This window comes from Thermobia domestica, chromosome 8, assembly GCF_964235325.1.
Source record: "Thermobia domestica chromosome 8, izTheDome1.hap1.1, whole genome shotgun sequence".
Classification (NCBI taxonomy): domain Eukaryota; kingdom Metazoa; phylum Arthropoda; class Insecta; order Zygentoma; family Lepismatidae; genus Thermobia; species Thermobia domestica.
This window is the reverse complement of record NC_137461.1, coordinates 41,661,438-41,733,526: the sequence shown is the minus strand read 5'-3', so window position 1 is coordinate 41,733,526 and position 72,089 is coordinate 41,661,438. Positions and strand designations below refer to the sequence as shown.

At 35.9% G+C, this 72,089-nt stretch overlaps 1 protein-coding gene across 1 annotated transcript; it reads left to right on the top strand.

Moving 5' to 3' along the window:
- The first annotated feature begins 14,029 nt into the window (after window positions 1-14,029).
- On the top strand, window positions 14,030-55,188 carry LOC145692838 (odorant receptor coreceptor-like). The gene is made up of 5 exons (XM_081768340.1): window positions 14,030-15,152; window positions 31,915-32,014; window positions 37,962-38,066; window positions 48,359-48,517; window positions 54,681-55,188. The coding sequence occupies exons 1-5, from the start codon at window positions 14,176-14,178 to the stop codon at window positions 54,729-54,731; spliced, it is 1,392 nt and encodes a 463-aa protein (XP_081624466.1). The 5' UTR covers window positions 14,030-14,175; the 3' UTR covers window positions 54,732-55,188.
- The last annotated feature ends 16,901 nt before the right edge of the window (window positions 55,189-72,089 follow it).

Sequence of the window (72,089 nt, the reverse complement as noted above, 5' to 3'; positions counted from 1 at the left end):
TTGTGTTAATGTAATACCTGAGAATGCTAACATGTTCATTTGTAGCACTTAAAATATTCCTGTTCATGTACGTGTTTTTCAATTTCTGAATAACTTCACTTAATCCATGTTAATATAATGAATGAATGAATGAATAAAGAAATAATAAATATGAAACCTCTTAGACCACCTATATTTCCTTCAAATCAATAAATCAAATTGAAGCACTTACTCGAAGAAAGGGCACAACCCTTTAACCGGGATGACGGACAAAAAAAAATCAATTTCATAGATCATGATGAATTTAAAGGTGTTGTCGCACTGTATTTTTCGCTGTTTTTGCAGCGTTACAGTTTGTTTGAAGGGGCAATACCATCTAAACATAATTTTTGAGTTGTAAGTGTATAATCACCGCAACACAAAATAGGTTATTACAATAGGAAGTGCATATGGTACAGCAGCCATTTTGAGTATGGTTAAAGGAACATGTCTTATATTGTTGGAACAGCCATAATAAAACTTGTGATGGTCTCGACAACCATTCTATATGGTATTTCCAACTATATAGGAGCTGTATAGTTGCAAGTACAATAATTGGTATAGTTGTTAATATCATAAATATGTCTAGGACAACCATAATTTTTGTTGACCCAGCTAGAGATTTTTAACAATATAATATTGTACTCCGAGTCATAATTCTTGCTGGCGCTATATTAACAATACCGTTTTTAGAGTGCAGGGGACGTTACGTTAGGCAAACATACTCATCAGCTTGACGTACCATACGTCACAAGCTGTCTTTTGTACCTAGCCTAGCTGGGAAGTGTTAACGTGCCATCGAGGACGTTGTGTTGCATACGCACAATCGAGACCAGCACGCATACGCTCTCACTGGGATTGACAGTGCTTTTCAGTGCTGGAGGGTAAAGTCTTTCATCATCATCGTTACTCATCTGTAGACGCATCACATCTTTTCATTCGGGCATTCGCCCAAGGACGGATTTTACGATAGCGGACTCACGATTAGGCACAGGAAAAACGACAAAAGGCAAACATCAGGGATTACCGCAAGTTCTTGTTGGACCATCCGAGAGTCCTAGGAAGACTCAGCTTCGGAAGGATCCCAGGCAATGCCATTCATCCAGTAAATCCCAGCAACGCCGAGGTTCTCAAGCTTCTATTGCTTCTGCCTCTTCCATTGTGTCATCGGATTCCGTCCGCAGCAGATCTCCACCGGCTCCGAACACTAGCTATTCCGAACGCCTGCAGCAATCTCCACCATCAAAGAAACAGCATGTTGCTTCTACATCTGATCTGGATCAGATTCCAATGGACACAGCTGCATCTACAAGCGATAACAACGCGCCTCCATTATCTTCTACTTATTCCATGCTACTCACCAATTTCGATACGAAGTTTAGCAACGCGAAGTTCGTCGCAATTCAATTACGTAAATATCTTCCAAGAGCTGCGATTACACAAATCCTGCATACTAGAAATGGCATCATTCTAAAAACATCCGATCCAGCTCTTCTTACTAACATTAAAAACAAGGTGCCTATTGATACCTTTGGTCGGGACGCAAAGATTCAAGCACTGTCATCATCCACTCGCAAACAGCCTCCACCTCCGAAACGATCACCATTATTATCTGTAGTCATCCGTGGGGTTGACCCATCTTATACAGATGACGAAATACAAGACGAGCTCAAGCTGGAGGGTCATACCATCACTAAAGTCTTGCGAATTCGTAATGACCAAGGACCTACATACATGGTTCGTGTCCTAACCACGCATCAAGACACCATAGATGAGTTATTAGCAGCAGGTGCTTACATTTACAATCATAGACACCGTGTTGAACCATCGAGGACACCTGTTCCTATGCCAGTTAGGTGTGAACGCTGTCAAGTATATAATGCTCATCTTACATCTGATTGCAAAAGCTCAAGTAAATGCGGATATTGTGCAGGCCCGCATACCACCCGAACTTGTAGCAACCTACAGTTACCACCTAAATGCGCTACTTGTAACGATCAGCATCCGGCATATAGCTACAAGTGTAAAGGAAAACCGGAACCTATACAAGATCACCCAGAACTCGTAGTTCCACTACGACCACCAGCACAAGTCCATGCCACTCCACATCCGATTGACGCACCTGTTTCGTTAGACCAACTCCTGACCTTCCTGACTTTAGCTCTACAGAATATCCATCCTTTTATCAGGCCTCACATACTCCAGCAAATCATTCTTGCGGCAAAAACCACTTTTCATGTAAATTTCACAGCCACTTACTCAGGAAACACTGTTCACTTTCATAAATCTCAAACAACTACTCTCGACTAGTTTCCTTTATAACATGGCTGTTACTTTTCTGTTTCTAAATATCCGGTCTTTACCCAAAAACAAACTCTTATTTGAACAGCTCCTTCTTGAGGAACATGTCACAGTGTTCTTACTAAACGAAACTTTTCTGACAAGATCTCGAACATGTCGTTTACCACGATACACTATGTTGCACGCTGAAAATCCTATACCTGCACTCCGAGCCAATGGGGGAGTGTCCATTGGAATTTCGCCGCATATACCGTTTCGTCAACATCATTATACAACGACACCTCTTCCGGAATATCTCCTCGTCACTGTCTATTTCAAAAACGTCATCATCACACTGGCAACAGTATATATATCAGACCCAACCATCCTCTACCAGAGCATTTCGTACAATACATATCTAATACCTATAAGACTTATATTATCATGGCTGATTTCAATATGCATAGCCGCACCGATGGCGAGAGGACAAATTTTGTTAACTTCATTACGACCAATACCACTGGAATCATACTTGATCTTCCACGAGCAACCCGTCCCATTTCCAACTCAAAGCCTGACATAGTCATCATCTCCGCAAACCTCATTTCATATTGCACGGTAGATATTCTTGATCTGTTGGGAAGTGACCATGCCCCAATTAAACTCACCTATCAGCCAAATACCACCACCAGGCATAGCTCATCTGCACCACTCCGCTTAAGCGTTCGTTACGATAAGGCCAACTGGGATAACTATCGCACACATATCTCTCACCTCACAGATCATCTTACTGAACCCCATACGGATGAAGATTTAGCTGCTGTCGTTGATACTATTACCTCAGCTATTCAAGAGGCCAGTCATTTATATATTCCAACCACCAAATCTCGTCCATATCAGCCTAAACTCCCGCCGCAATATCTCACGCTGATCCAACGTTCACGCCAGTTTTATCGAGATTATCTTCACACTCGCAACCCAGAAGCACTCCGTCATCATCACCAACTACAACGCACAGTTCACAATTACATTAAAGCGTATAAACTTCGAAAAATGGGTAAACGCATGCAATAATCTATCCGAGACTTCTCATCCAACCAAATTTTGGAACCGTTTCAAGGCATTATGTGGCCAATTTACTAGCACACCCTATCCGATTCTCCAAGGCGACACACCTGTTTCCACCAATAGTGATAAGGCAAACGCCTTCGCAGATCACTTGCAAGAGATTTTCACGCCATCATCCGGCAATACTCCAGTCGCTGCAGATAGGCTCAACACGTCCACACCGCATCTACAACCAAACGCCGCCCATCTCTTACCGCCAGACACAGCCATATCTAATCCTATTAGCGTTCACGAGATCTCTCAGGTTCTCCACAATAAAAGAAATACTGCACCTGGTCTCGATAATATAACATACCGCCATATCAAAGAGTGTCCCGCTTTGTTATTACTTCTCCTAGCGAATATTTATACCTTTATCTTGCGCACAGGCTTCTTTCCTTTAACATGGAAAATCTCTAAGACACTCATGTTTCTAAAACCAAATAAACCACCCCAGAACGTTTCATCATATCGTCCTATTCAGCTCACTTCGACTTTCAGTAAGATCCTAGAACGCATCCTGGTCAAGCGCCTTCATATCTACCTAAACGACCGCAGCTTAATTCCTATCACACAAGCCGGCTTCAGACCCTCTTTTTCTATCAACGATCAGCTTTTAAGACTCACATCACTTATTACTCAACATTACAATTCTGCAAAACCATCCTGTCTAGTCCTATTTGACTTAGAGAAGGCGTTTGATAAAGTCTGGCACCACGGGCTCATATACAAACTTCTACAGTTTCGACTCTCCATGTGCTACATCCGCCTAATATTTAATTTCATCACCAATCGTCTCGCCTACATATCCATTCATGACTTTTTATCGCATCCGATCTTTCTACTTACTGGAGTGCCACAAGGGTCTGCATTATCTCCTTTACTCTACCTCTTGTACGTCGCTGACATGCCCAGACTACCTGATAACGTTCATCTTTTTCAATATGCCGATGACACGGCTTTCCTTGGACTCGGAAACTCTATCCAACAGATCAATACCGTTCTCCAACTTGCTATAGATCGTTTCAGTAACTGGTGCAATCACTGGAGACTTACTATTAACGCAACAAAAACACAGGCCATGGTCTTCTTACCTCCACGACGCACTTCCAGAGTACGCAGAAACCCACGTCGCTTATCTCTCCATGTTGATCAAGTACCGCTTCAGGCCAAAAATACAGTAACGTATCTGGGAATTACCTTTGATCGCCATCTTACATGGTCGCAACATCTGAAAACAGTCACTACTAAAGCCTATAATCGCATCAATCTTTTGAAACGTCTTACTGGTACTACCTGGGGACTGAAGCCACACACAATCCTCAACACCTACAAAGTTTTCCTCCGACCAGTTTTGACATATGGTTTCACTGCCTGGATAGCCGCCCGACCTCAATACTATCATAAACTTTTCATCTTAGAACGCCACGCTTTCCGTATAGCTTATCGCATTAAGCTCCCTAGCCCTACGGAGGAACTCTACCGCCATATTACTTTTCCAATTCTGAAATTTCACCTCGAACAACTGCGGCTAACATATATTTCTAAACGCTTTCAAACTCGCCACCCATTACTTCACGATACAATGCATTACTTAGCAGTTCATCCCACACCTTACACCTAGTATTATCCACCACTCTCTCTACTGTTTACATTATATCACTATACGCTTCAACCACCAGACCCAACTTTGCGATTCATATCAGATTACGTAGTTCACGATCATCTACCTCTCATCCATCCATCATTTCCCGCACAGTAACAACCTTTGTTTATTGACTTGGGCTCCCTATGTTCTCATCAGTGCCTAGAGCAGCCCCTAGGCTGAAGAATAAGCTCATTTGTCTTTCTAACATCACCTAAAGTGTTGTATTGTGTATTGCACTTCGCCTCATCTTTCATGCTTACTGTAATATTTTGAAATGTTTTGTATTATTATTTCTATTCTTATATTTTACGCACATTTTTCAATGCATGTTTTTCCGTATTTCTAACCATTGTGTTTTTGTTTTTTTGTATATTTAACTTTGTTCTTTATTCACCTCACCAAATGTTAAGGATCAAAGTTCCTTAAGTCACCATGTTACAATCATTTTGACAGTTTGAAGTTAATAAATATTTAATAAAACACTTAGCCCAACAACAGTAACCTTAGCCTATCTTATCATTGCACCTCATTCCTAACAGAGGGCATAACCCTCTTAAAGGTGGCTAGCCCTTCTGGCTAGCATGAAAAAAAAAATTACATTAGGACCCGAATCCCGTAATAGCTACTAGTTTGTAAATTTACTGTAATTCGAGGAACATTTGTAGGTGCAATATCAAACAACAAAGATTCATACAAATTTGGAAACTTCCCAAAATATATACGTCTGGCTAAATTTATGTACAGTGGAAACAGTAGAGAAGTCAGCAATGGGATCGTAAAGTTTGAACCCACCTCCCCAAAATAAAAAATAAAAAAAAATGGCCTACTGAAAAGGCATACTTCAAAACATTGTTACCAAATGTAGAAGTAATCCTACATCATCGTTGGCCCCTCTGAAACCCACTGTTTCTTACGACCCATTTTGTTTTCGTAATTCTAAGTATTTTCATTTAAAAGCTGCAGTTTTGGCAGTTTGATCTTGTGAAATAATGTTTATATTATATTGTGTTTAATACTTATAGTTCAGTTTACGGTTTCATATTTTGTGATTATGTTGTATAGAGTGTCCCGCTAAGAGGTTTAAACTGTTTAAAATTTAATGACTAATCAAAATAAATAAAATATGATTTTGTTGTTTAGTCACAAAAACTTTCAAAACATTACTAAACATGTTCTAAAGCTGAATATGTTCGAAATATCCTCCATTGAAAACAATACATCTTCGGCAACACTATGGAAAAAGCGACAAACATTGTTACGTGTGATGATTTATCACACTATATATAATAAAAAGTTAATATGGTCATTGTTATCCTAGAAGGTTATGCTATCAGTTCCTGAACCATGATGTATTTCAGCGCCTCTAGTGGAAGTTTCTGAACCACATACGTTCGAATGAGCTGACGGTAGCCTGAGCAGCCATTCGAAACGATATGTCGAACTGGACAAGGTTAATCTCTACTTGAATTGTGAATTCTATAATGGTCATTATGAAAGTTGTATATTTAAAAAATTATAGTGTTCTAAATCGTGAATAAGGTGAATTTGAAAATAGGTGTTAAATTATCTATCTATTTATTTGTGAGAGTATTCGAAATTTCTACATTAGGTGTGAAATTATATTCGGGTAATAAGAGGCGTATCGAAACACTTCCTCCCGAAGGTGAACGATGGCTAATCATTACTAAATATATTGGATGAGTGTTATTTTTTGATTGTATGATATTCTCTTTATATAGTTATATTATCTAAGGAACAAATATAGATTGCTTATTGGATTGACAAAATATAGGAGGTCTATTATATATTAGATAAATTGATGAAAATTGAAAAGAATCATAGTACCATTCAACCTAGCTTTAAAAAGCAAGTTAATTATTGATAAATATTATAATTTTCAATATGGCTTTAAATTGTTATATTTTGTTGAGAACATATTTCTGTATTTCATATTTATTTTTCTGCAAGTTTTGTTATAAAATTTTCTAGTTCAAATCAGTTATTTCAATTATCAGTATTACCTACTTTTCACAATTTCAATTGGAGGATTAATATTATTTTTGGAAGTATTGGTGCTAGTTATAGTAAAAAATTAACTCTAAATTTAGAATGAAACCCGATAAGTATTTCACGGAAATATTTAAATGCTAACTGACTATTATATACGTTATTCATTGAAATTACAAATCCCGCATACCATTATTTGTCCTGGATTTTATAACCAGCGGCCCAGGACGGAGCACTTAGAGGCATGTTACAACATATGATATGGTTTCCATTAAAACGGATTCACAGACAGTCTGAATCGTCTCTCTCATGACATCCAGCGTACGTGGTTTACGCAGCGTAGACAGTGTTCTTCAGAATCCCCCTCAAAAAGAAAACTAACACCGTTAGATCGCGTTACCTGGAGGAATAGTTGTTACTTTCCCATCGGCCTATTATTCTCAACAAATGCTTTACCTAGGAATTGCTGCACATCTCGGTGGTAATGTAGCGGTGTGCGGTCTCGTTGAAAAAAGACTTCATCTGGGCAGTCGATGAAGAGCTGGCAGAGCTTTTTTTCCTGCAGCACGTTAGGGCAACCAACACTTGTCAATGTGCCTTCAAAAATTATCCGATAAGTCCTCTCACAGAGATACCACACTAGACTGAAAACACAGGAATATTAACAGCTCGTTTCTTCATAACACGAGAATTATCTTTTTCCCAGTACACAGATTTGTGGCGATTGATGGTTCCATTCGATTTTAAAAGTCTTATCTACAGACCAAACAATGAATACAGTGGACTGTTAATTATTGGAAATCGATCCACGAAATTGCTGGGAAAGCAACTACCCAGATCCTCCTCGTTGTTTGCGTGAAGCAACTTGGGAATATAGGATTTCCAGTTTTCTTACTTTAAAATCCTGGTAACACTTGATTTGCTTACACATAATTAACTTGAGGTTTTACTTATGTACATCTGAGGGGATCTTGTCAAAGTTTTTAACACTGCATCCACCCCTCTTTCGTCTGCTTCTGATTTCTTCCTGCTATATCGTTCCTTATTGAGATCACATATACTTCACCTTCTCACACATGTCGCGTAATTTCTTAATTGTTACACGTGACAGTAGCGCAGTATCAAGTTTTGCCCCCCATCGTTTCTGAAATTCTTTCATGTTCTCACATTTCCAGAATCCCTTTAAAAAAAAAAAAACACTTTCGTTACTGAAAGAAAATATTCTCAGCCATAATATCAGCTTGTGTTATGACCAGTGTTTCTTTCAGAAAAAAAATTCCAGGGGAGGGGGGTACGCTGAGTAGCCGAAGGGGCGTTTCTGCTATTACTATTTTATTCCTAATTATAGACGTATCATTCTGGTCTCTTTCGGGGGTGGACTGCCCCCCCCCCCCGCAAAAAAAATATCTACAAGAAACACTGGTTATGACTGCATAGTAACTGAAAATTAGAACCCATTACTAAGAAATCTTGTAAACTCCCTAGTGTTATACGTTGAACGTTTTCAGTCGAATATCTTTGGAGGTATCATTATAAGGCTCAATAATGAGAAATAAATTAGATGGATATGCATTTGTTCTATAGGCGATAAAGGGAGTTAGAAGCATAAATGATAGCAGCGCTTTTGCAACAAATTATATCCTATCATATAAAGTATGTTTTGAAATTCCTTGGGGAGGAACAGTTTGGGAATAATTTCTTCAATTACTGTTCTGATAGGTCTACCTCTCAAAATAAGTAAAAAGATATTTCACATTCATTTAACATTTATAAAATTGAAAAATAAGTAACGACAGTTTAATAAGTTTTTAAAAAAAGAATTTCCTCGTATCTGACACATACAAGAACTATATACGTCAATAGGAAACAACACCAAACAAATTTGGAAAATCTAAAATATTAAATAATTATAAAACAACAAGGGTGCGCAGATGTGACATTTCAGGTCTAAGGCCCTTTGAAAATTGGTAAGATGGTTAATAAGAGAATTCCATTATATTACCGGTACTAGTGAATATGTAATATATGCCAGTTTTCAGTTCCTGTCTATGCGAGGAGCAATCAAAAAGTTCCCGGAATTTTCTAAATTCTTGTACTAGTTTTGGCATTTGTGTTGAAATCACAACGAATCTTGCACAGTAGAGTCCTAAGGTTGCACAATTATGAATTTGCCAAGTATTAATATCTCATAACATCCTGTAGACGAGCAATCTAGCTGAACAAAGGAGTGTGTGGTGATCAGTTAGTGCAATTTCATAGACTGAGCAACGCGCAAAGTGACAAGTTTTTACGAAAATTGTGGAAAATCTGCTTCAGAGACTTTGATGGCCTTAAAAACAGTTTAACACCATCGGATGATTGGCTCTTCCTAAAGTTAAAAATGGTCCTTTTCAGTATCGCCAGCGTAGAAGAGATCAAAACTAACGCGATGCCTGAATTTCGGAAGATAATAAAGAAGACTCGTTGGTGTTTACACCAATCCCAGGAGCGGTGGGAAAACTGTGTGTGTGTGTTTCGAAGGTGCGAAGATACAAGACGATTAAGTAAATGTGTACTCATATTGTGGTAATAAAGAGCTACAACAGAATTCTGGGAACTTTTTGACCAGCGTTGCCAGACTCACAGCTCGGAGTTATTGCAAAACCTGATAGAAATTATGATAGATTCGGACAAATTATGCTAGATCCTCATAATTACTAATTCAGGAGTTTTTAAAGATAAAGTTGAAATTGAGATACGATAAAGTAACTTAAAATACACAGAGCGCAGGAATGGGTAGGTATAACTCAGTACTTCGCGCATCAAATCTTTAACTAAACTAGTGCAGTCGTTGCCAGACTCACAGCTTGGAACTATTCTGAATAATCTTTCATGTTAAGAGCAGGAAAAGCTTGGCTTCTGTGTTTGTTTACATACTTTGAAAGACAATGACTTCGCAGTGAAAAAATTAGAAAACCCTGGGTGGATTACTAAAAAATGCACCTAGGAGGTGGACTGGGTCAAACACGTGGCGAAAGGCCTTTGAGACACCTGCATTTGTGTGCTATATGTTTCATTTTAACGTCTAGAAACTATCGTCTCCAATAAAACTCGTTTTGCGACTTATTTTCAGAAACACTAAACTGTTTTCACTCCAACGCCCCTTCTCTAAAGACATCGATAAAGGGATAACCTCCGCTGCTTGCTTTGAACAATAAGAGTGCCTGTATGGTTTACCGACTGTATGAAGCAATGGGAGAGGATACATTTCTGAAGTTCTTTTTCTTCCCAGGTCCAAATTCTTTCTCATCTGCAGGTTTTGTGGCTTTTCGATAAACTTGCTGAAATTATGCTAGATTTGGGCAGGATGCTAAAAGCAAGATGCTAGATGCTAAAGACATGCAAATTATGTTAGATCTAGCAACATTATGCTAGAACTGGACCGCTGTTTTTGACTGCCCTCGTCTCTCTCTCTCTCTCTCTTTCTATATATATATATATATATATATATATATATATATATATATATATATATATATATATATATATATATATGAGATTTTAGAAGATTATTGGAAAGATTGAGCACACTCAACATCTGGTAAAGGTCAATTATTCTATTGAAGGCCAGTAGGTGTGAACTGTTCTGCTATTTCTTAATTTTCGAAATAGTATTATTGTAATGTGAAATATTGACAACTTATTTTATTTTTTACTGGCACTTTACTAATATTGTAAGTAGAAAACATGAGTAGAATGATTATTGATACAAGTATTTCCATTTCAATCTCTTGGAAATTCAAAACTTTTATATCTCTTTGTAAAATCCTCTGCCACGTAAAAATCGTTTGTAGACGCATTGGAAACGCAATATTGGCATTAACAGAAATTTTGTCAATATAATTAAATTTATGAAATATCAAGATGTATTTAGGTAACACAAAATAAGATTTTTATACGGAGAATTGCGTATTTTATTTTGAGAAACAAACTGATAAGAATTACAATGGAACTTCATGTTTTGCATCCGCTTGTCATATCTTTTGATAAGTTATGTCAGTTCGTAAATAGGTGGCGCCAATGTTTACAAGCATAAAGGAGGAGCTATTAACTTAATTGATCAGGGATAGATCCCTTCCTTTCTCATTGACATTATAACAGAAATTAAATAGAAATTTGTTGACTTTGTTGTTACAGAATATTGGTATCCAAATAAAGTATTACAGATAAGAAATGTATTAATGCAAGTAACAGACTAATAATAATATTCCATTAATATAAGTAGATAATAAGCATTACGCCACTTACTATCATGGTTTTAGTACTGTACAGTTGTGTGACGTTTATTTGTTGCATTTCTTACCTCAAAGAAATGTAGCTGTCCACAAATATTTTAATGTCTGATATCCTTAAATGCTAAGGTATATTAATATAATATTATGGTGAAAAGTAGGTATCTAGTTCATATCTCATTAACTGATCGTACAAATAAAAAGTAATTTTTTCATAGGTATATTACCTTTGAAAAATCGCATGCGATCCTCATTAGTTTCTCATTTATGAGTCTTCATCCTGGCGAAATTAAAATGCCACTAGTTTTACAGTAATTATGTGATATCTTCAAATAGATAAAAGATAACTGAAATATGGACCAAGAGCGCCCTAGACAATATTATTTTGCATGAGGTACCGTTACCACAAGTCACCTAGTAGCTTTCCGTTTTCAGCCGTTTAGAAACGCGAAAATAAATGCCGATTTACAAAATGGCTCGAAATCGAAAGCAGATAAGTGAGTCGTGATAACGATTTCTCATGTAAAATAATATTGTCTAGGGCGCTCTTGTTCCACATTTCGATTATCTTTTATCTATTTGAAGATATCACATAATTACTGTAAAATTAGCGGTATTTTAATTTCGCCGGGATGAAGGCTCTTAAAGAATTGATTCAGTTACATTGACCAGAACTTGAATGTAGACTATCTCTTATCTAGTAAAAGCAGTATTTCCACCACCGATTATGTTTGATCTTCTTGTCACTTCTACTGACTATTGATAGAAATCGAAGTTCCCATTGGAGAAGACTGTGTTGCAACTGGAACATGCGCATTATATTCCACTCTTCTTTACAGGCTTTCCACAAGCAGAGACGTTGCATACTCAACGATGGGACAGGTACCGCTTGGAAACTCCGAAAAACAGTATTCCATTGGACTGGTATTTGGACTTTCGAAATGGATCTCATAGAAAGAAAACTGCTGGATTAACAGTTTCCTATCCCATACGACGATAGAATTCCAGCGATGTTTTCACCGTGTGGGAGGCAGTTCAACCTGATTCACGTTTTCCCCGTATAAGACTAAAATTTTACGCTCGTACGTTTCAACAGGCCCAGAGTCTGGTAGTATGCAGCGTAAATTTTTATATCTTGCTTCAGTTTTCAGAGTCAAAATTTGCCCCTGTACGAGAAACAGGCCATAATGATGAACCCTTTTGAGAAACTCTCTTCTTATGTTATGGTACGAACTTCACTTCGATTTGTGCGGAAAATCCACTCTTCATGAAAGATAATAACAAAGTTCTACTGATGAAACACAAGATTACATTCGTACATCTTCTTGTGGTTCTTTTTCTGCTCAGCCACATGACATGGTTTCAATTTGCACACTGCTCTTGCAAACGACTCTGAGACATAAATCCTGTAGATGGTATGATTGTTTGTCCTCTGTAGTGTGCGGCATAGCCTATATGCTAGCCATCGCACGCTGTGTGGGGGGGGGATGTTCGGAGGTCTGCATATACCGAACCACCGCAGTATTGATGGGTTCATCTTCGTAGGAGCCGGTTCCTAGCTGTCCTCATCAGTGTAGTGGACCCAAGACTCTATGTTGAATATTTTGGTATAATATGATTCATAGTGACACGTCCTGTACGAAAATTATGAACTTTACACGTTTGTACGATGCCGTACCCTTAGCGCATGAAAAGACCACATTAAACCCTCCTCAGAATCTGTGCAGTTTCGGCGGTATCAGATTACGCTTGATCATACTCTTTTACTGTGTGAATGACGAGATATTGTTCCTTGACCCCATGACAATCTAGCCGTCATGGATTGAACATGCACGGTACGGTTGCACATTCAATTGGCTCAATATAACTGAATCAACTTCTATTTAAGGTTTACAAATAGATAATTCCATACAGACTTTTCAATGAAACAAATTAGTTGGAAATTTATGTGTTTATAATATGTTAACCATGAATAAATTAACACACACTTCTACTGCACAGGCTTATAAATCGATTCCATGCCATGTGACTTTATGGATGACATCATCATGTCCTTCGGCTTCTCGGGATTCTTGCATTCCTCCCTCATTCTGATTCCACCGATTCTCCAATAATCATACATTTTCGTGATTATAGTCTTATTTAATCCACAGGGGGTAACGTGAAACGTAAAACTATATATTACATTTCAGAATCAGTTTCTTATAGAGTTCCTTTAGGTTATTTGTAAATTCTAAAATTTTAAGCAATATTTAGATGACAATTTTAGTGTACTGTTTTAAATTGTAGAGAACATTGCTTCAGATCCTAAATGAATTGTTAAAATAAAATAAATTAAGATGTTTTTCTTTTAATCTCTTTAATCAATTTTTTAAATTTTAACCTTAACATAATCTAACTCTTTGACAGTTTCAAGCTATTCGTACTGCATATTTCAAAGATTATTCTGGTTGTTGTATAATATCGTTTAATATCACTTTTAATTATATAAATATACGACGATTCAGTTGCTATTGTATTGTTGCAGTTGCATTTATTTGTTTACTCCTTTATCTGTTTATTCATTTATTTCAGATTGAAAGCAATTTTCTTGAAATTTAATGTACCATTAGTGAGGGTATATCAATATTGTATGGAGATGATATTTGCATAGTATTTTATATTCAAGAAACACAAGAGGCTACAGAGTTAAATTCTAATAATAAACTCACTATCCATAAAATGTATTTCTAGTAGATATACGAATATAATCATAATATTATGTTCCAGTCCATATTGTAATACACTAGAAACAACTAAACTGCTGGATTTCTTGATACAAGCAATTTTTGAATCTCCGAAAATATGTTAAGAATGAGCAATGCTAATCAGTTAATTGGAAGAATATTGACTCCGTTGCTTTTTATGTGTGAACTTTCTGGATATTGGATATCATGGACACACGACAACCGGAAATATACTGGATCATATTCGAAACGAATAATAAAGAATACATTGAAATTAATCTATTTTATAATTGTAAATTGTTTTGGAGTAGCAATTGCCCTTGCAGCAGTGGCTGATTTGTGGACAAAGATTGGCCATTTTCAAGAAGCAGTATACAATTTAATTTCAACGATATACGTACTGCTATCTGCAGTAAGAAGCTTGTTCTTTGCGCTTAAAAGACGTCAAATAATCAAGTTAATTTCGTATTGTAATACAAAAGTTCCATCTTGCATTCTGAAAGATCTCGAACAAGAAAAATACCGAAGATTTGCTTGCAGATTTAAAAATATATCTATAATATATAGTACCATCACAATATTGTCCATATGTACATGGAATGTTGTCCCATTTGTAACGTCCTCAATTGAAATTAAAGAGGAAAATGGCAGAAATGTCTCTCACATTAGGATTATGGGATTATCCACATGGTATCCATTTGATACAAGATATTCTCCATCTTATGAATTATCAATTGGATTTCAGCTTTTAGGATCAATACTTATTAACCTCCGATGTGTAACGTGTGATATATTGTGGCTTGGGATTTTCTTATTTATTGCTGAAGAGTTAAGTGTTTTGTCGTATTGCATCGAAAATACTATGTTATCAGCTTATTATGGGGTGAAGAAGAATTTTCCGGCATGGAGTTCCATTGGCGCCTTAGACTATAGCCATAATCGTCCCACCGCTGATAGAAGATATTGTGATAAACTACACAATATACCATCCAACACTTTACTATATCGAGATGTCTGCCCAAAATTTGGATCACCTCGTAATGCCCTGGAAAATATACTTCCTGAGTGGATAATCTTACATCAAAATTTAAGAAGGTATGTAAGTATACATTTCAATATATTTCAAGTTACATTTAAGAAAAAAATTACATAAACTATTCCAAACATAACGATGTTAAGTACCTACATCAACTTTATATTTTTAAGCTCAATATTTCTCTTTTGTTTGAAATAATCTGGGATTTTAATAACATCTTAGTCAATTCAACTTACTGCTCCTTCCTTTTTCAAAATGATTTTGCTCACTGTTGTATATCTTATTCCTAGTTTAGTGTTCCTTTACAACACCGCAGCTACAAGTAATTTCAGAAGTAATACCAAATATCGGTAAAGCGTCCCATGTTCTCCCACCAGGAGTAGAACTCGAGGCTCTGTGTCAACCAACGCAACGGCACACGCAATAACCAGTCGACTAGCAGAACGTGTTAAAACGAATTGAATCTGTATCTATTTACCTATCTATACCTATATTGATGATTTTTATTAAGAATTGCTAATATGGCCGCGCCACCAACATTAAATTTATTAGGAGAAATTAGTCTGTTAAATAGAATTGTAGAGAGCTGTTAGGGGCAACGCCAAAGGTGTCGCTCTTCGGTATTAATTTATTTCACTCATATTAAGAGAATTTCCAAAACAATACTATTTATTAATTAATTTATTCATCACTCTCATATTAACAGGGAAACACCTAATGGGTTGTTTACATTTATATTGACAGAATATTGTTTACTTCACTGATTTATTTACCTTCAGATATGATATACTGTATAAACATTATCCTTCCAGTGTGAAGAACGGTATTTCAGCTAGTAGAAATAAATGATTCCACTAAAAGACGAGAATTATGTTGCAGCCATTTAAACGGTTACACTTATATGATTTCTTAAGAGAAATCTTCAATATTGTTAACTTAATGTAAATATAAAAATTTAGTAATTTATTGAAACGTTTCGGACTATACATGTTTTGTAAGTATTTCTGACAGTATGTTGCAGTTTAAGGTGATAATAGTTCCTGTTTTCTTACAATTGCAATCAAGAATAGTTAGATAGCATTTGCTTACAGAGTCAACAAAACGCAGCTATCAAGCGTGCATTTGATTCCGTCAGGATTGAAAGATACTTTTTACCTTTTCCTGCTTGCTTTCAACTTCAATAGAAGTGATTACTAAAAGTTCACCTGCTTCCATTAAGATTCAGATTTTTTTTCCTTTTCGTCCTTGCTTTCAGCTTCAAGGGAATGCAGTTATTAGAAATGCACCCCTTCCATCAGGATTCAGAATATACTTTTTCCTTTACAAGCTTGCTTACTTTTAGCCTCAACAGAGTGCCATTATTCCGAGTGCACCTGCTTCTATCAGGATTGAGAAAATATTTGTTTTCCCTTACATGCTTGCTTCCAACTTCAACAAAATGAAGTTATTAAGAATGCACCTGCTTCTATCAAGATTGAGAAATCACTATTTTATCTTTTTTCTCCTTGCTTTTAACTTCAACAGAATGCAGTTGATAGGAGTGGGCCGTTTTCCATCAGGATTGAAAAATAGTGTTTCCTCCATTTTCCTGCTTCCTTCCAACATTCAACTTTCAGATGAAACTAAACTCTTGTAGGATTACGCACTATTAATCACTGGAGGATGTTACGTGCCATCTAATGGCGAGATGTGTAACTTGACTTATCTTTGTTTCAATAGTAGAAAATTGGATATTATTAGTTACCGTTAAAACCTCCGTTAGTCGTGAAAATGTTAACGAATTTATGTAACTAATTAACTCGATCGAGATAAACGTTCTAGCTCTCTATTTCAGTAAAAAAAATTCTAATTCCCTTCTGTTCTCGAGTTATTCTGTGGAGTAACGGACGGTCTTAAATCAAAGTTGCTCATTACAATTTTAACCGTTTGACTCAATTAGCAAACTAGGCTGATACAATCACTCTAACAAGGGATTGTAAAAACAACAGAATTAAAATTCATTTTCGTTCGAGTTTTATCGTGCAGAACAGAGGTTTGCAAATTCGTTTATAGGCGTCTCTTTTCACGACTCCCATCCGTCCTCAGGTTTGCATGCTGACTATACGTGGCTTTTGGCTGATCCTGAAATTGATTCAAATGCGAAGTTCTCCCCCACTCAATGTGTATTGTACTAATTTTAGCGGCTCATACTGGTAATTTGCATACTTATGAGCCTTCATATATCCGGCATTCAATGATACACTACTATAACGCTCGGGCACAAAATTGCTTCTAGTTTCTTTAGATGTAACTGGATATGAATAAGAGCATATGCAAAATAAATAAGATCAAGCACTGCTTCTCTGACGCGTGTTACACACCTCGGCCGCCATCTTGGATCTGACATATTGGATTCAACTTTCGTTATTTTTTTTAAATGGTAATATCTGCAGTGCTTGCGCCGTGCGAATTGTGCTAATTGCTGCAGCGCTTACAGGGATAATATACATGTTTATGAGATTTCATGAACTAATCCTGTGAGCATAAATATACAAGACAGTAAGCACACTGGGTGAATGTCTATTTTAAATCCAGATACAACCAGATTTGGGTGCAGACCTACCATTTCAGCATTGACTGTGTCTCTATGCATGTACGTCCAGAGAATATTTCGTCACCGATAAATCACGTTAAGAGTTACATATACACACGGGATACACTGCGCAAAACAACTTTCTACCCTGTTCTGCTCGGCAAAACTTTCTATTTGGTTCAATATTCGTAAACTGCCTGACATTTAACATGCAATACCTTCCAAACGGTACAAGATACGGTAAAATTCACTACACCAGTGAATTTCTGGCTTCATGAATCTGATGTATTACTTGTACCTATTCCCTTTGAAAAAAACTAGTTGAATCCAATTTGGCGGATTCAAAATGGCGGCCCGGGTGTGTAACATGTCAGAGAAGTAATACATCATCCAAATCCTTTCGCATGTGCTAACATTCATGTAGAGTTACATCTAAAGAAACTAAAAGCAATTTCGTGTCAGACCGTTATAGTAATTTATGACTGAATTCCGGATGTATGAATTCTCATAAATATGCAAATTACAAGTATGGGCAGCTAGCATTAGTGCAATACATATTGGGCAGCGTAGAACATCACATGCGAATCAATTTTACATAAATCGCGAGGGGATACTTCACGAAAGTACCTTGTAAGACTTTACATAAATAACCAATCTGTCCTTAGAGAATAAAAACTTACAAGAGACATCACCCAATTGTCGGGCTCCGATTTCAATGAATGAATTTTATTTATTTATTTATTTATTTATTTATTTATTTATTTATTTATTTATTTGCTAATAGAGGACATATATTCATTACTTGTGATGCCAGAAATTTTCCCCATGGTCCCTGTTTTCTATTTTTTATAATTTTCAAAGGCCATGATGTGGTTAATAGAGATTACTGCAGAAGTCCCTTACTACCCTTTGTAAACGGTGTGTTAATGAAAGAACAACCATGTAGATACGTATAAGGTCTAGGGGGAAATCGTATTGTAGGTATGACCTTCACCGCAGCCATCTTAAAATTAGCCATTTTGAATTAAGGTCAAGTTTTTTTTTTTTTAAATGGGAATAGGGTAATACAATGATACACAATTTCGGGCTAGAATTTAATCAGAAAAACAATGGTGAAGTTAGTTTTAAGGTGCGCCCATTTGGGGAAAAGTTACAGGCATATTAATTGTTTGTACTTACTATGTGCGTAAGTCCCTTACCTCCGCTTCTAATCCGTGTATTAATGATAATAAGTGGATAAAGTTTTCGGAAATAAATATTATGCTTAGAGAGAAGTGATACGATAAAGGTATACTTGACGGCAGCCATATTGAAATCCGCAATTTTGAATTAAAGTGAAGTTTTGAAAAATGAAAACCATAGCATGTGACACCTCATTTTAATAGTAAATTTTCCCCACAAGCCAATAGTATGCTTATTTTTTATCTATAGTTATCCAGTAAGAATTTAAGACTGCTTCAAATGTGCACCAAAATCAAATGCAAATTCACTTCAAAAAAGAAAACGAAATATGATTGTTGTGTACATCAATGGTCTTTTGTTTTGTTTTATATTCATTTGTTTATTGTATATTTATTTATTTATTTTGTATGGCAATATTTTAGCTAGTCAGACAATAAACGTCATTCGTTTTCTAGCAATTTTTGTCGATGGTTCATGTTTGTAAGATTTATAATCAGTATTGATCGGGAACTCGATTAAGTTACACCTCTTTACAAACAAGCTACCTGTTTTAATATTTTGTTAATGGTACAAACAACGTGTTGGGAACAGTCATATTATGTCTCTTTGATATTTTCTATCATTGCTGTTGTTCCTTTAAAGTTGTATTTATTTAAAAAAAAAAAAATACTGTTTGTCCTTTGCGCAACATGTAGACTACTTTTCATGAAAATTTTGTGTTCGTATAACACCAATTTGTTATAATTTCATTTGTATTTCTTGACGTCACATAGGTCTATAGGTTCCTCACTTACTCTGGGTTAAAATAAATAATTACACAGCACGTCTTCAAAATTTAGAAAGATTGCTGGATGCTTATTCGAATACTATTCACGAACTGACAAATCGCAACTTTTTTTTAAAAAAATGTAATAAATTTAGAGAACATGAGCCATGGCAACAATTCCAAAGGGCCAATTGGAATCTTAAAACATGCGGTGAAAATTAGGAGTGTTGCCAATTTGAAAGATTGAATAATGGACGTTTGGTGCACATTTGACGCAGTCTTAAATAGATACTGGTTAACTTTAGAATACAAATAAGCATACCGTTGGCTGTTTGGGATCATTTACTATTAAAATGAGGTATCCCATGCTATGGTTTTCATTTTTCAAAACTTCACTTTAATTCAAAATTACGGATTTCAAGAGGGCTGCCGTCCAGGATACCCTGACCGTATCACTTTCCTCTAGGGATAATATGTATTACCGAAGCTTTTATCCACTTATTATCATTAATACGCGGGTTAGAAACGGAGGTAAGGGACTTACGCACATAGTAAGTATAAACAATTAATATTGCTGTAACTTTTCTCCAAATGGGCGTACCTTAAAACTAACTTCACCATTGTCTTCCTGATTAAATTCTAGCCCGAAATTGTGTATCATATTACCCTATTCCCATTTAAAAAACTTGACCCTAATTCAAAATGGCGGATTTCAAGATGACTGCCGTCAAGGTCGTATATACCATATGACTTCCCTTAAGCTTTATATGTATCTACATGGTTGTTCTTTCATTAACTCTGCGTTTAGAAAGGGTAGTAAGGAACTTCTGCAGTAATCTCTATTAACCACATCACAACTCTTAAAAATTATAGAAAAATAGAAAACATGCACCATGACAAAAATTTCTTTCATCACAAGTAATGAATACCGGTCCTCCATCAGCAAAAAAAAAAAAAAAAAAAAAAAAAAAAAAAAAACATTGAAATCGGAGCTGGACAATTGGGTGATGTCCCTTGTTAGCAGCAAAACGAACAATATAATTTTTTCTTACATCGTTAATATATTATTCTTCATTATGTCTTGAAAAGCTCTATCTTATTGTTCGTAAATAAGTTGATGAAAAGAGAACATGAATTTATTAGCTGAATATCGAAAATATTTAAGTAGGACTCATAGATTTGAGAGAAGATAAGTATTAAATCTTACCAATTTTGACAGTCGAAGTAGATTCAGATATATATTTTAACATAGCCTACTCCTTTTTATAAATTAATCCAGTGGCATATCTGGAAACTCCATTTAAGAAATAGATGTTTTCTTTATCATTAAATTGTAGCTATGCGACATTTAGGAAAACGCAAATTTAACGTGTATAGTGACCTTTCATACAAACCCTTTTGTACACGCATTATAGACAGTAACATGACTCAAAAACCAATTTCAGGTAGGTGATAGATAAAAATATCCAATGGTTAAGTAGTTCGACAATTAGATGAAACACTACATCTAGTTATTCTTCTCAACTGATGAATACAACGCTAAGTTGTTGAAACTCTAACTTTTTATTTTAGTTTTAATAAAATAAATGTATTAAGCTCTTCTCACAAAGGATACTTATAACTATGCTACGTGTAGAAACTCTTATAAAACAGCCATGTTCTTCCGCCGCCCTTTCGTTCATCCATCCGTCTGTTTGTTTGTTTTATAACAGGTGTCATAGCAAAAACGGTAAGAGATATCGACAATAGTATTTTTTCATTCGATTTAGCCTCACAAAAATTGATTCCGGTTCCGTTCCGGAGTAACTAGTGATGAGCAAGGGCGCCCATATTGTGGTTTCCAAGGGGTGGCAAGTATACGCGACATTTCAAATATACGGTGTAGGTTCAAATTTTGCTGTAGCTAATGTGAAAATTCTATTGGGTTTTCGATATTCCGAAGTATAATTTCCTCTAGGGTGGGCGACCGCCCCCCCTTGCCCCCCCCCCTGATGAGCGCCCTTGGTGCTGAGAATCTTTTTTTTAAAAAAAAACAAAGTCGATTCTTTGTCTCAAGGGAACATGTCGTCGCAAGAAGCTAACAAAACCAGAAGTGATTAAAATTAGTTTTACTTTCATTTCAACACTAGCTTGCTTTTTATCAATCGATTCAGCGATTATAGAATAGGTTTCATCTTTCTCATTACTTCTTTATTCAAAGCAAAAGTCAACCATTTCCGTTCGAATCGAACGAAAACGGTAACAAATACGATGAAGGAGCGGTTTTTGCAATCGATTCAGCGTCTCAGTAGAACACATATACTGGGAGTTCACTGAATTGCATCCGCCTTTCTAATACTTTGTTGCTCCGTCTTTTGCTCAGAGGACGACCTGGACACGGCGTGACACGGATTGTGGTATTTGCTGATACGTGTCCACGGGTATCTGACACCATATCTTTCTCATGGCACCCCCACAATGAGCCCACAATTCTCGGTGCAGGAGTCATGGTGCAAATAGGTCATTCCACAACATCTCATAAATTTTCTATGGGATTAAGATCCGGTGAGTTAAGGGCTCAATACATATGCTACATTTCCGTGAAATGTTCCTTAAGCCAAGCAAATATAGTAATGGGTTGGTGGCATTGTCGTTCTTGTGGGTAGAAGTGTGGCATTGTAGGGCGCACGTGATCCTCTAACATCTGCTGGTACACAACGAATATCTCGCTGTGGTCCATGGACTGAGGTCCCAGTCCCAGCAATGCCACGAGAATCATCCCCAAAACACAGCCACAGCCATCTGACTGTACAGTACGCACCATGCACAAGGGGTCCATAGATACCTGTTGTTGGCACCGCACATATACACGCCTGTCCGAGAGAAGTAGCACAAACCATGATTTATCGGACACATTCTTTTCCAATCATCTACAGTCCAAATTAGTGTGTTTATGTGCCCACCCTCGACGAAGTCGGCTGTTATCAGTCGCAAGCAGTGGTCGCCTGCTGTGGAACTTCATGTGTGCCAGTGTACGCTGTATATGATATGAAATTAAATCTTTCAGTTTTACGTCCTACGGTTATGCCAGGAAGGCTAAAGGAGACGATGATGGTGAGAAATGAATGAAATGGTGGAATGAAGAAAGTAGGAGGAAACGGGAAAAAGTGGGAAAAAATTCAATAGGGGTTAGCAACGTTTACGGCCGGGGGTAGATCCATGTCTCATATAGCCTCGCTGCTGAAAGAAACGTTAAACTCAAAATCAACTGAACATAACGTTGATAGAAGGGGGTATACATATGTATGTATTTTGTTTATGTCAAGAAGAAAGGAGACACGTATGGTGTAGAAAACTCAATCAGTTGGATGTGCTTTATGATGTGACTGGCTGGACTTTTTAAAAAAGGAAACAGAGGGGTCAAGTGTCTGATTTCGTTCTTAAAACCAAACAATCTACAAAGACCTTGGCCAACACGTGATATGCGCTTGTCGTGTTAATTTTGATATTGCTGGGTTCGAATCAACATCCATCAGCTCCAATTGCTTTGTTCCCATGGTTTTAGTATTACTTTCTTATTTCTCGTTTTTTTAAATCAGTTTTTTTGTTTTATTCTCGCTCGAATATTAAAGATTTTCTTTTGGATTTGTGTCTCAGTCGTACATGTATTTGATATGTCGTTGCATTTCACTGTAACTGCCTTCAAAGCTTCGGCTTTCTTTAGTTTACTTTCTGGTAGCTGTGACTTTAAAAAACCACTGGAAACTCTTTTATAACATTCACAAATTCACTTTGATTGAAACTATCGTTGCTACTTGCCCCTTCCATGGAGTTTAGGATACTGCGCCATAGGTTACCCACAACGAAATGACCACGCGACGGATGGGAGAAATAAGTAATCACTTCTTTTATTGATACGACTCACTGCTACGCGCAGGGAAAACGCGAGTGAACGTTCATAAATCTGGAGCAGTCTAGACCTGAGGAGGGGCTTGTTTTATTGATACGAAATTGAGGGAGGAGATAACATCAGGTGTAGTTACTTTGATTCTCGAGCAGGACTTCTAAGAACAGTTACTCGTTTTTTATTGATATCACCCCATGACTCAGTCAGGCCCGTATCCACGGGGGGCTAGGGGGGCCGGGCCCCCCCTAAATTGTGGCTGGCCCCTAAAAGTTTCACGGTAGGCTTGCAAATGAACTATAATATGGTGATTAAGTATAATATGATTGGGTCGCCCCCCCCCCTAAATTTTTGGGCTGGCTACGGGCCTGGACTCAGTTACTCATCCAAAAGAGTCGGTCAGAAGAACCGGATCACTCGCGAGTGACACATCACTGTCTTGATATTGGAATTCTCTTTACCACCAACTAATAATTAATATTTAACTCTGTTCACAAACTCTCAGATTTTATTTGAACTATTTGACAACGCTTATTATAATATATTTGAATTATCACATATATCAGGATTGCATGTGCTAATAAGTTTCTCTTCGATTTCGTAATTACATGTAATATGGGATTTCGTGCATTATTATTCTGATATTTTTTCTTCAGTGCGACATTTGAGGACAGCAGAGAAGAAATGTGCCCTTGAATTCCAGAAACACATGATTTTTACTTAATTGTGTGCTAATATTATGCTAATAAAATAGAGAAACTCTTATATCATCGCACAATCTTGCCCTTCTGGTAAAATCAGAAATTGCACTATTTTTTCAGTGCATTACCGTTTAGCTTATAATTTACTCAATTTTTGTCCACACCCGTATTTCTAAATCATTCCTCTAGTTCCCTCTAGAAGGAGATCCTAGTCTCTTTTCATATTATCCATGCTTGTATTATGAAACAGTCAAAGCTGTACTCGTATAACATTTAAACATATTTCTATTTTTTTTTTTTTTTGTGAAAAGATAAACAAAATATGCTTTTCTTTTTCCTAAATATTTATAAGAACATTTCCACTGTTGCATTTGTTTCACGCACATTCCTCATGTGTGAATTTATACCACATCCTAACTCAGGTTTTAGATAATTTGTGTTAATCCACCGTATATTCTCCTTCTTCTGTCATTTAAGCTCTCCTCGGCACTTTTTAATTTTATCAAGAGACTAGTTTACTCATACAACATAGTGGTTTTTAAACGATTAACCTCATGTTTGACTTCATCACTTTCGATTATTTTTTATTAAAGAGACTATTTATAAAGTCAATTCTGTCTGAATTAATTACTGCGTAAGTACACGTAAGTTTTACAGGATATTATACCTATACGGCTACAAGATATCCCTGCTTAGCCAAGACAGTCTCAGCAGTCTGGGCTGCCCCCCCCCCCCCCCAGAAAAATTGCTCACAACTCCCGGCAGTGATACTGACCTTGAACATTATAAAATCTCATTTCGAAAGTCAGAAACTCTCATTTTGCTGACAAATTTCAAAAATGCTATACTAATTACGTTCTTTTTAAGCATAATAAAAGATGAAAATTGAGATTACTTTATGTCCTTTACGTATTTCAATATTTCAGTGAATTATTCGTAAATTCTGATCTTCTAAATTTGTAATAAATGTTTTCATTAATTAAAAGAGACTATGGAAATTGTTGATGGAAACAGTCACATTTTGTTATCAGAATTTAGTATTTCCACCACGATTTTGTATCACAATACTCTACTGAAATATGTTATGAAATATGTTATGAAAATAAGCAAATTTTATTCTCCAATTGTTCCTTCTGAGAAGTTTTAGAAACTGGATGTTTCTCGTTTGGTAATTTGCTTTCCTCCTTTTATGATTTTTCCGTCAAAACTAGTGTCGTAAAGGCCTGAAAAAATGAACGGAAACTTTGGTTAAAAAACAGCTTTTTACCGTTTTTCCCGAGCTTGGGAAAAACGGAAAATTTGGGATAATTTGAAGTTTTCGAATATTTTACTACATTATACTTTTAACCCTATAATGCACAAACCTAGTTCTGAAATGCAGAAACTTTTTGTACTTTGTGTACTTATTATTTAGGACTATTAGAACACATATTGAGAGAAATTTCGAAAATTAGTTTAATCGTCTTGTATTTAGGAGTTGTGACCATATGGTTACATTGCAACATAACGGTAAATATAATGAAGTAAAAGTAGTCATATCTTACGCTGTCGTTTCACTCTAAATTTTGCTTATTTTTTGTACAAAATACAACTATAGCTTGTGTTTGAAAAGTTTCTTTGATCCAAAGAGGAAAGTGTCTGAACATCCTATCTGACTTGACATTCCCACTCCTCTACCACCCCAATTTTTGGAACAAACTGAAAGTTGTCAACAATGAATTCTGGAAATGAATGAATACAGAATATGGAACACAAGAATGGTGACCAAAGATACCTTAGATACCACTAATGATAGCATACAAAATACCCTAAAACCTTATACAACACCTCACCAAAGCCATATACAATAGAAACTTAAAAGGAGAGAGGCCGTACAACCCCAAACTCACACCAGGGAAATACTAAAAGACTAGGGTCCACTCAAAGAACAGGCGAAACAAAGTACTGGGGAAACAAGAAGTGAAACGAAAAAGGGAAAAAAGAAAAAAAGAGGAAAGGAAAAATAATAAAGAATGGGAGAGAAAGAAAAAGGAGAAGTTAAATAGAAAAAAGAATACCAAACGATGACAGACAGAAACTTATGCTTAAAAAAAAAACGAACACACAGAATGAATAAAAAGGGAAACTAGAACCACACAACCAAATAGACACACATCTTAACCATACTCCCCGGACGTTGCACCGTCCAATTATCACCTTTTCCATTCCTTCGAGTCACCTTAGAGGATGCCAGTTCAAATCCTCCATATTATATATATATATATATGAAATGAAATGAAATTTTTGAGTTTTACGTCCCACGGTTATGCCGGTTAGGCTAAAGGAGACGGTGATGATGAGAGATGAATGAAATGGTGGAATGAAGAAAGTGGGAGGAAACGGGAGAACCCCGAGAAAACCCATGCACACGGTGTTTGTCCACCACAAGGTTCACTTGGGGGAGGAGGGTTTGAACCCGGGACCCCAAGCACCGGAGGTGAACGCTCTACCACTGAGCCACCGCGGCCCCCCTATATATATATATATATATATATATATATATATATATATATATATATATATATATATATATATATATATATATATATATACTGCAAACACTGGAAATAACAGAGAAATCAAGCTCTAGTGAACAAATGGACACATCAATGCAATAATAATGTTAGAAAATTACAAGTAATCGACTAGATGTAAGTAAGAATATATCTCTCAGAATTAGTAATAAAATTAGGTAAGTACATAAGTTGCATTACAATACGCAGTGAGCTCTCAACAATTAGTAAAAATAAACACGTTTTATATCTTTCAGTTCTGTGCAGGGCCGCCCACAGGGGGGATGTATGGTGCAAGCTGCGCCATTGAGAAAAAATTTAGGGAGGATTTTACTCTACTTTCGAACTAGCAATTGTACTGTCGGAATAGCATTAAAACAGGATTTTGAGAAGCTAATTTTCAAAAAATTTCCGGGGTTAACCCCTGTACCCCCTGCTTCGATACTCGATGAATGAAGTACCGCGCAAGTAGCCGTATGAAAGGTTGGTTCGTTTTAAGAGAGAAGGGCCATCCACAGGTTTGTTGAATATGTCTGGTTTTCCATACCTAACAATATTATATTTAATACCAGATACTTCTGTCATTACCAGCAACGAGTTGCTCAGCAGAGAGGATTATGAGTAAAGTAAAGATTGTAAAAAAGAGACTAAGAAGCAGTATGGGAGATGTATGGATCTCCGACATGCTTGTCCTTTCTTTCGAAAAAGACATTTTAGAATGCATTTCCAACAGCGATATTATAGACAAATTTGCTTTGTCGAGTGAGCAAAGAAAAATATTATTACTCTATAAAGGACATCAAGGGTAGGTTAATGTCACCACCATGACCAGTAATAATTTAATGCAACAAAATCATTCCTGTAAAAAAAAAAAAAAAAAAAAAAAAAAGTATGAGCGGCCTTAAAAAGAAGTGTAATCACAAAAATGAGCGCCAAGTTCTGGTGAACAACAGTTACAAACACTCAAGGAATCACTTTCAAATTTAGATTTGAAACTTGCCTATGTTGTCTGTTGAAAATTAGAAAGTAGTTTGACATAATTGTGAGTTAGTGGTAGCAATACAGACAACAGCCAAGTTTCAAATCTAAATTTGAAGTGAGCCAGTGAGTGTTTGTTGTCCACCAGAACTTGGCGCCTATTTTTGTGATTTCAATTCTTTTTAAGGCCACTCGTACTTGGCTCTTTTACAGGAATGTTTTTTGTTGGATATCACTTCTTTTTGTAGGCTAATTTCGAGGATAACACTTTCTTTTGGTATCAAACTCAATAATTTGTAACTTGCGTCTTACTTTTCATGTACAAGGGAATTATATCAATATTTTGTAAAGAAAAAAAATAATACTACTAATTGTAAAAAAGAATACCTGTGCCATACACAGTGTGTAGAAGTTTTTATACCCTTCAATATCCTTATAGAACATATTTAGCATTGTACACTACCAAGACTACTAATAAAAGTAATGCCATTTTTATAATTACTACTGCCCCTACTACTACTACAAGCATTCTATAATACTACTACAGGAAATAAAAACAACAAAAATAACAATTATTAGTTATAAAAACTACTGCTACACTGGCCAATTGTTTTTAGAGGACTTGAGTTTTGAGGAGGAAAGAGGTTATTAGTTTTGGGGGGAGTGCGCCATCAGCTTTGGGGGGGATGGGCACCCCTGGTTGTGTGAATCATGTTTACATTTTCTCAGTCTTTCACTTTGTAACCATATGGTTACAATGGATTTAAAAGTACTTTTAAGAGTTGACATCGAACCAAAGTATGATCATTTAATTTTAATATTTCATTTGATATTTTCTAAACAACAATAACAAGAAATATCGCAGATTTCAATAAAAATGAAGGAAAATTACATTTAATTTCCGTGCATGATACACCACTTACTGCGGTTCGTTGTATGGCGTGCTTCTTCTGCAGGCAACACTTCTGAAAAGCGACATATGATAGCACTCCCGAAACATCAGCAGGAAGTGTGTCCAAATAGACACAATGTGCAAGAACGTCAATTAAACGTTTTGTTGAAATAATAGAAGCTTACGAAAACTATGTATCCATATGGTTACAAATGAATTAAAGTGTTTTAAATGAAAACTATTTTATATTTACTAGTTTACAGTTAAGATCATTAAGTAGTTAATATTTCTTGTACTAGAATAGCAATATTTTGTAGCAACAAATATATTTGCACCACTCATTTAAAGTTAACACCGTAATAGAATAGAGTTATGGGTACAAAAGATACTACAATATAACCCTATTTAGATTAATTAATATAGATGCATTTAAATTAAATAATCTTATAAAGTTACAATTTTATGGCAGGGAAGTGTTAAAATAACAGGCCAGAATCGATTTAGTTAATACTAGTATGTTAAAATCAAATATATATATATATATATATTATGGAGATACGTATCTTCCTTGTGCTGTGTACAATTTCCGAAAATGTTGAACCCATTAGAAAATATCTTTTGTTCGGAAATCTTGGCAAAACTCAGAAAATATAATTTAAAAATTATTTCTTCACCTGATGCTAATCTTATTTGCTGTAACGTGTCTGCAGCATATATACAACGTATTTCGCTAGCAGGAAAAATACTTAAAGCAACAGCTTTTAATTTTCCTTTTTAGCTTTCAGATCTATGATAAAAATCCCTCTTTATTATTTGTATATTTTTCGAACAAGTCAAAAAAAGAGATGATATTAATAAATACAAACATTCACCGCACAAGTGCGTAAATTTGAGCAGTTATAAATAGGCCCTATCCAATGGCGATAAATATTAAATTTGAGCAACGATAAGAATCTAACATGTGAAACTTCCATTCGTTACTTTTAAAGACTAGCAGAATACTCGTTCTTCTCACGGGTAGAATACGCTACATTTTTCGTTTAAGAGGCACCAAAACTGTCACCAATGAACTTAGGGGCCCCAAAAACTATGAATTCGACACTAGTATCAGTCATTTATAATTACTTTTACATGTCACCTTCCATCTTTAGGAGTACTAATGGAGGCTGAATTTGGATTTCAACGGCTTGGGAAGTGTCAATGTTCATTTCCACCACCCCGAAAACTATGGATTCGGCACTAATATCGGTCATTTTCGATCAAATATATATCGATAGGCCTATATCCCCTCTCCCCTGCCCCCAAGTTAGAAGGATAAATTTTGATTTATCGGAAGTGTTACTGTTCATTTCAGCGACCCCAAACTCTATTGATTTGACACTAATAGACCTATCGGTCATTTTCGATCATATTTATATATCTCCCCGCTCTTAAGTTCTGGTGATGAATTTAGATTCAAACGGCATTACAAGTGTCACTGCTCATCTCAGCAGGTTCAAAATTTCCGGAAATTTTACCACACTAGTGAAAACCCCAGGGCACAATTTACGTCCTTTGGTGCTTATTTTATGATATTCACAAGTTTCTGTATAAATCACTTTGACACTAATATTCATTTTCCAACAAAATTTGGCAATTAAGACCGATTTCAATTTACTCAAGCGTCACTAGCAAACTTCTCACTCATAAAGAAACTTGTTTTCGGGGATGATATGAAATATATGAAAAATCCCATGTACCCATGACAACAAATTTTTACGAAAATTCTCTTTACCGTTATTCGAAAAATTGATGTTAAAACGTCCCACAAAATGGGATATTCCCCACGGATTTGAATCACTGACTCACTTTTGTAAGTTAATATAATTCGTGCGACAAGCTACTTATAAAATCCCGTTTCTACTAGTAATTGGTTTTCAACTAAGAATAGGCTAATAACAGTCTACTCTTTGTTATTTACTTTTAGTCTTGAATTAATATTTTTCGACATTTCAGCTAAGAGTAAGTTAGGGTAGCCAATCGTCCGGTATTTTGACCGGTGTTGTGTACAACCGGTGTCCTTGTCCGATGTTCTGTATGACCTCAAGACCGGACGTTAAATATCCAATGACTTTTCCTCTTACTAGTCACCTCCAAATAAATATGTCGAAAGCGTATTCAGAGTTACGAAGAATCTTTGCAGTGACCAAAGGAATTGTTCGTCGATGAATATGGTTAAAGCAGAGCTAATAACTCGCTTTGGTATCGACCTGTCGAGCGCGGAATTTACTGAAGAGTTTGAAGCAGGAAAATTTACAGAGTTTATGAAAACTGCTAGATTGTCAACAAAGGTAGTTTCAAGAGCGCAGCTAGCACTGCTTCATTCTCAGCTACATCTTCAAATTAAATAATGTATCTAGATCCAGTAAAAAGTATGTAGGCATTATGAGACATTACCAGACCCAAGGAAGCAGATAACACTTATTTTTCAAGTATGTATGTATGCATGCTATAGTTATATTACCAATTGAAATATTATCAGCTTTTCTGTTTTAAATGTATTTTTGATGACAGACTACAAAAATTACATGTGCCGACTCAAACAGAACTAGAATGAGCAAGTTTAATAAATGCGTCAAAAGTAACTAAAATTATTAAATTCGAACTCCGAATCGCTCAATTTTATGTGAAGCAACCACTTTCAATTGCTCACATTTTTGACAAGCGTTGATCTCACAATCTTAAGAGTATATGTACCGTACTCCAGAGGATTTCCATTTTCAAAATTTTGCTACTCTAGAGTAAGTGCGTAACTAGTGGATTTTGATAGGGTCCTGATTTTTCTTTTCATTCTTTTTCTTTTCATTTTTTTTTTAATTTTAGAAAATCCGATGTCATTAATTATATAATCATATTAGATTCTTTCACATGAAACATTTGTTTTCACTTATGAGACAGACAGCAACTGCCATCTTATTATTTAACAAGAAATACTTATAAACTATATCACTCTCATCAGATGATATAATAAATATTATTATGATTATTGAAACAAAAAATCAAAATATTGTGCAGAATGGACATGTTGCCAATAGGATATTTTACAAATCTAATTTAACGAGTAACTATTTTAAAGATGTACTTAATTCCTTTAGAGAATCTTAATGCACTGTATCTAGATATATACACAATTTACAATAATTTCTTATGATGATCTAGCATCTCAAATACTTTATTTCAATTTTTGGTAGTTTTACTATTGTTTTATTTACAATCTATAAAATTCTTTATTTCTACTTTATACTTATATTTTCAGATATGTATACGAAGTCAATGAGACCATATCTCCGTTTCTTTTAACTATGTTTCTCTTCAGTTCTGTAAATTTATGTCTGCAAGCTTATTTGGCAAGCAGGGTAAGTGTACAAATCTTCTACTGAATAATGTTTTAAAATTTTACTTTTAAATTCAATTCGAAAACCATTTATTTGACTGGTTTAAGAAAACACCTTTTCATCACTTGTTTTATTAATGTCTTAAGTTTGAAGAGGTTGTATTTAATTCAAAAGCAACAGCAGAAACTCTCTTAGAGTCACAGCAATTAATATTGATATAAGGAGCACTAAGATTCTTCCAGTAAAGAGATCTCAGAATGAAACGTACTGTACACCCAATACTAATAGACCTCCTGTGTTATTTCCCTTATCTTGTCGAAATCCGGAAAGAAGATTTAACCTATTTCCAGTAGTGGATGAAGCCAGCAGCCGGTGACAAAATAATTTAATCTATTGTTTACATTTTTCTCTCTTTATTTTGTTATATTATTATATTTTTTTTTACAGTTTACCAACAAATTTATTACAATTCAAAATTATTCGACATTCAACTAAAATAACAACAGGCATAAATGAGGAATGGAACAATAATTGCTAACAGAATAACAGGAAAATATAATAATTTGAATAAAATTGTAAAGTTGCATTAAATAAATTTACGAAACAATTAAGAAAAAATAATTAAGTCAACAGGAAATATATTTCGATAGTCGAACCAAAGGAAGGGGTAGAAAACCACCTATCAACGGCATCATATCTAGTGTTACTGTCTGCTTTTCTACCCCATCCAATGACATTACACCTTATTTGTATAGTATGTCGTCCAGTTGTATAAATGTTCAGTGTTGTCCGTTGTGTTAGAGAAGAAATACCTCATCTAGTTCTTTTGCATGTGGTAAGGTTGTTTACATATTTTTCAAAGTTTATAGTAAACTCATGACATATCTATCATCGTCTGGGTTCTGGTTGGTCCCCCCAGTATTTACCTTCTAAATCCACCTCTGTGTATTTCATGGAAATTCTTTGCCTCCTTCCCTGTGCGCTTTATATAGTTCATAAATCAGATTTCCCAAAGACAGAATCTAATTAAATTATGATGATACACCTGAAAATTGTGAAGTCATTCCAATTATTAAAAATATTTATATTTTCAATCTAATCGTAAACAAGGATTAAAACCAACTATACAGAATAGTGTTCAGTCTACGAGTCGTTGCTGTAAGGTTCCTGGTTTTGTCCTCCTGTTCTCCGCGAGTGCATGATCATATGAGAACTTATTATCTTAATATATAGTGGAGAAAGTATAGGTTTCTTGTAATTTCTGCAATTTCAAACAAAAACTTGAAGCACTGATAGTCGAATCGAAAATATACAGCTTTATAGTGTCAAACTGTCATGAGGTTTCTTTTTCTAAAAGACATTTTCTAAAAGAAAGTCTCTAAAAGATATTCATATTAAGTATCACACATATTGGACGAGCAGTTTCCCTCCTATAATCCCATCATTAAATTGATAGCTATTTTCAAGACACACCATTTTATCCTTGAACTTAACATTAGATGTCCTCCAATCTCAATTGATTCGAGAACATGTAAGGCTGTCCAAGAATTAATTCTTAAGGACAAGTGAATATTAGCCAAAAATCAGTCTAAATATCGAACATCTCACAAGAGCGGGTTGAAGTTAGTTATCAGTACTTACTGATATATTAGACATGCACAAAGTTTTGCCAAAATACATGCAGAAATGTTTTAACAGTAATCAGACGGAACAGGTTATACAGTACCATTAAACTCAATTTTGATCCTTCTTGAGATTTGTGATCCGAAACTTTTTGTAGAATTACTGAAGGGCGCCGATCCTGGGGGGGGGGGGCCGGAGGCCCCAAAAAACTAATGTAGGCCCCCCTTATTTTAATTAACAATATACAATATTTGGCATAATTTAAATGCAATTTGTCTTAAAATCCTCATATATGCTTTCTGCATCTAAATGGGCTCCCCAAATTTACAGAGAAATCGACGCCCTTGCAATTACTGGCTGAAAATAAAACGTGGCTCCATATGTACGATTCTTAATGTCGACGATCATTCAATGCAGGGGTCCCTTTCCAAAAAAATTCTACACCAAAAATATGCTGTCATAAGATAGTCATAACTACACTTTTCTGAGGGAATCATTGTACTTTGTTGATGGATGCCTTCATCAAATACTCTAGCATCAACAATGAGTATTATATTAGCCTGCTGATGGAGAGAACGAAGACGAAACACCTATTAAAGGTAACCAAGGGAGTAGTAGTAATTTTACACACAATTGGCCAGCTCACACCTTTCACTTTGTAGCTGTCAAATTGACACCTTAGATCCAAATTGGATCGCCAACCACAAACAGAAAGTAACAATGTTCCATTATGATATTTATTATTAAATATTGGTCTTTATGAGTTATTGTCCTACAGAACTAATTATTGTCAAGAAATGCCAGCTTTAACTATTTGAGCGAAGTATGTAAAATGTTAATGTAACTTGGTCTGTTTTTTCTGGCATTGAATATTCATACGCTTTGTATAGTTTAATTTAATTAAGAGATTCAAATATTTAAATGTAAACTTGTTTCGGACTTGTATAACTATGGAATTTTGGTATTATAAAGAGTTCTTGACATTGAACGTAATTTCCATCTTGATCCAGATGTTCCATATTTCTTAAGTACCGCACTTTGTAAATTCAACAGAGTTAAATGTTCTACTGTGTAACAGTTGTATATACAAAAAGTATCACTTTATTCACATTTTCTCACTAAATAACTAAATTTCTAAAGCTGTGGATTACCTTGGAGTCTCTGGTCATATAGTTCGTGACTCATATTTTTCAACGAATTTAAGTAGTGGATGTTACAAATATTAGAAGCAGTGATGTTTGCATGATTGGTAAACGGAGATGGGAGTTTATACATAATTATCTGACTAAACTAACTAACTAACTAACTCTATGGCCTATGGCATCCGGTGGTTCAATGCCGCGTTCACAAAAGCTCTTCACTGACTTCTATCCTTAGCCAACTGGATCCAGTTTCTACTTTGTATTTCTATTTCTACGAGATCCATTTCAATATTGTCCTCACATCTGCGCCTAGGTCTTTCTACTGATCGACTTCCGATTGGTCTTCCAGTTTAGATCTTGAAAGCGTTCCTACTTTCGTCTATCCTGGCTACATGATCTGTCCAACTAAGCTTCCTAGATTTGATTGCCCTAACAATGTTTGGTAAACCGTATAAATTGTGTAGTTTCTCGCTATGGAGTTTCCGCTTTTCTCCATTCCGGTTCCTCTTGGGTCCGAATATTCGTCTTAGGATCTTGTTCTACACGTCCTTCCCGACCATGTTTCGCAACCTTATAGAACAACAGGCATGATTATCGTTTTATATATTTTAAGCTTCAAATTCCTCGGCAGAATTCGCGACGATAAATGATTTTGCCCTGAATAATAATACGAATTCTCTGCTTTTAGTAATCATTTAATTTCTTCCCGAATATGATTTCTTCATGATAATTATCTTAATATGGGAAAATGTATATTTTTGAATAATATATTGTTCAAATAGGGATTAAAACCAGAAACTCAAATTGCGTATGAAACTGATAAGAAATATAAATGATATTATTAGTAGAACATAAATATCAATACATATATGATATACCTATTTAATATTTTTACATATTATTATTATTATTATTATTATTATTATTATCAAATAATTCTGCCTCTCGGCAGGTTCTGGGACTAATGATTTTTTTTTTTTTAAATTTTATATTTGGGCCTGAAAATGTTTGTTGCACGTTTCTCGAACTTCATCTTTCTCTTTCACCTCCAAATATTTTCTTCTATTCTTCTATTATCGATCAATAGTGTTCTTCTTCCTATTCCTCGCTTTCCTCCCATCTTTCCTTCTATAGTGGTGTGAAGAATACAATTTCTTCGCAGAATGTTTCCAATCCAATTAACTTTCCTACGAAGGATGCTGGCTAGAGGTGTCCTCTTGTATTAAAACATATTCGTTTGTTACTCTCTCTGCCCATCTTATCTTAGCAATCTTTCCTCAACACTACATTTCAAAACTCTCTAATATTTCTTCTCCAACTTCCGTAATGTCTAAGTCTCTGAATAATATAGTCCAATGCTCCATACATAGCACTTGACCAGCCTCTTCCTAAGCCCAGTGTTGAGCCTGCTTGTAAAAATGTGATCTTTTCTTGGTGAATATTTCTTTGACTATGGCAATTGTTGATCTGATCTCTTTGGTGCAGTAAGCGTCTCTCGTCAAAACACTTCCCAGATACTTAACCCGTAAGTACTATGGACCGTCTCTCATACCGCTGCGACTTTTCATATCATTATATTTTACACATTCTCACTACTACAAGTGGATCTTTTCGTCTACCTTCCTGTCTAGCAAATGGTTACATATTGTGAAGTTCGTGTTATAATTGATCCATTGCGCGCGGCGCTGAAGGGGTCGAGCGGTCTCACAGACGTACTATAGTAGTTACGTGAGTATTTTTCTGTTCAGTTGTCTTTCGTTATCTACTGATTACTAGCAGTTTTGTGTCTTACCGTGTGGCACGTCTTGCACTACACATCAAATAATGACCCAGCGACTGAAAAACCTGAATTAATCACATTTTATAACATGCGTAAAGGCGGAGTGGATACTCTAGACAAAAAATGTACAGATTACACATCAAGTCGTCAAACAAGACGATAGCCATTGACAATTTTCTTTATGCTGGTGGATGTTGCGTCTGGTGTCAATGCGTATGTCTTGCATCAAGTCTACGCTAAGTCCGCAGTGATGACAAGATTTGATTTCATGAAAACGTTGGCAAAAGGACTTGTTAGGCCTCTCATGAACGTAGATTGTTCATCGGACATCTGCCACGAGAGCTGTTTTTCAATCAAGAGCATACTACAGCTTGAAAGTGAGTTTCCCACCATCGCGCACAAGGAGTTGAAAAGGAAAACATAGTCTTCTGTCCACTGAGTTGTAAGCGGAAACCAAAGATACTAATTCGTGTCAGCGGTGTGGAATACCGATTTCCTTGCAGTGCAAAAAAAGTGCCTTACTGAAGAAAGTGCATGCTGTCAGCAAAGTTAGTGTGGTGCTTTCTTTACCGGCAAAACGTATTTTCTTTACTTTCTCCATCATATAAGAACTAAAAATAAGTTTCATTTATTACCTTTTCACTATAAAAAATGTAAGAGTACAACTATAACTGTACCTTTCTGTAAGTTTCAAAAAGCTAAAATTCCATGTTTGTTTCACCGTTTTTAGTGTATTTTTTATTCTCAGTGCGTCTATAAGAACAGTGTGTTTTAAATTAGTTATTTTCACTACATAGAAACGGAGAAAAAATTGAATATTTCAACAATTACAATTTTAGAATAACAATGAAAGCATTGTTGCAAATTTTGCCTATGTTCTCTTTCGCATTGTTTTAAAAATATAAAGTTCTTTTTACATCGTGAAATTACTATGTTTTATTTTTCTATAAGCCACTAAGACATGTAGGATATCATTTTTAAAAATATGCAATAAAAATACTATTCAGAAAATGTGAAACAACAATGCGGTCTGACAGACCGTTCCATAGTAGTTACGTGATTATTTTCGTCCATAGTACTTAAGGGTTAAAAGTATCGACTTCTTTAAGTTCTCTTTGTTTTAATCTGACCCGTAACGGAGAATTTCCACGAGATATTTTCACGACTACCTTACATAAATAAAACAATATTTTCATCAGATTAAATATGCACTAACTATTATTGGTAACGAATGAGTTAATTCTTGGCGCCGTAAAAACGCGTTCTTTTTCTGTATTTCCTATAGAACTATGTATGAGAATTTACATTTGTCCATATCAATTTGTGGAACTCAATAAATCCTGTTTTTTCGTATATATTTACCATATTCAGGTGTTTTCTTACGTTAATAATATTTATTTTGTCATTTCGTTTATGCTTACAGGTTCGAGGAAACATTGCTATGGCTATTAGTGTTATTACGTATGGTGTATTACTTTTGCTGCAAATGTATTTATACTGCAAGTACGGCAGTGATATAAGACAAAGAGTAAGTATAGTGTATTCAGTACATTTTTAAACAATAAAATATTGAATAGTAAAGTAAGCAATATATGTATCGTAATTATAATAGTGTTGCTAAAAACATGTCTAGTTTCCTTCAAAGTGATGCATGCCCGCAACTAGAGGGCGGCTAGAGGGCCTTGGCCCCCTAAACTTTTACTGGCCCATCCAGACCTCAACACAAAAAACACAATTTAGATATTTGTAAGAGAATTTTTAATAACTTGGCCTCCCCTAACATATTCATGGCCCCCCAAACCTCTGTGGCTGGTTTCGGGCCTGAAGTGATGCTGCCCTCTTCAGTGAGTTATTTGAAATTACAGTTGCACTCTTCTTTGTCACACTCTCAAATGGCATTTTTCTTGAAATTAGTCACAAAAAATTCCAAACCATTGCTGTTAATATGACATCTGCAGTGGCGAAACTAGCAGAGTCCATAGGCCCCCAGTTTTTTGAGTTACAAAAACAATTTAAGATATTATTCATATATTTCTGAAGGTTTATAGTCAACTCATGTTATACCTGTAACATTCTGGGTTCTGGCTAATCCCAGTTTTTACCTTCATTGATCTGCCACTGGGCATGTGTCTGTCATGATCATGGTATTTAGCTTAATTTTCTAAACACTCAACGAAATTCATTTCTTGGAAACATTACGGTTTTGGGTAGGAAGTTTATAGCTACGTTTCTTCTATATTTTATATTGAAAAATATCATAAGAGCTTACGAGTCAACGTTAAGCTAAGAAGCTGCAAGAATCTTGTAGCTGTCATCAAAAAAAAAAATCCTGTAACAATATTCTGCCATGTAAACCTTCTTTTGAAAGGGGCATACAACAATTCTTTCATCTTGCAACGAGTGAAACCATATGCAACTTTATAGGCCGTCTTCTTTGCTAGCTGCTATCGCCCTCCCACTGACATAATAAAAATAAAGCAGTTTCGAGATTTCCGGAACTACAGATTCTTTTGGGCGGGGAGGGGAAGCGCGCCAAAACACACGATTTTAATGAGCAGGTTCACTATTTGTCCACTAGAGTGCTGTGCTGCAGGATGGAAATATATTTCTTGCTTTCTGAAAGTTGTACTGTGTAAACAGTAAATAGAAAGATAAGGTTACATAATTCTTTTTTAAATGACAGCTACAAGAATTTTGCAGCATGGCATTCTAACTTTAGAAATCTCTGTGCCACTCCTAGAGTATTATTACACCATGAATGTTAATGTCAGAGTAGGTATATCATTTTTAGAAGAAAACATAGAAACATATATCAAATATTCTTGGCCTATGTTTAGCAGAAGGGGTCAAGCTCTTTTCTCTAAAAAATGTTACAATTTTGGTAATTTCTGTGCATATTTGGTTAGTTTAGGGTAGGGTTGGTTAGTTTAAGTTAGGTTAGGCTAGTTTAGTTTATGTTTTATTAGTGTAGGAATCACGCATAATTGTCTAAAAAAATGATAAAATTCGCTTATTTCTACTAATATTACGTTAGTTTAGGTTAGTTCAGGTTAGCTTACGTTAGTTTATGTTAGGTTAGGTTAGATTTGGTTACGTTATGTTACATCTAAGTACTTGCATCACTCATTTCTCCTGTAAATTTTGTGTTTTTTACGTGCTTCTGGACCCCTTGTACTAAACATACCCCGTATTCTACTTCGTAGTATCTTGCTATATTTACTGTATATAAATAAATGAAGAAATAATCCGCTCAAGGAAGAATTATTACTAAAAACGACTGCAGCGACATGAAAAAGCCCGTATTTGCGGATCTTGTCGAAACGCCACTCTGCAAATATAATCTCAAAAGTAAGAATTTTTTTAAAAACTGATAAGATTCAACCAAAATTAAAGAGTTAATCAGAAGTTGTCTTATTTACCAGGTATAGGCATAGTCTGAATGTTTCATAACGGTGGGCATGAAAAATGATTTACAAAACCATCTTTCTCTCACTGTAACATTTTCATGTGAATGTTTTAAGGCCTAAACCATACTGATATTCAACAGTTTGATGGAAATATAATTCTGCTGATGTAGAGACGTAATTCCTTTCAGAAATAGTGTTTTCTTTCTTGTTAGGAATGCAAACTTTGCCTTACACTTACCAAAAAGGATAAGAAATGCAATCCCATATGTCGTTTTTGGCATAATAATAATAATGTGCCAGCACGTAAGAGTACTCGTACAGTAATACAGGGTTATTATAAATGATGGACCCATTTTTAAAAATTCGTAGTAATTAAAGTTCAAATCCAAAATGAACAATTTTTGTACCAATGGAAAGAGGAAGGTTGAAAGTTTCGGTGGGTAATGATGGTTCCCGAAGCGGCCGGTAGAGTTCGCGCGGCAATAGGCCGCCAATCATTACCCTCTCCGTACAAAGATTTATGGACCATTTTTCTTTGCGGAAAGAACTGTAACTGGAACAACGTACCTGGTCATGTTGGAACAATGGGTGTTCCCTCAAGTTATGGAAGATTCACAGAACTTTATTTTCCTACAGGACGGAGCTCCGCCCCATTGGCACCTTCATGTACGAGACTTTTTGAATGCATCCCTTCCTCAGCACTGGACAGGTCGCAGGGGAAATGAAGACCTGGCTCTTCACTTCTGGCCACCGAGATCTCCTGATCTCACCCCACGTGACTACTTCTTATGGGGTTTTGTTAAGGAAGCTGTTTACGTCCCACCTCTACCAATAACTCTGGACGACCTGCGGAACAGTATTACAGCTGCCATGCACTCAGTAACACTAGATACACTTGCTCGTATATGAGACGAGTTCAGCTACCGTATAGATGTTTGCCGTGCAGCAGACGGTGGACACGTTGAACATTTGTAATGTATTGCAAAAATACTTTGAAACTTCCAGTTTCCATTGGTATAAAGATTGTTCATTTTGGATTTGTACTTTAATAAATACACATATTTAAAAATGGGTCCATCATTTATAATAACCCTGTATATTACTAACAAGGTACATTTGCGAAATGTCCCCTCAGAATTCGTGTAAAATTGATTCAAATACAAAGTTCTTCGCGTACTAATGTGTATTGTACTAATTTTAGCGGCCCATACTGGTAATTTGCATATTTATGGGTATTCATATATCAGGAATGCAATCATACACTAGTATAACTCTGGGACACAAAATTGCTTTTAGTTTATTTATTTGTAACTGGACATGAATGTAGAAATGTGCAAAACAAATTGGATCATATACTGCTTCTCTGACATGTTACCCACAAAGGTCGCCATTTTGGATTCAACTTTCGGTTTTTCAAATGGGAATAGGTGCAAGTGAAGCATCAAATTCATTTACAATTTCCTCGGAAATTCACTGTTATAGTGAATTTTACCGTAGGAAGGCGTGAATTTTACGGTACCGTACTGGAAGAGTACGAAGGCCCATAAATGTGCAAATTACCGGGATGGGGTAAAATTAGCTAAAATTTGTTCAATACACATTGGGCCGCGGAAAACTTTGTATTGGAATCAATTTGATACGAATCTCGAGGAAACACTTCACGAATGTACCTTGTAAGTCAAGATACTATACTAATCATAGAATTGGAAATAGAATCACAACACCGGTTTTAATTCTATTTAAAATAAAATTCTATTTCAATAAGTGGAAGAACTTCTCGTAAAACAATTTTAGAATGCATGTCAAATAAAATTTTAAAAGTCAAATCATATACAAGGCGTATCCTTAAAGTAAGTACCGTTTCGGAAAAAAAATGTAGTAAATATATGTTTTTAATTTTATTGTCACAAGACATAGCAAATCTTATACTACTTTTCCACATAGTTTCCACCGTTGTTGGAGCACTTGTCATAGCAGTGGGTCACCTTAGCTAGTCCTTCCTCATAGAACGATGCCGCCAGTGAGTTTGGCACTATATGCCGACAGTGATGAGAACCATTGCTGCACAGCGAGTTTCACTTCGTCGGGAATTCGCCTGGAAGCTTTGCCATACTGTAACATCTATTCTCACGGATTTCTTCATCGATTTTCCTCACTTAGTCATCGTCGACAACAGAAGGCCGACCACTCCGGGGCTCATCGTGGACATTAGTTTGACCCTCATTAAACATCCTTACCCACTTTCTAACCATTCCATCAGTCATTGCGTTTTCACCATAAATATCTTTAATTTGACGATGAATTTCTGCCGGTTTCACATTCTTTGCGTTTAAAAATCGAATTACCGAACGAATCTCACAGTCGGCGGGAGCGTCAATTGTCTTAGACATTTTAAACTTACACTACGTAGAGCAACCAAAATGGCGTCAGTTGAGAGCAGACGAACAAGGACGACTAGCGCGTATGCGCAGAACGCCGATCGCAGCGCAGCAGCGACCGGAATCCGAAACGGTAACTTTCTTTCCGGATACGCCTCGTAAAACTTGAATTGAAAACACAAACAATGAATCTTAAAAAAATGAGTATTCTTCTGTTGCCGTTGACAAAGCTTTCCTAGTATATACTGAGGTGCACACGACATACCTCATAGCTACGCCTATAATACCACGACAACTATTCTACGAACTGTCTACTAGCTTGTGTTAATTAAAATATTTACATATTTTCTTCTGTTTCCAACCATTTCAAAAAATCCATCAACATCATACATCTCATCATCGCTGTTTTGCTCGGTCTCGGTGCAGAATCGTGATACATTAATAATAATAATAATAATAATAATAATAATAATAATAATAATAATAATAATAATAATAATAATAATAATAATAATAATAGGAGCCTAATAATAATAATAATAATTAAGGATGAACTTAATCTTAAGAGATGTCGCGATTATTGTAAAACACTATTATCTTCTGATTTTGAAGAAAATGCACTTTTTTCTATGCACTGTAAAATCACAAATAATAACATGCAATATCGCATTGCACGTTGTTGAGCTGAATGAGACATATTCATTGCTATTTTTTTTGCCTTTGGATATCCTCCTTATTAATCGCTTAGAGTACTGTAAGGGTTACCTTTAAATACATCTTAATTTTGAAATCTGACAAATTATGATTTTTAAGCTGACATTTATAGCAAGAAAGCCGAAAAAGAGGAAAGAAGTTTAAAGAAGATTATCAAGTTGTCCAAAGCATTTATTCTTACAATCAACTATAATATGCCACCGAAATCAAGAACATAACTGAAATTATCACATACGCCTGCGCACACACCAATATCAAATACCTATTACGTGCTTTCAAAAGACGGATGACAGGAAAATCTTTCACTCCAAGCCCAGAAATTGGGAAATAGACAATATGAATACTACCACAGACCTCATCACAACTTGGATATACATATATAATTTGTATATGCATACATATACATATACATACATATTCTTGTTTGATGTAGGAACAAAAGTTTTGCACAACCATGTAATCTTCTTGAAGCTCACACTTAACTTTTGTGTATCCTTTCATGAATTTAAATAGCTGAGTAGGAGGGCTATAAATTACAATTAATAAGTAAAGATTGCAGCAAAGACGTGACATTTCTATTCATGAAAGGATATACAAAAGTTAAGTGAGAACTTCTAGAAAATTGCAAAGTCGTGCAAAACTTTTCATCCGACAACAAACAACAATATGCCACCGAAATCAAGAAGAGAATTGAAACCATCAAAAAAGTTAATTGCCACCTTCCAATTGATACCAGTATTGAAGACATCACAACAGCACTCAATATTCTCCGTTTTACAAATGCGAATCCAGAATCCTGAGGTGGGAAAGGAAAGTCTCCATGCAACTATACTTGATAACACTGAAGAAGACTACAAGCTACCAGAATCTTCAAAGAGGATTTATTGCTACACATGAAAGTTTGCATAGAACAACTACAAAAGAAACTACTTGCAATGCTTCAAATGCCAAAGATTTGGGCATTCGCAAGCAATTTGCCAAGCTCTGCCTCGGTGCGTTCAGTGCACCGGCTCTCATTGGACGTACCAATATAAAATGAAGACCAGGAGACACACCAGAAAATGTGTCGACTGTAAAGGCGGTCTTCCTGCTAATTGTTCCGGATGTCCGCGAATACCAAAAAAAAAAAAAAAAATCCACAAGCAAAAACAAAACAACGCCAGCAAGCACAATCTCACGTTCAGCACCCCTTCAAGACACCACTGCTACATCCACTTCAAGACCTCAACCTACAATATCATGCACTATCACAACTTCAACGCCGAAGACGTCCCGTAATGATAATTCATCCTATGAAGACATCATCCAAATAATTAAAGAACTTATTCAACTTCTGAAGGATTTAAACCTAACCAATATAGCACACACTCTACGCACCTATGCCGCTTCAGATCTGTTCAGAAAGTTCACCATCCTCACGGATTTCGTCTCTGAACTATTACCGTAGAATCATCAACACTTTTCAACACTTCAGCGCTCTGGAGTATTACCGTAGAGACAAGAAGGCTTTTCATCATTTCAGTGCTTCATTACTTGTTGTAAAAAGCGTTTTTCTTGTTTCATTTGTACTGTTGTGTATTTTCGTATTTTGTAATTTTGTGTTGTAAACAGAAAAAAGATGAACGAATGGGTCTTGTCATCCATCTCCCAATAATGAAACTAAAAATAAATAAATACTCATGGTCCAACAGAGGGCATTACCTTCTGCAGCACGCCCATATTCAGATGGGAATGAAATTGCATATAAAAGAATAAAGTATATGTGTGATTCGTCTCTGCATGGAAGAATTCTAGTTTCGTTTTTTCATTATTTTAGTATTGTAGTATATTCTACTAGGCTAAAATTAGAATTAGGATTTATGAATTAAGCCTTTATTTATTCGTTATGCATTTCTAGTATACATCTGGTTGGTACGAACGAAATGTCCTTCCGAAGTGTCTCATATCCAAAGGCCAAACAAAAATTAAAACTATCGTACTATCAATGTAGATAACAAGCATTTTCTAGCAACGCCCCCAATATATTGAAACTACCCCAGGGAAGTCTTAAATAATCACTGGTCACCATCAGCAAAAATTTCACTCTTGTTGTAACTTACGTAACGACTGGAATCCGTGATGAAAGAAGTCTCAAGTCTGTAATGGAAATAAGTCCTCAACTGCATGTTCTATTGACCGATTATCAGGAAGAGGTTTCACTCCCAAGAGATGCCCGAAGTGCAAGAAGAGTAGCAGTCTGTAGGACAGACGTGCGGAGAGTACAATGGATGAGGAAGGGCTCCATATTGCAAACCATGGAGATTCTGCAACGTCCTTTGAGCGACATTTGCCAAATTGAATGAGAATATCATGTCTTTAGAATAATGCACATGTTTAGGGAAAAGTTCTGGTACATTTCATAGAGTTGAACGCTAGAGCGATGATGATTGATTAAACTCACCATAAACCACCGTACAAAAACAGCAAACCGTCTTGGTCGTTTTGGAAAACAAGATCCAACTACTGATTATGACTGTTGTAGCATATATAATTTTCATCCAAAATGGCAATCCGATACAGGAAATTTTGTTATTTCCTGCACTTACGAGGAAGGTCCATAAACCGTGAGAGTTGAATTTTGATGAAAATTTGTGACAAGATTCAGTTCAAATTGCTAAGTAACGTAGTAATAGTCACTCGATGCGCAAATGCTTCGTTGAGCTGCTACACCGACGCCATCTTGAAATCCAGTAGGCAATGTACAAGAATACCCTTTTGGCACAAAAATGAAAAGGCTTTTGATAGATCTGACTTCAGTATTGAAAACCAAGGTAGAGCATCTATATGTGGGAGTACTTCCAATGCATGATCGCCATTTTGAAAGGCGCCATATTGAATCGCCATCAAATATGATAAATGGCAAGGGGGTCATGTGGGGTATCAAATAGCACTGAAATTTACTCCTGAATCCATTTCCGCAACCAAAGTTTACATATCTGTTTTCACGTCAGAGTTAAGAGCTCTCTTACCTACAGAAATATATAAAAACTGTGCGAGTTAGACTTGTGTTATGAAAGATGGTCGTGCGAGCACTTGCAGGATTTTAACTAATGCAATAGTTAATGCAGTACAATAGCCACTATACCAATCCGATCTTGAGACTAGTAAGAGAAATCGTTAATTAAATTGAAATGCCTGTAGTGAAAAATGGAATAGCAGCACTGTAACAAATTATACCCATTTCAAAGTGCGCTATATATATAAGTATGTGTGTGTTGCGATTATGCATAGCATTTAAATGCTGTGATATAAGTTAGGTGCAACGGTACATATGACTTTGCAAGAATATGTCTTGAAGTTATTAGAAAATTAATAGAAAAAATAATACAAAAATTATTAGAATATAATATAAACTGGTGCACATAAGCAAATATTAACTTACTAACCTTTTGCTCTTCCGTTGTGATTAAGGAGATCCAAAACGAAGTGGTTAGCACACAGCATCATGGAACAGTGCAAACACTTAACAAATGCACTTTCGTCACCATCTTCATGACTACAGACACTATTTTCTACAAGTCTTCAGAACATTTGTAAATGAATCAACTATTGCTCTTGTTACGTACCGACATTTCTACCATGCATATGCAAGCATGTCCTTTAGGACTGGCGCACAAAATTGATGATACAAAACGGAATGCATTTTCTTTATGAACATTCTGCCATATAACTTGTACACCGATCAAGTGAACACCTGCTACAATTAGTTATTTATCACAGTTTTGATATGAAAACTAGTCTTGCCCTTATTATAATAAAAGCAAGTGTTTCATCATTAAAGGTGGAAAGATGCAAATATTTAATTATTTAACATTGTAGGAAAAAGCAAGAAAGAGGCTTGTTTTATGGATAGCAACTTGGTATTGAATCGTGTAATATTTATTGCCATCTATTTTTATTAGGTGTGTATGCATTCGCTTATCACTAATAGCAGAACAGACATCAGGTGTTTCCAGGTGTATCGTTTTCTAAGAATTGGCTGTGAACTGATAATTTAAATCCACTTCATTGTTCAATACGTCAGCGATAAATCGATTATATTTAGACAAACTGGCAATAAATACATTAAAGTATTTTAACTTCGTAATAAACACGGTACATTATAGATTGTCGAGTATGAGTATTGGAAAAGAATGCAATATTCTATAACAATGATGGTCTTTGCGTAAGGTTTCAAGATTGGAGAAAAAACTTAACACACTATAATGGACCATGAAAAATTGCCTAAAATAGATTTTTGGTTTCATACAGTTGATTTTTGGCTTGATATAGGTATAACTTGTAGGATGCTGCTATTCCATTTTTCACTACAGGCATTTTAATTTAATTAACGATTTCTCTTACTAGTCTCAAGACCGGATTGGTATAGTGGCTATTGTACTGCATTAACTACTACATTACTTAAAATCCTGCAAGTGCTCGCACGACCATCTTTCATAACACAAGTCTAACTCGCACAGTTCTTCCTGTGGGTAAGAGACCTCTTAATTCTGAAGTAAAAACAGATATGTAAACTTTGGTTGCGGAAATGGATTCAGAAGTAAATTTCAGTGCTATTTGATACCCCATATGACCCCCTTGCCATTTATCATATTTGATGGCGATTCAATATGGCGCCTTTCAAAATGGCGATCATGCACTGGAAGACTCCCACATATAGATGCTCTACCTTGGTTTTCAATTCTGAAGTCACATCTATCAAAAGCTTTTTCATTTTTGTGCCAAAAGGGTATTCTTGTACATTGCCTACTGGATTTCAAGATGGCGTCGGTGTAGCAGCTCAACGAAGCATTTGCGCATCGAGTGACTATTACTACGTTACTTAGCAGCTCGAACTGAGTCTTGTCACAAATTTTCATCAAAATTCAACTCTCACGGTTTATGGACCTTCCTCGTTAGACAACTGCACAAGTCCAGAAAGAGATTCTTCTTGGCCTTTGGCAACTCATGTGGCACCTATGAGTTTAGCCGCCACACTACCAACGGGAGTACTTTGTGCCCAACTCTTCTAATCCTTTCTTTAAAATGATAAATAATATGGATCCCTCGTCAACGTGTTTAGCTAAAGCGTGCATCTTAATGTGGTGCAAATTGAGCGTTACTGTGCCTCAAAATTCTGTTGCCGAACATTCACGAAATTCATGAAGATCAACGGAGGTATCTTAATCCGTCTATGTATTATGTTTCTTATATGGATTTCCCACACTAGAGTACAAAGCGGACATTTCATTCGTACCAACATAAAAAAATAGAAACTCATTTATATATTTTATATTGTACAGAGCTTGGGATTCGCTAGTACCTTATACGACACCCCTTGGTATCAACATTCTTCCTCGGAAGTATCTTATTACATCCAGGTAATAATGTTGACAACTCAAACGCCCATGTCACTAAATGGGGCTGGATTCTTTTCACTTTCTCTGGAACTATATGCGTCAGTAAGTATTGATATTTGTTTAATAATTAGTGGTAATTCAGTTAGTTATTTACAGCTTTAATTGAACAGTATTTATGTCAACAACTCTGCTAAACTACTTACGGCAACTGCAGGAGACAGATGTAAAATAGACCTGCAAGAGTACACTTATACCTGCTCCAAATTTGATATGCGTATACATATTATACAATAGGATGACTATATTCTCATTTAAAAAAAAAAAGTGAAATATTTTATATTGGTGTCACCCCCAATCAAAATTTCAAATAATGCTACTGGGTATAAAATGTAGTAAAAAATAAATAAATAAATAAATAAATAAAAGTATTTATGAATCTTTTAACTCTGTAGTTGAAGTGAAGTCTGATATGACTAGTGCAGTGCATGAAAGAGAATCAAGTCCGCTTTCGGTAAATTGTGTCATATTTCATCTTTAAGATCGATAGGTAAATTTCCTTTTAAAACTGTTAAGGATTCCTCTATTGATATTGTAAATAACATGTATAATCTAATGTAAAAAAGTCTTTTTTTTTTCGTTTACTCTAGCGCACTAAACAAGCTCTGTTCTTTTTTCTTATAATTTTGGTAACTGGACATGATTCTTTTGTGCTCTGAACAATCAGCATCCTCTTTCAAGTTCAATTGCGATTTCATTAATTACATGTTTTAGGAAATGAAATCTTTGAGTTTAACGTCCAACGTTAACGCCATTTAGTCCATGGGAGATGTTTGTTAAAGCAAGTGAATGACGATGGAAGAATTGGTGGAATCCGAAAGTGGGAGGAAATGGGAGCACGCCAAGAAAACAAAAGAGCACAATGTTGTCCAACAACAAACATACTTGGCCGGGGACCGAACGCACCAGATATAAAGGCTCTACAACTTAGCCACCCTGCCTCCCCGATTACAGGTAAAGCATCGTGCCCTCTCCCAAACGCTCAACGTGAAAACCGCAACGTTATAGTAAGGAGCACGGTAGCTCAGTGGTAGAGCTTTCACTTGGGTCCTTAGTTCGATGTCAGCTCGCGCCAAGTGGACTTTGTGGTAGATAAACACCGTGTGGGGGTTTTCTTGGGGGATTTCCCGTTTGCTTCCACTTTATTCATCCCACCGTTGCATTCAATTGTCATCATCACCGTCTCCTTTAGCTTACCTCGCAGAATTGTGGGACGTAAAACTGAAAGATTTCATTTCTCATTTCATTTTTTCAGTGTTATATGCTAGTTAAGTAACTCCCTTTCGTCTAACCGGAAGTATGTAAATAATATAAAAGCAAAAATTATGTAAATGGGTAGTGGAGAAATTATGTAAATGGAATTCTCCGTGGACTGTATACATATTATATATATATATATATATATATATATATATATATATATATATATATATATAATAAGATTGATTATCAATTTCATTCCAATTTCTTAACTGTGTATCCAAGTGTTGAACAAGGAAATTAAGAATAACAGGCATTCCTAAAGGTATTTTATATTAAAGGTTCAAATTTATTTTAGGGAGAAAAATGAAACTTAACACCCTGTAGATTATTTTTCAGATAAAGAAGCACAAACACGTTAACAAACTATGTTAGTAATTTCATTGCATTTCCAAAGATCAAAAAACGGATGACTAAATTATAATATAACCTTAAAACCAATAAAGGATAATGAAAACAGTTACAGAATTAATACTCTTTCCGCAACAGCATTTATACAGCGAATTATTTAAACTAAAATAAATAAATAGAAATATGTCCAGCATATTTAACTTTGTAATATGCATGGAATCTGCGGAGGCTTAGTGTTAGAGTGATCATCTATGGTAGCTGGATTACCTGGTTTAATATAATTTCTCAGCACGTACACTTCGTATTGGACAAACACTATGTATTCCGTTTCTTCGTATTTTCTTTGTCCAATCATTTCTTTTATCATTGTCATTACTGTGTTATTTAGCCCCGGTAGATCACAGACGTTTTCATTTCATTGCATTAATTGACACTACAATCTATATATGGAAATTACTTAGTGAGATGAACTGGACTTTTGCCTTTCTTTGAGCACGGGGGCTTTATCCGACATAAACGTACAATTCAAAGTGGGATTCAAACGACATGGACTTCCACTGGCAATCCCTCGGATCTTCCATCTCAAAAGGATATATGCTCACCATGTGACCGCAAGGAATCTCTATCTACTTGTCTTTGGTTGAGTTCAGTAAAACATATTATAAAGCATATATCTATTGAATACCACAGTATTTGCTTTTATTAGCTTAGGGACATTACTTCTAAAAATATCAGAATTTTCATAAAAGTTAAACATTGAAGATAATATTGCTCATTTACTTCGTTAATATTCAGTCTGTAATCTGTCATATTTGAGGGTAATCACAAAGTTTTAAAGTAAAATCTTTTTTTTTTTTTTCTGGAGGTGAAATAATTCAGCAGACGAAAATTTCCCAAAGTTATCGACTCAACCTGTTTATTTGTTCTAATTACTAATTATCAGAATACTGGTCAGTACCTTTTCTTTTGTAATTTATTATTATAACGGCTGGCCGAAATTGTCAAGCTAACTCTGTTGGAAGTGAAATATTGAGTTGGTGGTTGATCTGGTCTGCTGCAGACGAACTTCCATGATTGTCTACGGACCCACCGAACGTGCCACATTCGAAGACAGTAGGTTGGTTGAATATGTAAATAATATTTCTCATCCGTCATAAGGTCACTCTGCGTAAGGACGTTGAGTACATAAAGTTAATAAATCAAATAATTTAAAGTGTGATATGAAACGATATTATGTATTAAAGAAGAAATCCTATACGAAAGAAACTTTTTCCTTAGCAAACATTTTTAGTGCTGCCTAAATTCATCTTCAGTATCATCAAAATATGACAGCGCAACCAAACTTTTTTTTTAAAAAATAATCCGCTTCTGGACCATTTACTCACGTGCGATCAATTATGAAATGAAATCTTACGTTTGAGTTGAACGTCCTATGATTATGCCCTTTTAGGCTAAGGGTGGAGGTGATTAAGGCAAGTATATAACAAATCTAGAACAATTGGTAAAAATAAGAATGTGGGAAGAAACGGGAATATTCTAAGAAAGCCCACGAATACGATGTTTTCCTCTACAAACTTACTTGGCCGTGTGTCGAACTAGGTACTCCGCGTATCAGAGATAACCGCTCTACCACTGAGTCACCGTATCCTCCTGCGATCAACTAAATGTAGGTATGAAAATTTCCTTTGGAACATGCAAATGCATTTAAAATAATAAAATACTCAAGAATATTACTTTCTTAAAATTTAAACTTGTAACTTGATGGTATAACGTTTAAGTTGAGCCCATTCTTTTTATACATTTAGGGTATCATTATAAGATTTAAAGAGAAAAAAATGCTGTTAAAGTTCAAAATTAGTTAATCAAAAAACTTTTCATAAAACAAGACGCGTCATTCAGTCAGTCATATCCCTAATAGTTCACACTCAGGCTAATGGTTATTGGTAGTTTCACTGCTTCGTACCTCACGATAAGGGAATTTGCTAGCCTGCAGGTAATTTGCAGCAGTGGTCGTAGTTTGAGGGTAATTTCCCTAATCTATGGAAACTTCGAAGGTAATTTTTGCAAAAGGGGAAAAAGGGATTTTCTTCGATTAAACGTGAAAAACCAGGGACATTCTTGCACTGACTGTTCAACCAAATGCGTAAACCTTTCTTTGTCCTTCAGAAATATTTGCAATAGTGTGTGTGTGTGTGTTGAAGTGAAGTCTGAGTTTTACGTCCCACGCCGCTTAGGCTAAAGGATACGGTGATGATGAGAAATGAATGGAATGGTGGAATGAAAAACGTTTGAGGAAACGGGAGAACGGCGCGAAAATCCACGAGCACGGTGTTTGTCCACCACAAAGTCCACACGGCGCGAGCTGGGAGCGAACCTGGGACCCCAAGCACCGGAGGTGAACTCTCTACCATTGAACCACCGCATTGCGTCTGCTCAAAGTAGGGCTAATAGAATTTGCACCCATCATTGGCTGTTTTTTGGAACAAATAAGTTAAGAAAAGGTAATAAAATATAAGGTAATAGCAAATGTACAAAACAAATGCGATTGGCACTTCCTTTAATATAACTAAATTAATCATATCACATAATTTATTGTGTAGGATTTGGACTAGGGAACATTTAATAAGAATATTCACTACTTCCTCGACAAAGTAGGGATCATTTGATAAGAAAAGGAAAATGTTTATTTCAATCGAGGAAATTTTGCTTAAGGAAACTTACGAACGTTGATTTGCAGACAAGCTGAAGTTTGGGGGAATCAACAAGTTTCTTTAAGCCTACAATCACAACGTGGAGTCACCGGCGACCCCAGTCCATATAAAATACATTCTTCGCCCTCGTCGTTCTGCAGGACAGAGCATGCTGTTGAATGTGCATATTGCATTGTTGTGTTAATGCGGTAATTTCTGTGATCTTTTGAGTGCTCGCATTGTAGATGAAACAGATGAGGATTTGTCCGATGTTGATGAACTGGTAAACGAAAATGAGAATAATGAGAAATAGAATTAACAAGAAGATGAATTTAAAGATGATGCTAATAATGATGGTGTTGCAGACTTGTTGCAACGAAAAGTGATTTATCGGAAGAATAGCAGTAAGTGGTACACTAAACGGTTCCACCAAAAACTAATAGAACCTTGAAGAAAAACATCGTTATTATCTATTCTACGCTATATTGTATAATTAATAAAGGAACTAATTATATCCACAAATATAAAATGAATAAGATTATACACATAAGATGTATAAGATGATATAACCTAACAAACCTAAACTTACCACACCAATTTCATCTCATCTAACATCACCACACCTAACCTAATCTAACCTAACATAACCTCACTTCACCTACACTTACCTTACCTTACCTTACTTAACCTTAACTAACCTAACCCAATATATTTTAACCTTTCCTAATCTTATACAACTACTCTCCAGATTCGGGTCATATATGACCCACGTTGTGATACATAACCTAATGAAAGCACGTTGTGATTGTAGGGTCAAATAAAAGACAACATAAAGAATGTACGAAGAATAAATCGGAAAGTGGTTGCTTTATTCAGTCAAGAAGTTAAGCAAAAAAAAAAAAAAAAAAAAAAAAAAAAAAAAAGTGGACCGCATATACTGTTACTAAATATCATTCTTACGAAAGGAATTCCGGCAAAAGTTGCCACCTTATAAGTCGTTATTCAAATAGCAATGAAATCACGTAGTTGAGTGCTAATGTCACTCGCTCTGAGTTTTCGTTGGATCAAACCTAGAATCAATAGTCCTTCATATATCTTCGATTACAAAATAAACTTTTAAACACCCATCATGTTTACAGATTTATATATATATTGACAGGTATTCCGAAGAAACAAAATATATTCCAAACTTCATGAGGCAATTACCGTTTTTGGCCTTGATGTGAGGGTCCATGTATAGAAAACTAGTTTCCTAAATGTCCTGATTGGACATATATTCAAATATCAAAATGAACTCTTTCGTTTCTAAGCGGATAGAGTACTTGATTTGGTGTGAGAGACATGAGTTCGATTCCCAGCTCATGTGCTTCGGATTCCACGTATATGGCCTCCCTGCTGAAAGGGACGTTAAACTCAAAATCAACTCAACTCAACTCAAATATCAAAATATTTTCCATGGCAGTAGACATAACTCTCTATTAGAAGTAATAATAGCAGGCACGATTTTTTCTTTTCTTTTCTTTGTTTCGTTTTCTTTATTTTTCTTTTCTTTCTTTTTCTCTATTTGATATTATTAACTGTTTTGTAGTAGCGTTCTTGGACTCGCAAAGATGACTGACACATATGAATAGCATTTAGTTTCTTACTTTAACAAATGCTTGTATATGTTCTTGCATAATAAACACAAAAGCGCATCATATTATATAAAATTACCCAACACTCTAATGTGACGTAATCTTTAATGACATAAGTGGTCCATTGGTCCTGGAATTGTATTAGTATGCTAATTCTTAACAAAAAAAATCTCTTTCTTCATCTTTAAAGGTATTTTCAATGAAGCATACCTTAAAGTTGTAATACAAGTAATCATATTAGATATAAATAAAACATTTATTTTTCTTTTTCAGATTTTGGGAGCAATATTCACCTACTTCTTAGTCCTACTTCAGCTAACATGAGAACAAAAATATATTTGTCTGTTACAATACGAAGGAGTGTATCGCGTTTCTTTCCTTACCTTGTAATATTGTAATAGTAAACTTAACAACAGTACCTTATAATATGAATGAACGTATTTTTGAATGAACATACCTTAAAGAAGTTTATTTGTGTCTGAATCATGAGAAAGTTCAACTAGTATATGTAGGGGTTGCCATGAAACAAGATGGGACATAATTGCTTGACAAATAGTAACTTTTCCAATAGAAAGAAGTATATTTTCCCTAAAGAAGACAATCTTTTCGACACATTTTCCACTTGACATAGCCATAACTCTTATGTCATAGGCAACCCTAAAATATGTAGCCTACATGATTTTGAACAAATGTTCTATTTTTTGTAAACCTGTAAATGAGGTTCACCTAAAATATTATTATTTTAATATTAATCAACATGTGTTTTGAAATAGAAGGCAGTGTTTAATTCATACTAATATGTTATGTTTATGGGATGTGTTACATCAATATATTTAGTAAATAATCTGAATGTGTTACATTTACAGTTTATCTTTATTTCTTTTAGGGATTTACATATTACATTAAATATAATTTATAAAGTAGTACCTGAATTACCCATTCGTCGCATCGGCCAGATAAGATATCTATGTAAACAATTGAATATCGATCATTTTCTATTACTTTTACATATCCCGGTAAACGCCCCCTGAGGCCGCTGGCAATTTTAAAAAAAAAAACGACTCTGGCCCCTAGCCGTATTTGGAAGTCAACGCTTGTGGGAATATCACCATTCATCTCAGTGACCGCCAAATATATGGATTTGAGAACAAATATCGGTCATTTTGGATTATTTTTACATACCTCCGTACCCCCACCACGAGCACCTGAATGGATGAATTTGAAAGGTAATGCGATCGGAGTCTCACTATTGATCTTAGCAACCGCGAAAACTATGAATTCGACAATAGTATCGGTCACTTTCTACTGCTTTTAAATGTCCCGGTAAACGCCCCTTCTTGAGACTCAATATAACCTGCCACGTCTTAAAGGTTGCTTAAACAAAAAATATTGGAAATAGGCATTCGTTTATTCAAAACTATAGAATCGTGTTGGAAATAGTTTCTAATTGTTCTGTTCTATTGTGTGGTGAAATTACGAAGCAATTGCAAATACAATTATTCTATAAATAACTCCCAATAAATTCATCCTCTTTTTGATTGACTGTAGCACTTTCAGTGAAGGGGTGAGGGAACTGTGGGTCACAACTTCTTCTCAGCTCTTTTGCTTTATTCAGTCTTCGTTATGCCTTGGCCAACAGGTCATCACGCGTACGCAGTTGAAATAATCTTCAAAAACAGCAGTGTCAAGAGCGTTTACCTCTAGATTTGTTATTGCACGTAATGAAAATGCTCCTGATCGCAGGGCTATCTTATACTGAGTCTATAGAACTTCCCCGTTGGAATATCGAGGCTATGAGACAGTCTATTCTGCAGTCACCGGAACGTTCTGCAAGGAAGCATCATACTTCTGCTGAGTTTCCTACGGAGTCAGTAAAAACAGAATAAATCGAAACAAGGTAATTACAAACTGTTTCCAATACTATTTATTTTTTTGATAAACTAGGTTCTATCTACAATACCTTTTTTGTTTTATTCGCCTTTCATATATATCAAGGCTTTTTGATTAACCCTGTATATTAATAAATAGTATAATAATACAGAGCTTGGAATACCGAGAAAGCTAATTAGATTAATTAAGATATGTTTAAGTGAATCCCAAAGTAAAGTCCGGGTAGGAAAATTTTTGTCCACGAGCTTTCACGTCGAAAATGGCCTGAAACAAGGAGATGCGTTGTCGCCATTATTATTTAACTTTGTGCTGGAATACGCCATAAAGAAAATCAAAGATAGCAACCAGGGCCTAGAGTTGAACGGCACTCACCAAGTTATGGCATATGCTGATGATGTAAATTTAATAGGGGATGATAGGAGAACAGTAGAAATAAATGCAGAGATATTATTAAACGCTTGCAGGGACATGGGTTTAGAAGTAAATGCAGAGAAAACTAAATACATGGAAGTGCGTCGGACCGTAATACGGCAAATTGTGGAGGCGTTAAAATATTAAATAATACTTTTGATAAAGTGGATACTTTCAAATATTTAGGATCAATATTAACAGACGAAAATCATATTCACGAAGAAATTAAATGTCGACTAAAAGCAGGGAATTCGTGTTACTATTCGGTTCAAAATCTCTTGTCGTCGCGAATTCTGTCGAGGAATTTGAAGCTTAAAATATATAAAACGATAATCATGCCTGTTGTTCTGTATGGTTGCGAAACATGGTCGCTTACTCTGAGGGAAGAACATAGACTGAAAGTATTTGAGAACAGGATCTTGAGAAGAATATTCGGACCCAAGAGGAACGAGAATGGGGAATGGCCGAAGCTTCATAACGAGTAACTACATAGTTTATACGGTTTACCCAACACTGTTAGGATCGTCAAGTTTAGGAGGCTTAGGTGGGCAGGTCATGTAGCTAGAATGGAAGAAAGTAAAAACGCTTTCAAAGTCTTGACTGGTAGACCCATAGGAAAACGACCATTAGGAAGACCTAGGCGCAGATGGGAGGATAATATTGAGATGGATCTCGCAGAGATAGGAATACAAAGTAGAAACTAGATCCAATTAGCTAAGGACAGAAGTCAGTGGAGAGCTTTTATGAACGCGGCACTGAACCTCCGGATTCCATAGGCCATAGAGTTAGTAGTTAGTTAGTTAGTATAATAATATACCAATGTAGATAATGAAACTTTGCTTATATCTGAGTGTATCATGTCTCCTATCCGTTTACAAGTAAAACCTTAAGCGAAGCTAGTAGTGTACAATAAAACAAAGTAAAACGGTGATTCTTCACTTTTGGGCTCTTTTCCATGTATATATTTCTTAATTTATGTTGTTTTCATTAAAAAAAAAGCAGGTGGCAGTGTCACACCACACATAACGTGGAGTTTGGTTTGTTTATCTTGTAAACTGAACTCCTTAGTAATGTAGGTAGGTTTGGCCAAACCTAGGCCAACACATAGACTAACATTTATCTCAATTTATATTTGAAATTATACTAAATATTTGAAACCAGAAAATATTTAAATCTCTACTTTCGCTGGATACAACATTATTTAGTTTCATTTTAATTTTGCATTCCACAGTCTGATTAGTGTTTTGCAGTGTTTTGATGCAAGTGATTCCTCCACCGGAAGTGGTAGAAATAAACAATTTCCGGATATTACGTTATTCAATATTGAGAAAGAAAACGGTAGATAGCAAGAAGTAGGCCTAGTCTCCCGAAGTGAATTTGGTGTCTCTTTCATGTCTATCCTTAGCTCTCCAATAAAAACGCAAGTGATAGAAGTAAAAATCTGTCCGTTACAACTTTCGGTTTCAATATTGATGTATATAGACCACAAATAATAGGAGATAGCGTGAAACGTATTTTATTTTTGAGAATCGCTCTCTTACATCTTATTGCTATATTCAAACAGGAATTTGTTAAAATAAACACATTCTGATTTTAAAGATGATTGATTTAGAGCAGTAGTTCTGAAAGTGGAGTCCGCGGAATCCTGGGGTTCCGTGGGACCTAGCTAGATGGTCCACGACGTCTAAAAATTGAAATGTGTTGTGTGATAAAATGGAACTCATAGCTGTTATGCAAGAAGTATTTTTTTCAGTTACTAAAAACAAAGCAATTAGAAATTATACCTTCCTTTCAACATTTTAATGTTTTCCTACTTTACTAAATTTCTCCTGTGAAGCCGGTCTATCGTTATATAGAACTACTTCAAGTAAAAGAAATTTATTCTATGTTAGGACACTTTTTCAAAAGCACAACCACGGAATTCTATGGGTCTTCATCTTCAAGTGGCGGAAAGCTCCACAACTACCAGCAATTCCAGTTGTTTTAATAATTAAAAAAAGAGGTAAGTGTTAGTCATTCCTAAACTTATACACATCAATCCTCCCCGCAATTCTGGGATTTCTGAAAAAAACTATAAGAAACCCCTCCCGAAAATATGTTTCTAGATCTGCCACTGCCAGTAACTCTTCACTCAAATTGGTTTGGGTGTGCACTGTGAGTATGAAGATTTGTCCAAAAAGGCATTGCAACATTTGCTGCCTTTCTCTACCACATAGGCATTTAGGTGAACAGACTTTTTCTGCTTTTTTTGCAGTATTAAAACCTTAAAGCGTAAACGTGACAAAAATTATTACAGATTTCAATGGAACTATGGAAAAAAATCATTCCTCACATTAGTGACCCCACATTTGAGAACGTTGTTTATCAAGTGAATTTGCTATTTTAAGAAAAAAAAAGAGAGAGAGAGAGGGGGAGACAGAGAGATTGATTTTCAGACTTGAAAGTTACTGTATTTTCCAGTATTCACTAGGAAACAACCATGTATCTTCAGAATAAAGAACTTATTGCATTATTTTTTTTTGTCAGTGGTAATTCCAATTAGTGTATTTTTTAATACCGTGTGAAATTTCAGATAGCATTGCAGGGAGTCCGCAGATCACTTCCTAAATGAACAAGGGGTCCGCGCTATCGGAAAGTTGGATAACCACTAATCTAGACCATAAAAAGGGTTAAAAAGAAGTTACCGTGGCCCTGTATGTTTCAACTCTTTTGGATTTAAAATGTAAATTTCGATGAGCTGTGTCCAATGGCCCTACTTTTGATTTCTGGAACCGAACGCTTCAAGGTCAAAGTAGGGGTCAAAAATAAAAAGTGGAAGCATTTGAGCAACACGGACCAGCGACTCACTGGGACAAAATGAATGCCATTCGATTTGTATTTACACATACTCCCAATAATTTATATGCCAGTTTCCCGAAAATTCAATTTTGATCCGGAAATTAAACGAAAATTCAACTTCCAAACTTTCACTATCACCGGTCACTATTTTTAGGGTCAAAATAGAATTTTCGGGAAAATGTCATATTAATTATCAATGTATGTGTGGATACGAATCGAATGATAGCCATTACGTTCCAGTCGGTCACAGGTCTGAATTGTCCAAAATCCCGGATTTTCGTTAATTTTCTGGATCAAAATTGAATTTTGGGGAGAATGGTATATCAATTATTCATGTCCGTGTGATTACGACTCCAATGACATCCATTTGTTCCAGTCAGTCGCTGGTCCGTATTGCCCAAATGGTCCCACTTTTTATTTTTGACCTCTAATTGGACGTATGGCAAGATAGCCTCCGACTTTAGAAAACCGAAACAATGACTAGGTCACTCGTTTGTACTACGTTTGTACCGTTTGTACCAAAAATATTTTCGTTTGTACCATTTTCCATATATTGTTACTAGAGAGGTCAACTGATGGGGCTTTCTTGGCGCCAAGATGCCCCCCCCCCTATCACAGCAAAAAATTGAAATACGCCATTCGAAAGCAAATCGTTTGTACCGAAAAAAGTTTTGTTTGTATCCTGATAGTTTTCGAGAAAGAACGAATGACATTTGGGGGGGCTATCCTGGCGCTAAGATAGCCTCCCTGTATCACAGCACAAAAAAATGAAATACATCATTCGAAAGCAAATCGTTTGTACCGTTTGTACAGAAAAATTTTTGTTTGTACCCTGATAGTTTTCGAGGAGGAAATGACCTCCGTAACACAGCACAAAAAATGAAATACATCATTCGAAAGCAAATCATCTGTACGGGAAAAAATTTTGTTTGTACCCTGCTAGTATTCAAGAAAGTGGGGATGACATTTGGTAGGGGGTATCTTGGCGCATATATATCCCCCGAAATGTCTCGAAAACTATCAGGGTACAAACAAAACTTTTTCCGGTCCAAACTGTACAAACGATTTGCTTTCGAATGATGTATTTCAATTTTTTGTGCTGTGATACGGAGGGGCTATTTTGGAGCCAAGATAGCCCTTCCCCCCATATGTCATCCCTGTTTCTCGAAATCTATCAGGGTACAAACAAAACTTTTTTCGGTACAAACGTTAGAAACTATTTGCTTTCGAATGGTGTATTTCAATTTTTTGCGCTACGATACGGGGGGCTATCTTGGCGCCAAGATAGCCCGCCCAAATGTCATCCCCTGTTTCTTGAAAAATATCAGGGTACAAAAATCTTTTTTCGTTACAAACGGTACAAACGATTTACTTTCGAATGGTGTATTTCAATTTTTTATGCTGTGATACGCGCGGCTATCTTGGCGCCAAGATAGCCGCCCAGTTTACCTCTCAAGTAACATTATAAGGAAAATGGTACTAACGAAAATATTTTCGGTACGAACGGTACAAACGTAGAAGAAACGAATGACTTAGTCATTGTTTCAATTTTGTAAATTCGGTGGACTATCTTGCCATACGTCTAATTTGACCTTGAATTGTTTGGTTCCAAAAATCAAAAGTTGTGCTATTGGTCATTGCTTATTGAAATCTACATTTTGAACACCAAAAAGTTGAAAAATACGGGGCCAGAGTAACTCCATTTTAACCTAAAAACAGTAATAGATAGGGAGAAGCATTTTCCTGCAATCAGCTATGCGTGCCAAGAATATATTTCACCTATATTTTACTCTCTCTACTGAAACCGAAAATGGATCTACTACCCGTGCTAGTCTCAGTATTCATTAATAGCAAACGATTTACGGCATGTACACTCATGTCCAAAATGATTGTCGCATATCTATAACTGTCTTCTTGTAAGAATATAAGTTCGTAATGTTTTTGCAGGGTACTTTTAATAGTGATACTATGTGTATAATTGGGAAATGTATATTTGTGGTAAATTTAATAGGAAAAGAATTATAAATATGAAAATTATAATAAGTAAAACAAAATGTTGCTAAATACACAAGAAAGTTTAATTTTCGTTTTATTGTTCTTATTTACTGCTCTTTTGACATGAAACTTGCCACATACATGTCTTTGCCGATTATACATATTTCTATACTAACATTATAAAAAATACCTGGCGAATTCGTTATCAAATTATATTCCTACAACAACATATTTATAGACATGCGACAATAATTTTGGACATGAGTGTACGTATGTTGACATCACTAGTTTCTCTCTCTAGTGAGAGGCAACACACACTCAAAAATCAAATACATAGGGAATCAGGGCTGAAACGTGGAATCAGGCCGGTAACCAGCCCAAAAATTTAGGGGGAGGGTGCGATCCAACCATATTATATTTCTTTTGCAAGCCTACGGTGAAAATTTTACGGAGTCACCAAAAATTTAGGGATGGCCCGGTCCCTAGACCTCCGTGGATACGTGCCTGCGTGGGAAGGATTACTACAGCAGCTTTCGAGAAAATTTGATTATCCACAATAAAGTAAGATCTTAAGGTTTGAGAACTGAATACTGTTTTTCGTATAGAAACATTTTCATAGTAATTTAACCTATTGAAATACACGTAAATTCAATGTTTCTTATTCTATTTGTCTCATATTTATTTATTACAAACATACAACTGGCAATTTTAATATTGTATTGTTAGTACGTAAATTCGCTACTCCACACGGTAACTCTTGAACAGATGCAAATGTTTCATTTTTTAAATTATAAATATCTAGTGTGGATATTTTGACCGAAATTGTTAATGGAGATAATTCCTTAGCATCTTAATGAATAACAGTGATTTACACCCATCTAGTGGTTCACATGCAACTCTTGAACAAAAGTAAACTTTTGAATTCGATTTTCTGTAGTTTATAGGTAGAGCGATCTTCGGGGCTGAGCTCGTTAATTAAATCAATATACAGGGTGGATCAATCAATACAGGTACTGCACCCTGTATTATCATCTTGACGCGTAACGTTGAGTTATGTCCTTCCGTTAGGCCGTATGATAACTCTTCGGCGGAACTGAATTTTTGAATTGTATTAACCGAAATATACAATGTGAGGAAAAAGTCCCGGTGTCACAGGGATTTTTTACCCCTGGAAAGTTTTACCCCCTGGAAAATTTTACCCCCTGGAAATCTTTACCCCCTTGTCGGTTTCTGGTAACTTCAAAGGAAAAGTCAAAAGTCACATTAAAAATTCATATAATTGAATGTGATCTCTCAGTGTATGCACTCACTTTGGTCAAGATGGCTTTAAATCCGAAGATTTGGTAGGGGGTAAAAATTTCCTAGGAAATCATTACCTCCCTGTCGGTTATTGGTTACTTCAAAGAAAAACTCAAATGTTATTTTATAAATTGATACCCCTCTGTAGTATCTCTTAACAGACACAGTTACTTTGGCCAAGATGGCTTTAAATCCGAAGATTTGGTAGGGGGGTAAAAATTTCCTAGGAAATTATTACCTCCCTGTCGGCTATTGGTTACTTCAAAGACAAACTCAAATGTTATATCATAAATTGATACCACTATGTAGTATCTCTTAACAGACACAGTCACTTTGGCCAAGATGGCTTTAAATCCGAAGATTTGGTAGGGGGGTAAAAATTTCCTAGGAAATTATTACCTCCCTGTCGGCTATTGATTACTTCAAAGACAAACTCAAATGTTATATTATAAATTGATACCACTCTGTAGTATCTCTTACCAGACACAGTCACTTTAGCCAAGATGGCTTTATATCCGAAGATTTGGTAGGGGGGTAAAAATTTCCTAGGAAATTATTACCTCCCTGTCGGCTATTGGTTACTTCAAAGACAAACTCAAATGTTATATTATAAATTGATACCACTCTGTAGTATCTCTTAACAGACACAGTCACTTTGGCCAAGATGGCTTTAAATCCGAAGATTTGGTAGGGGGGTAAAAATTTCCTAGGAAATTATTACCTCCCTGTCGGCTATTGATTACTTCAAAGACAAACTCAAATGTTATATTATAAATTGATACCACTAAGTAGTATCTCTTAACAGACACAGTCACTTTAGCCAAGATGGCTTTAAATCCGAAGATTTGGTAGGGGGGTAAAAATTTCCTAGGAAATTATTACCTCCCTGTCGGCTATTGATTACTTCAAAGACAAACTCAAATGTTATATTATAAATTGATACCACTAAGTAGTATCTCTTAACAGACAGAGTCACTTTGGCCAAGATGGCTTTAAATCCGAAGATTTGGTAGGGGGGTAAAAATTTCCTAGGAAATTATTACCTCCCTGTCGGCTATTGATTACTTCAAAGACAAACTCAAATGTTATTTTATAAATTGATACCACTCTGTAGTATCTCTTAACAGACACAGTCACTTTAGCCAAGATGGCTTTACATGCGAAGATTTGGTAGGGGGGTAAAATTTCCTAGGAAATTATTACCTCCCTGTCGGTTATTGACTACTTCAAAGACAAACTCAAATGTTACATTATAAATTGATACCACTCTGTAGTATCTCTTAACAGACACAGTCACTTTAGCCAAGATGGCTTTAAATCCGAAGATTTGGTAGGGGATAAAAATTTCCTAGGAAATTATTACCTCCCTGTCGGCTATTGATTACTTCAAAGACAAACTCAAATGTTATGTTATAAATTGATACCACTCTGTAGTATCTCTTAACAGACACAGTTACTTTGGCCAAGATGGCTTTAAATCCGAAGATTTGGTAGGGGGGTAAAAATTTCCTAGGAAATTATTACCTCCCTGTCAGCTATTGATTACTTCAAAGACAAACTCAAATGTTATATTATAAATTGATACCACTCTGTAGTATCTCTTAACAGACACAGTCACTTTGGCCAAGATGGCTTCAAATCCGAAGATTTGGTAGGGGGGTAAAAATTTCCTAGGAAATTATTACCTCCCTGTCGGCTATTGATTACTTCAAAGACAAACTCAAATGTTATATTATAAATTGATACCACTCTGTAGTATCTCTTAACAGACACAGTCACTTTAGCCAAGATGGCTTTAAATCCGAAGATTTGGTAGGGGGGTAAAAATTTCCTAGGAAATGATTTCCTCCCTGTCGGCTATTGATTACTTCAAAGACAAACTCAAATGTTATATTATAAATTGATACCACTCCGTAGTATCTCTTAACAGACACAGTCACTTTAGCCAAGATGGCTTTAAATGCGAAGATTTGGTAGGGGGGTAAAAATTTCCTAGGAAATTGTTACCTCCCTGTCGGCTATTGATTACTTCAAAGACAAACTCAAATGTTATATTACAAATTAATACCACTCTGTAGTATCTCTTAACACACACAGTCACTTTGGCCAAGATGGCTTTAAATCCGAAGATTTGGTAGGGGGTGAAAATTTCTTAGGAAATTATTACCTCGCTGTCGGCTATTGATTACTTCAAAGACAAACACAAATATTATATTATAAATTGGTACCACTCTGTAGTATCTCTTAACAGACACATTCACTTTAGCCAAGATATGATTTTATGAATTGTTATTATACCCTGTTATCTCTTAACAGACGTACTGATTGTCGGTAAGATGTCTTTATATCAGAAATTTTATAGGGGTGCTTATACTCTTGTATTGGTTCTGTGCTACTTCAAGGATAAGATCAAATTTTTACATTATAAATTGATGTTATACCGATTTATGTCTTAACAGAAACACTCACTTTGGGGACGATGAAGGATGGTTTTATTTTCGAAAGTTCATAGGGAGGTAATATATAAAGAAAGCTAAAACTTATTTTTATTTTAAAGGAGATGTTGAAATACCAAATTTGATGACTCGGGTTTAATAGAGCCCGAAAATGTACACGTTTTTATAAGATAATTTTCATACGTATTCTTCGCTTCCGCTTTGAAATTCCAAAAATCGATTCTCTGTGATATATCACGTCTCAGATCCCATGTACTGACCAAGCTTTAAGTTTCTAAGTTCAGCGGTTGTACATACGACTTGAGAATCTTCTTTTTACAAGCCTTGCACGTTGTTCTGAAGGCTAGCTCGCACTAGCTAGCTACGCTATTTTCAACAGTGTTGACAATTTTATCAATGTTTATTATATCTCCGGTACGGTTAGAGAAATCGAAGTGTTGTAAACGGTAAAATAATTTGAACGTTCCTTGCAAACCACACATGTAACTAGATATAATATTTACTTAAGATTTTTGTAAATAAAGACTTTCAAAAAATTCAAATTTTCAATCCCTGTAACTTCGTTTCTATTCATTCGAAAAACGTCATACCATGACCATGATATTCAGCGCTAAAGTTCTTTCGAACTATATTATCCTGTGCATCTCTGTTGTGCTGTGTCTGCGTTAGAGGCTTCCAAACTTCGGATGTTTGTGATACCATAATATCTTTAACTTGTAACACTGATTAATAAAAGTAGTATTTTAAGTTTACATTTAACATGGTTAGAAATGTGTAATAAACTGACGTAGTGCCATTTGAAAAAATATAAATTTATATTTGGTTGGCAACACTTGTGAATTTCTGTCTAAACCCGTTATAGCGGATGATCACGATAAATTGTCTACCATGTGTATATAGGGACAGAGAGAGGAATAAATTGCAACAACGTTGTTTTTAATTGAAAGATGTGTTCTATGTTTACAATCATTTATGTTATAAACTGTGTAATAGTAGTTATCAAGATTATAAGGCAACTAATATCTAATATTTTACACTGCAAAATAGGTTTTATTTTGGAATCAAAGTCTGCTTTCTCAGTTGCAAATAACAAAATTTAAAGTTAGATTTACGTACCTTTGTTTCAAAAGATTGTTTATTCTCTATATATTTTTCTTCCTACGTGTTCCACACTGTCAAAAGAGTAAAATCGAGTTTCAAAATCAATATTTTCCTTTCGACGCTACTAAATCCTTAAATCTCGACTACTAGTAGAACAAGTCAAGAGCTGCTTTCACGAACGAAACTATGAAATACTTTTTAACAGTGCAGTGTTTCGGAGGAAAGTTTCTTCCTCCTTTTATACTAGGCCGCTAATATGTAAGATTTGAATTGTTCCTCTTGAAGAGCAACTTATACAAATTTCATTGATATAATAAGAAACCAATTAATAGAAATTACCACTTTGACACTGCAACCATCTTAAGACACCTGGGGGGCGCGGTGGCTCAGTGGTAGAGTGTTCACCTCTGGTGCTTGGGATCACTGGTTCGATCCCAGCTCGCGCCGTGTGGAGTTTATGGTGGACAAACACCGTACTTGTGGACATTCTCGGGGTTCTACCGTTTAATCCCACTTTCTTCATTCCACCATTTCATTCATTTCTCATAATCACTGTCTCCTTTATCCTAACCGGCATAGCCGTAGGACGTAAAACTAATAGATTTCATTTCATTTTTTTCTTAAGACACCCTCGTCAGACAGCAAATCACGTGCAAAACATGAAAAGCAATTATTTCCTAGGAAAACAATACCGACTATCAAGTTTTTGGTCATGAAGCCAAATTTTCGGACATAAAGCAATCTTGACCAGAATGATTGCGTCTGTTAAGAAATAACACGGAGTAGCATCAATTTATAATATAACATTTGATACTATCTTTGAAGTAAACAAATAACCGACAGGCGGTATAAATATCTCAGGAAAATATTACCCACTATCAAATTTTCGGACATAAAGTCATATTGACCAAAGTGAATGCCTCCGTTAACGAACAACACAGAATGGTAATAATTTATAATGTAACATTTGATGTCTTTAGAGTAGTGCTCTCAACGGGTCGGGACCGTGACCCGACCCGAATTGACTGACAAGACTCGACTGACCCGAACCGTGATCCGACCTGATTGACCTGACCCGACAACCCGACCCGACCAGATCCGTAACCCGACCCCAGCTCACCCGATCCGAGTCGGGTCGGGTCGGGTCACGCGTCGCGTCGGGTCAACCCGATCTGTTTGAGAGCACTATGGTCACGACACTGGGTGAACGCCAAAATGCACTCACATTGGGAATTAAGCCCGGACCACGTGTACCGAAGTCTTACCCGTTAACCACTAGCTAGATCGAACGGGGGATTTGTATATGCATTTTAATGAATATTTGGCACTTTTGAGGTTTGGTTATTTCTTTTTATAACTATTAACAACGTCCGACGTGGGAAAAAATTATTTTTTTTCTTGCTTTAGTTCTAAGTGACGAAAATTTTCTTCAAGGTCAGTGTTCTCACCTGCTCGGACGGCAGGGGGTCTTCTCGGAATGCAGTAGCAAGAGTCTCTTGGCGGAGACAAAAGGAAATCCTTTAATTACAATGATAAGGGTTGAGGAAACAGGAGAACACCTGTGATTTTTTCCAACCCTTCAAGTTTCATTCCAAAATAGGTTCTTATGATTCCGGGACCCGTGCTACTTTGATTTTTCTTTCTCGGTGATTAAAACGTATTTTACAGTATATATAGTTGCACGTAACAACATACATAAAATGAATTTTGTAATTTAAAATTTAAAAATACAGTATGATATTTAATTATAGAGTACTAATTTTATTTCATCACTTTCAGCCCTACAAATAAAATTCAAACGATTCGCTCCCTGGGTCTTGGTCATCAATACTGCGTCTTATTCTTTGTCTTGCAGTCAAGTATTGGTCCTGCATTTCGTAGTCTTGGTGGTCTTTCATGCTATATAAGAGCCAAGAATGCTCGGCTCATCGGTACAAATGAAGACCAAGTGTGATTTTGATTATGGTCTTTCATACTATACGGAAAGCAAGAAAATACGCTCATCGCTACTTGGTGATCACCAAAAGAAGGCCAAGAGCAAGATTACTATGCAATTCGTCTTGCATATCCAATCTTTATCTTGTTCTTGTATCGATGTCCTTGGGCTTGGTGAAATAAAATGAAATATTCAGTTTAAGGTCCCTCGATTCTGCACCGAGGCTAAGGGATATGGTGACCATGAGAAATGAATGAAACGGTGCAATGAAGAAAGTGGGAGGAAACAGGAGAATCCCGAGAAAACCCACTACACGGCGTTTCTCCACCTCAAAGCCTACTTAGCACAAGCTGGGATCGAACCATGGGCACTATGCACCAGAGATGAATTCTCTACCACTGAGCCACCGCAGCCCTGCTTGGGCTTGGTCGTACATATCCAATCTTTCTTTTGGCCTTACTTAAACAACTTCTAGTTTTGTTCTAAATCCAGACTCCATATTGGCGTAGATATTAATATTACAGTCGATTGGAAAAATCAATCTTCCATATTTAAAAATTAAAGTACACACAATTACAAAAATAAGCATTTACCATAAAAGTACTAGCTTCAAGTGTTCAAAATAGATCTATGGTTTCTATAAAATCAATAGAAAATTGCTATTTTCAATTAGGCAGCTAGTAAAAAACAGCAGTTTTCGACTCCAGCCGAGTTTAAGCTCAACCTAAACTCAGTTGACCAAAGTGAACTGACCCGATTGACCCGATTGACCCGATCCGACAACCCGACACAAGCTGACCAGACTGACCCGACCCGATAACCCGATCCGACTTGACCCGATTGACCCGACCCGACAACCCGACCCGAGCTGACCCGACTGACTCGACCCGAGTAGACTAACCCGACAACGCGACCCTTGCTGACCCGACTGACCTCACCCCAAAAAACCGACCTGAGTTGACCTGATCCGACCAGACCCGTAACCCGATCCGAGACGCGTTTCAGAGCACTACTTTGGAGTAATCAAAAACCGACATGTGGGTATAATTTCCTAGGATATTTTTACCCCCCCTACCAAATCTTCGAATTTAAAGCCATCTTACCCAAAGTGAGTATGTCTGTTAATAGATTCTACGGAGTGGTATCAATTCATAATGCAACATTTGAGATTGTCTTTGAAGTAACCAATAGCCGACAGGGACGTAATAATTTCCTAGAAAACTTTTACCCCCTACCGAATCTTCGCATTTAAAGCCATCTTGGCTGAAGTGACTGTGTCTGTTAAGAGATACTACAGAGAGGTATCAATTTATAATATAACATTTATGTTTGTCTTTGAAGTAATCAATAGCCGACAGGGAAGTAGTAATTTCCTAGGAAATTTTTACCCCCCTACCAAATCTTCGCATTTAAAGCCACCTTCGCTAAAGTGACTGTGTCTGTTAAGAGATACTACAGAGAGGTAACAATTTATAATATAACATTTGTGTTTGTCTTTGAAGTAATCAATAGCCGACAGGGAGGTAATAATTTCCTAGGAAATTTTTACCCCCCTACCAAATCTTCGGATTTAAAGCCATCTTGGCTAAAGTGACTGTGTCTGTTAAGAGATACTACAGAGTGGTATTAATTTATAATATAACATTTGTGTTTGTCTTTGAAGTAATCAATAGTCGACAGAAAGGTAATAATTTCCTAGGAAATTTTTACCCCCCTACCAAATCTTCGCATTTAAAGCCATCTTGGCTAAAGTGACTGTGTCTGTTAAGAGATACTACAGAGTGGTATCAATTTATAATATAACATTTGTGTTTGTCTTTGAAGTAATCAATAGTCGACAGAAAGGTAATAATTTCCTAGGAAATTTTTATCCCCCTACCAAATCTTCGCATTTAAAGCCATCTTGGCTAAAGTGACTGTGTCTGTTAAGAGATACTACAGAGTGGTATCAATTTGTAATATAACATTTGTGCTTGTCTTTGAAGTAACCAATAGCCGACAGGGAGGTAATAATTTCCTATGAAATTTTTACGCCCCTACCAAATCTTCGGATTTAAAGCCATCTTGGCCAAAGTGACTGTGTCTGTTAAGAGATACTACAGAGTGGTATCAATTTATGATATAACATTTGAGTCTGTCTTTGAAGTAACCAATAGCCGACAGGGAGGTAATAATTTCCTAGGAAATTTTTACCCCCTACGAAATCTTCGGATTTAAAGCCATCTTGGCTAAAGTGACTGTGTTTGTTAAGGGATACTACAGAGTGTTATCAATTTATAATGTAGCATTTGAGTTTGTTTTTGAAGTAACCAATAACCGACAGGGAGGTAATAATTTCCTAGGAAATTTTTACCCCCCTACCAAATCTTCGCATTTAAAGCCATCTTGGCTAAAGTGACTGTGTCTGTGAAGAGATACTACAGTGAGGTATCAATTTATAATATAACATTTGTGTTTGTCTTTGAAGTAACCAATAGCCGACAGGGAGGTAATAATTTCCTAGGAAATTTTTACCCCCCTACCAAATCTTCGAATTTAAAGCCATCTTACCCAAAGTGAGTATGTCTGTTAATAGATTCTACGGAGTGGTATCAATTCATAATGCAACATTTGAGATTGTCTTTGAAGTAACCAATAGCCGACAGGGACGTAATAATTTCCTAGAAAACTTTTACCCCCTACCGAATCTTCGCATTTAAAGCCATCTTGGCTGAAGTGACTGTGTCTGTTAAGAGATACTACAGAGAGGTATCAATTTATAATATAACATTTATGTTTGTCTTTGAAGTAATCAATAGCCGACAGGGAAGTAGTAATTTCCTAGGAAATTTTTACCCCCCTACCAAATCTTCGCATTTAAAGCCACCTTCGCTAAAGTGACTGTGTCTGTTAAGAGATACTACAGAGAGGTAACAATTTATAATATAACATTTGTGTTTGTCTTTGAAGTAATCAATAGCCGACAGGGAGGTAATAATTTCCTAGGAAATTTTTACCCCCCTACCAAATCTTCGGATTTAAAGCCATCTTGGCTAAAGTGACTGTGTCTGTTAAGAGATACTACATAGTGGTATTAATTTATAATATAACATTTGTGTTTGTCTTTGAAGTAATCAATAGCCGACAGGGAGGTAATAATTTCCTAGGAAATTTTTACCCCCCTACCAAATCTTCGGATTTAAAGCCATCTTGGCTAAAGTAACTGTGTCTGTTAAGAGATACTACAGAGTGGTATCAATTTGTAATATAACATTTGTGCTTGTCTTTGAAGTAACCAATAGCCGACAGGGAGATAATAATTTCCTAGGAAATTTTTACCCCCCTACCAAATCTTCGGATTTAAAGCCATCTTGACCAAAGTGAGTGCATACACTGAGAGATCACATTCAATTATACGAATTTTTAATGTGACTTTTGACTTTTCCTTTGAAGTTACCAGAAACCGACAAGGGGGTAAAGATTTCCAGGGGGTAAAATTTTCCAGGGGGTAAAACTTTCCAGGGGTAAAAAATCCCTGTGACACCGGAACGGTCTAATATCGCGCGACGCGGGAGACCCGGGTTCGATTCCTGGCGGGAGCTCATGTGATTCGGATTCCACGTTAATCAGTAGGTCCACGTCTCATATAGCCTTGCTGCTGAAAGGGACGCTAAACTAAAATCAACTCAACTAATATCACGCGAAATATACAGATCAGGAAAACAAAAATAACAGGTGTTAAATAGTTTTGAAAAAAGCTATCCAATGATACCAAAC

Excerpts from the sequence above, each read along its gene's own strand:
- LOC145692838 (XM_081768340.1), top strand. The coding sequence starts at position 14,176 with ATGTTAAGAATGAGCAATGCTAATCAGTTAATTGGAAGAATATTGACT. Across the intron at positions 15,153-31,914 it reads TTACATCAAAATTTAAGAAG|ATATGTATACGAAGTCAATG; the intron begins GTATGTAAGTAT and ends TTATATTTTCAG. Across the intron at positions 48,518-54,680 it reads CTCTGGAACTATATGCGTCA|ATTTTGGGAGCAATATTCAC; the intron begins GTAAGTATTGAT and ends TTTCTTTTTCAG.